At 43.6% G+C, this 60,948-nt stretch overlaps 1 protein-coding gene and 2 long non-coding RNA genes across 5 annotated transcripts; all 3 read left to right on the top strand.

Moving 5' to 3' along the window:
- Nucleotides 1–2,317: 2,317 nt before the first annotated feature.
- LOC101601299 (serine/threonine-protein phosphatase 2A 65 kDa regulatory subunit A alpha isoform-like) lies at nucleotides 2,318–25,586 on the top strand. Of its 2 annotated transcripts, none has more exons than XM_045133272.1 (15): nucleotides 2,318–2,468; nucleotides 9,533–9,623; nucleotides 14,826–14,926; nucleotides 15,964–16,196; nucleotides 16,976–17,123; nucleotides 17,230–17,385; nucleotides 18,898–19,012; nucleotides 19,114–19,184; nucleotides 19,625–19,759; nucleotides 21,615–21,788; nucleotides 22,088–22,148; nucleotides 22,842–22,996; nucleotides 23,938–24,080; nucleotides 25,246–25,337; nucleotides 25,470–25,586. In XM_045133272.1, the coding sequence occupies exons 1-15, from the start codon at nucleotides 2,391–2,393 to the stop codon at nucleotides 25,484–25,486; spliced, it is 1,770 nt and encodes a 589-aa protein (XP_044989207.1). In that variant the 5' UTR covers nucleotides 2,318–2,390; the 3' UTR covers nucleotides 25,487–25,586. The 2 variants fall into 2 exon arrangements, with proteins under 2 accessions (XP_044989207.1, XP_044989206.1); XM_045133271.1 differs by having other exon boundaries at nucleotides 25,246–25,373.
- Nucleotides 25,587–27,484: 1,898 nt separating this feature from the next.
- LOC123454580 lies at nucleotides 27,485–29,326 on the top strand. 2 transcript variants are annotated; one of them, XR_006633422.1, is made up of 4 exons: nucleotides 27,485–27,910; nucleotides 28,144–28,210; nucleotides 28,736–28,915; nucleotides 29,107–29,326. It is a non-coding gene; the product is annotated as an uncharacterized LOC123454580 (long non-coding RNA). The 2 variants fall into 2 exon arrangements; XR_006633421.1 differs by lacking the exon at nucleotides 28,144–28,210.
- A 4,818-nt stretch (nucleotides 29,327–34,144) lies between these two features.
- LOC123454581 lies at nucleotides 34,145–37,911 on the top strand. Its single transcript, XR_006633423.1, has 2 exons — nucleotides 34,145–34,305; nucleotides 36,628–37,911. It is a non-coding gene; the product is annotated as an uncharacterized LOC123454581 (long non-coding RNA).
- Nucleotides 37,912–60,948: the final 23,037 nt, after the last annotated feature.

The following is a 60,948-nucleotide window of genomic DNA, read 5'->3' as shown; positions in this document are numbered from 1 at the left end:
CTTTTTTTTTCTTATTGTTCTTTTGAGACAGTGTCTTCCTATGTAGTCTAGGCTGACCTCAAACTTGAAACAATTCTGTGTCATCCTCTTTAGGTTTGCAAGCACGAACCACTACAACCAGATAAGAGTTCATTTTAAGTAATTGTATTTATTTATTTTTGTTTATTTGAAAAAGAGGCAAATGGAGAAAGAGAATGGGTATGCCAGGGACTCCAGCTGCTGCAAACAAACTCCAGATGCATGTGCCTGCCACCTTGTGTATCTGTCTTATGTGGGTCCTGGGGAATCAAACCTGGGTCCTTTGCAGGCAAGTGCCTTAACTTAGCTGTTATTTAAGTTGTCATAACTCAAACTTATGATCAGAAACATCAATATAAACTCATGACATCTACAGATGCACACTTTTTTGTGCTATCCAATAAAAAACTCAGAACCAACAGTAACAGAGTGGCCACAAAAACAACCAACTTTCATTTTGTGTTCACTAAGGATCCAGGGTTTCTTGGAGAAATGTCTAATGTTGAAAAGCCCAAGATGAAACTGAAATATCTTGTTATACCTGAAATAAGACAAGGCAGAAAAGAGAGAGATTTCTGTAAAGGTGTGACAAATAAGTAGGAACAACATTCCAAAGAGAAGGTACTAGGAGATTAGTATACTGTATTAGAGGTGATTACAGAGATGACCGTAGAAAATGGCTAGAAAATAAAGCAGGAACAAAAGGGTACATTTTGGGGACATGAGGAAAGTCTCCGAAGCACCTTTCTTTCTCTTAACCTAGTGCTTATTAAGATATCTCTGGGCTGGAGAGATGGCTTAGCGGTTAAGCGCTTGCCTGTGAAGCCTAAGAACAGCGGTTCGAAGCTCAATTCCCCAGGACCCACGTTATACAGATGCACAAGGGGGCGCACACGTCTGGAGTTCGTTTGCAGTGGCTGGAGACCCTGGCGTGCCCATTCATATCCCCCCCCCTCGCTATCCAATAAAAGTAAATATTTTTTGAAAAAAATATATCTTTAATAAAAGATCCAGGTCTCCTTCATACAAGCTTCTCCTGAAGTTATTTTCGGCATCTATACCATGAGTCCTGGTTTTATACCTTGAGAAAGAGGGAGAGTGGGAGGAGAGGAGAGGGACAGAATATACTTAAGGTCTAGGGAAACTGGGGAACTCCTCAGGCTGTTCAGGGTGACTATGTGTATAGCTGCACCACAGCAGGAGAAAGTGCTTTCCCAGAGAGTGGATAATTTCACACAGACCACTGTGCCAAGCTACACATTACTTTATACTCTTAAAAGTTGCTAGAACCAAGGTGTTTCCTAAACAGCAGTCCAGGGCAGGGCATGGTATGTCCTTCTCCTAATCAGAAAGCTATGTCTCCACCAAGAACAAAGACAAAACTGAGTTCCCATTCTTTTGACAATAATGATAATAATAATAATGTCATGTAATAGAGTAATTAAAGAAATAAAAAAAACCTGTATAAATAGCCCTCTTTTACCAAGAGGAAAGCGTCTTCCTTTAACAGGCCTCAACAAAGTCCTGCTGTCTGTGCCTTTCTCCCATTCATATGGCACTCTACATCTTAAAGTGGGGCACTCGTGATACTTGGCCCTTCCTTAAAATCAGTGTTAACAGAGACACTTGTCAGGTGAGGCCCAAAGCCCATTATGAGAAAAATGTCCCTCCTTTATGACCTTCAAGCCCACTAACGTGTAACTAGCTGAAAAAGCCGGCTGATTTTAACTAGCTACCTAAGGCCTGGGCAAAGAGGTTTCTAGGTCAGATCACATCAAGAGCTCTGGGGTCTGGCTGTTGAGAGGGGCGATCCCCAGCGGCCAGGCTCCTTCTAGATGGCTCCTTCCCCAGGCCGCGGTGCCCTGGCGTCCTCTCACCAGGGCACTACAACCGGACAATCCGAAGCACGCAGCCCGGCCTGTCCCCACCCGACAACCCGCATCAACCAGCACCCGCACCTACAGGCCTTCTTCACGCTGCCAGAAGGCAGGCGTCCCTCCCGCAACTCCCGACCTCATTGGACAACCACAGCTGCCCATCTCCACCGTTGCTAGCGGCGACGTAGGCGGGGACAACCGCGGTCGCTAAGATACCGCCTCATTTCCGCTTCCGGCTTTCTAGTGCGAGCTTCGGAAAGCCAATCACGTTCGCTCGACCAATAGCAAATGGTTGGTGGGCGGAACTTGGCTTGTTGGGACCAAAGAAGTCCCACCTCGGCGCGGCTAAGCCCGGCCAATGACGGTTGGGCGGCCCCGGTAGAGCGTCTTGGCGCCCGCCCGCCCGCCCGCCTCTCCTCCTCCTCCTCCTCCTCCCCGGAGCCCGGATCTGTCCCCGCGCCGGCCGCAGAGTGACAGGAACGGGACGGAGCCGAGATGGCGGCGGCCGACGGCGACGACTCGCTCTACCCTATTGCGGTGCTCATCGACGAGCTGCGCAACGAGGACGTGCAGGTCCGCAGGCTCCGTGGGGCGGGGGAGGAGGGGAGAGGACCGGCGGCCGGCCCGGGCGCCGCTCGCCTCGGGGTCCCGGGCCCGCCGCGTGCGCGCCGCCGCCTGGCATCCGGGTCTGCGGCCCGGGGCGGGGCCGAGCGGCGGGCGCGGAGGTTGGCGGCCGGCCGTGAACGGCCCTGGGTCGGGGAAGTGGCCTCCTGGGATGGGGAACGTGGAGGGTTTTCGCCCGGCGGGGCCCAGCGGAGGCCGTCGCCGAGGTCACCCTTCAGTTCCTGCGGTTCCCTGCGGCCGAGCTTTGGTTGAGACCTGAGGAAGTGGCCGTCCGCGCGGACCCGCGCCGGAGGGAGTTAGGCCGGAGAAACCCGCCGCCCCTCGCCGCCCCCGCCGCCCTGCCCAGGGCAGGTTGCCCAGCGGCCTGGCCTGTGTGCTGAGGGGGGAAGGTGACCCCAGGGGCTCTGAGCCCAGTTGAGACCGCAGGACCGCGACCGATCTGCTGATGGACGACACCCCTCTTGCTCATCATTTCATTGCCCCTGGCTTCAGTGTTCTATGACATAGGGGCCAATAGTAGTCCTGGCTTCCCTCGGTGGTTGAAGAACTCAGCTGGTAAAATAGGCTTCTTGTTAGGGCCCAGTAAACGTTAGCTGTCTTTGGGGGAGTTGACATTGAAGTGGGACCTCGCCTTATGCCTCAGTTTCTTCTTTTGTAAAATTGTTCAAGGTGCACTGGGTAACCTGAGCGGGCCCAGCTTCCTAGATTCGTTTCTATGACTCTTTCATGTCAGTGTCTTGACAGGCTGGAGTTCTTCCACTGCTTGCTCTCTGACGTGTGCAAATTTCTCTTCCACCAAACAGGAGTACTACTGTAGTTACAAGGTCATTGTGTAAATTCATTTGCTCAGTACCTACGTGCAGAGGTTGTGGATATACAGGAGACATCGGAGCTGCGCGTGGTGGCGCACACCTGTAATCCCAACATTGAGGAGGTAGAGGCAGGAGGATCAGAAGGTCATCTTTAGGTGCAAAACAAGTTGAAGGGAAGCCTGGACTACATGACACCCTTTATTGAGAAAATGAAAGAATTGTATACAGAGTTGTCAGGGGATGTCATATTGAGAAGCAAAATCCTGACTGAGGCAAGGAAACTAAGCTGTGAGTCTTGGTAAAAATTAGAAAATGGACGAAGTGGGGTGAAGAAGCTAAAGGAGGCTCCTTCAAGGATGAGGACTTGGAAATGGAACTGTCATAAGGTGAGGGACCAGCCATGCAGAAACAAAGTAGATCCACTGGCTGTAGTTCTCAACTTGAGGGTGACTTTGCCCACTGCGGGACATTTGGCAGTGTCTGGAGACATTTTGGGTTGCCATAACTGGGAGATTGTTGCCTCTAGTGGGTAGCTGTCAGGGATGCTGTTAGACATGGTTGCAATGCATAGGTCAATCCTCTCACATACATATACACATACATGTGTACACATGTGTATGTATATTCTCCAGTCTAAAAAATCTTTATTTCTGAGGTTGAAGGAAGATGTGTAAGAAATTCAGCCAGAGGCAATAGGAGTTTGGTTATCCTTGGTCAATGAGTTCATTTCCTATGGTTGTTGTGACAAATTACCATAAATTTAGTGACATATCAAATTTTTTTTCTGGTTCTGCAGATCTGAATTTCCCTGACGAAAATTATCTAAGCTCTTGTAGCTGGTACATAAACAGCTTAGCCTTGAATTGAAGCAGTGTGGCTGTGTGCCACCTCTCTTCAGCATTCATGGTGCTATCTGCCTACAGAAAACAGTGGGCATTGTTCCCAAATTCACAACTAGTATTTCCAAGGACAAGTCCCCATCATGGGAGAAGTGACAGCTCACATGCACAGCTCTTGAGCATCATTCTTCATTGACTGTGATGTTGACATTGAATCAGATTTCTTGGGTTCTCCTTGGAATTCCATTGTCTTCCAGCAATTGCCTGCTTTTCTGTATCAGCGCCCTTGCCTATAAAATACTGATTCTAGGAACAAGATGTTAGTGCACAGTACACACAGTACCGGTGTGTTAATTATCTATGTGGAACCCTTGGAGGCACACAGGAAACAGTCAGTAGATGTTGTGTACTATTGTTCCATGATTATGAATGTGATTGTGATTGTCCCCTGCCACCATTCCAGTGGCTTCGGGGCTGCTGCTCACCATCTATGGCCTTGGCCCATGCTCTTCCCTGTAGCCTAGCTGGGTGAGGAACACAATCATTTCTTTAACCTAAAGACAAAGAGGAAAGAAAACAGGTGGCAAATATCGGTCTTCCCAACAATTTTTAAAATATTTTTTGTTTTATTTATATATATTTGTTTGAGAGTGATAGAGAGAGAAAGAAGTAGAGGGAGAGAGAGAGAGTGGGCATGCCAGGGACTCCAGCCACTGCAAACGCACTCCAGATACATGTACCATCTTGTGCTTCTGGCTTATGAGGGTCCTGGGGAATCGAGCCCTAGACCAGGGTCCTTAGGTTTCACTGGCAAGTGCTTAACTGCTAAGCCATCTCTCCAGCCCGTAATAATTTTTTATTTGAAGAAGCAGAAATAAAAACATTGAAAAATGAATACTAATACTGTGTGGACCAAATTTAGCCACTAACTGCTTTTGTAAATAACATTTTGTTGCAACAGCCATAGAAGTTTACATAATGTCTGGTTGTGTGGCTGGGCTGCTGTTGAGCTGCAAGGACAGAGTTGTCTGCAAAGCTGCGAACATGTACTAGCACTTCACGGAGCAAGCTTTTTTTAAAATTTAAAAAAAAATTTTTTTGTTGTTTATTTATTTGAGAGCGACAGAGAGAGTCGAGCCTTGAACCGGGGTCCTTAGGCTTCACAGGCAAGCGCTTAACCGCTAAGCCATCTCTCCAGCCCATGGAGCAAATTTTATGGGCTAGTACAGTGAACACCTATATACTTACCATCTGGATTTGGTGATTGTTAGTGTTTGCCATGTATTATTTTTAGTGACCATTACTTTGTTTTACTATAAGTTATTTATTTTTACAAAGGTTGTGGTATTATACCCCTCCCCTCCCATTCCCACTTTTCCTGAGGGCTCTCCTTAGTGGGATTATTGGTGTTAACTATTGGGTACTTAAGGCCTCAGTCAGTCTGTCAGTCTCTTGCTGTGGGAGCTGTGGCCCAGGATACTTCTACCCACCCTGTGGTTCTTATAGTCTTTCCATCCCCTCTTCCACAGTGGTCCCTGAGATCTAGGCTGGTGAAATGTTGAGTTCTCTGTAACCTCTAGGTTTCTGATTCAACATGTTTTGATTGACTACAGTGTCTGTTACCATTTCCCTGGAGCTGGTTGCCAGGCTAGCAGTGGGACCTACTACTGCTACTCATATATCTACTTCCTCTGCAATTTCTTGTGGGTCCCAGCAGGTGTGGTAGAGGTGGCACATCTTATGCTAGGCAGTCGACTATCTTTTCTTGATGTATTAATGTCTATTGGATCTCCTGATTTTTCTCTGCCATCTGCAAAATAAAATATTTCTCCCAGCAAGGTTGAGAGCACCTTGTATGAAAAGGAATCTACATAGTTATTTGAGGGAGTTTTTATTCAGAGAGCAGTGGGGGCTTCTCTGTGGAGAAGTCTGAGTTTTCTGTTCATGGGATTATGGTGACTTCATTTCAGGTACCAGATTTGAGTGCTCCCCTGCTGGGCATTCCCATGTCCTGTTGAAGAACAGTTGGTTACACACAGAGGTTGTGTGCCACTGTTGCACAAGTGTGTACTTCTTGTCTGGCTGGTTGATTTCATAGCTTGTATGGTCCCCTGATTATTCATGCTGATAGTGACCATTGTCCCCCAGCAACTTTCATAGCACTTTCCAGCACTATGAGGGCTAGCCAGGTGGAACTGTTTTCCCTCAGTTTGAGTGTGGTACTCGATGACCTGTGACCACAGCCTGTGGTGTCTTCAGCAATAGGTTCTTGCCTTTTAGCTCTAGTAGGTAATCAAGTGTTATAGTGTTATAGCCATATATTATTATTTTCTTTCTATCTTTCCATAGGTTGATCTCTGCCCATTTTCCTTTGGGCTGAAAATAAGTTTCAGGTCTCACACCATATCCTGAGACTTTTTTACTGCCAGCATGAGTTTTAGGCCTCCTTTCATTGGTCCAAAAGGAATAGTGATATTGAAAGACAAAATTGGTATTGCTTTTTGTTTTTCTTTTTGGCTTGTGTGTGTGTGGTATGTACATTACATACGCCCTTGTGGCACCCATGTGCTCACCTAGTTCTTATTTGAGCCAGAGTCTTTTACTGATCCTGAAGCCTGCAGCTTACAGGTTTCTTAGCCCCTACGGGACTGGAATTATAGACACATGTGGCCACACCCAGCTGTAATGTGGGTTTTGGGGATCAAACTCCAGCAGTCTCTTATGTCTCCTTAGCTGATGTGCTTGCATAGGAAGTGCTCTTAACCTTTGAGGCATCCCTCCAGCCCCATTTTACTTCATTTATTTATTCATTTAAGGTAGGATTTTGCTGTTTAGCCCAGCCTGGCCTGCGGAACTTGTGGTCCTCAGCCTTGCAGGTGCTGTTATTACAGGCTTTTGCCACTGCCCAGCTGTAGTCTTCCCCCCCCCCCCACAACAAAACCCTACTTGTGCAGGCCCTCATTCATTTGCAGATTTCTTCCTAGCTGCATGTGCCCAGGAACAGAAAAGGCAGTGGGAACCCCCTCCTCATCTTGCCCCTACCTTTTGTTCTTCTCCTTCCCAGAAGAGGGTTCTCCTGTGTGCTCATCTGTGCCCACTTACTCCAGGCCTTGCCTTCTACTGTCAGCATGGTGTCTTGACATTCTTGGGACTGCCCTGGTATTTAGTCGAAGAGGTACCTTATGAGGATGAACCAATGCACAGGGAGGGTTTGACTGTCACTATGCATTCAGAGCCCCCGGCTTTGAACCTCAGCCCTCAGTGCTGGCCAAGGCAGTTACCTGCTTTTCTGAACATTCGTTTCTGTGGAGAGTGTGGAATGGGCATCCTTAGGCTCACTTTTCATCCCTAGTGTGGAGAGGATCAACTGAGAACCCACCATGTAAATGCTGTTTGTGTGAGCCAAACACATATGTTCTCTAACACTCTTGTGGTAACTCACCACAAACAATGTCCTCTCAGTTCTGGAGACCAGAACTCTGAAATCAGGGTGTCAGCAGGGCTGGTTTCTCTGGAGGACCTGAGGGACATGTGTATCATAGATCTCCTATTTTGGGAGTGCTACCAGCAGTTGTTGGTGTTTAGCTTTGGATGTGTCGTCCCAGCTTCTGCCTCCATCTTCACATGGTCATGCCTTCTGTGCATGTGTCTTCTCCTTTTCTGTTGCTTAGAAGGACACTTGGGTCTGGAACCAACCCACACTTGATCTCACCTTGTAGTACTGAACTGAAACTGAAACCCATCTACAAAGATACTATTTACACTCACAGATGCCAGGCGTTAGGCTGGGATGTATTTCTTCACGTGCAGTGTGATGCACTACCTGTTTGTCCTCTGCTCTCACACGGTCACCCGTTCTGTGAGCGGTGCTGTGGGGTGTCTTAGCACTAGCAATGAAGCATGTCTGCAGTAGCAGTCAGCAGCAAGGTTCAGGTCTGATGCTAACAACCTGGGGACAGTTCCCACAGGTTAAGGTCATTGCTCCCCACAGTCTTCCCCCCAGTCTCTATTTAAAAGCTACTTGAAATCTGGGCTTTTTGTTTGTTTAAACCTGTGCTTCTGACCAGTTGGATAGTCAGGGTTTGCACACACTCCCTACTTGGGTTGATTAACTTGTTCGAAGGTCTCACACAGAACTCAGAGAAATGCGTTTACTGGCTTATTACAAAGGACCAGGTATAGGAAAATGAGTGTTGACCTTTCATGCTCTCTATGGAATCTCTCCATAACCATAGTCTTTTCTTTATGCAGACCCTAAGGCATGAGTATTTTGAAGCAGGGATCCTTGTGTCCCATTGTGATCAAACAAAAAGGATATGATCTGGTTAGTGTAAATAGACTAGGTGAGGAACCCTGGCAAGGCCTGTGTACTTCAGTGTTCCCTCTGGTCTCTGTGTAGCATCTCACCCTGTCAAGCATGGAACAGGATCCGTTCTGAAATGGTTCTTAGGATTTTATGTCATATGTGACAGAATTCCGCTGTAGCCAGCTCCAAGACAGAAAAAAATAAGGAAGATTAGACTGTCCATGCCTCATTTCTAGGGTCTACAATGTGGAGGGAATTTCAAGGTGCAAATGGTGATGCCTCCTTTCAAATATAAATACGTATATATCATAATATCATGGGATTACTATTCAGTCCCATTATACTAGTTGCATTATTAGTACTGCTAAGGCTAATACTATTGTTTTCCCTTCTTCCCTCCTTTGAGACTTTTAGTATGTATTTAAGGATGGCTTCAAACTCAGGATCCTCTTGCCTCAACCTGCTGAGTCCTGGAGTTAAATTTGCCACTGTGCCCAGCTCTGTCACTACCGGTTTCCAGTCCTTATGCCTCATTGACTCAGAGGAACTTTGGCTTCTTGCGTGTTGACCTCTGTAAAAAGGGACTGAGTGAGACTAGCTCTGACCACGTCAGGTTATTTTGATGGTTAAAATGACATAGTTGTGTGCGTGCTTGGTTTAGGACCTGACCTAGAGCTAGCTTGCTAGAGGTGTGGCTGTTGTTACTAAAAAGTTGTGGTGCTTAGCATGTTAGCCCATAGCTCAGTACAGGAGAGGAGGAGAGAGTTGGGAGTCTGTGGGAAGGGGAGAGTCATAGCATGAACTGAGAAAGTGTAGTTTTGTAGTGTTGGATTTGACAGACCAGAGGATGCTTTGGCTTTTGTTGCTGTCATTGCTGTGATTTAATGCTTTACTCAGGACTATAAAATAGCATGCTGTGTAATTACTAAATTACTCCTGAGCAACTCCATGCATGGGAGCAAGGCTTACAGTGGCTGACTTGACTTGTTCCAGAGCTGCGGGACTCGCTGAATCCTGGATTCCTGACATTCTCCCTTCTTCTTGTTCTCTTGTTAGCTTCGCCTCAATAGCATCAAGAAGCTATCCACCATTGCCTTGGCCCTTGGAGTGGAAAGGACTCGAAGTGAGCTCTTGCCCTTCCTTACAGGTAAGGACTTCTGGAGTCACAGGGCTATGGGGTTGTTTGGAGGATGGTTTCTGCTAGGTGAGCCAGAAACCATATCATAACCGGATCAATTGTAAGAGTTTTCTCTGTGCTACATGGAGTGAGGGCAGTGGGGTAGGGAAGGTCAGGTGCAGTCCTGCTTTGAGAAACTGGTCTGGAATAATAGCAGTAGGTGCTGGTGAAGAGTCTAGAAGCAGATGGAACCCAGTTTGAACCACAGCTTTGACTGTTAGCTGGTACCTCAGGCAAGTTTCTTTGCATCACTGCTCCTTGAATTTTTTGCCTATAAAATGCAGGCAATCCCCACACAGTATTGTTGACATTTATTACATACTTAATATGTGCTGGATCATGTTTTGTGAGAACAAGTTAGCTCCCATAAAGTGTTTATGATAGTGCCCGGACTCTTAAATGTGCATTATCAGTGCCATTCTCCCAGTCTGTCTCACAGCAATGCCCTAAGGCAGATAGTACTACTGTCCCATTGTAAATGAGGAAATTAAGGCATAGAAAGGTGAAGTGATTCACTTGTCTGAGGTCTGACTCTTTGAAGTTGACTGGGGGAGCTTTTATATCCTGGCTCAGAAGTTAACAGTGTTGGTTAATTGACCTGGGGTTTTGACTAGTATGAAGGCCAGGTTTGTAGTGAGTGCTGCTGGAGGGATAGCTGTGGTTATCAAGTCTACCATCTGTGAAGATATGGAGAGGGTAATCATAACAATGGCTGGCACAGTGTGGGCCACTGGCTTATAACTGTGTGTTATCACTATTCTCATTTCCATGTATAGCATACACTCATTATTGGTCAAAAATCACAACTGAAGGTTTTGAGTGTCCTGTTACTCATGAGACTTGTTTTCCGTTAGCTCTTATGGACTTAGGGATGATTTTAGGGAGGGAGGATGCCATGACTTTTGCCCTTCATGTGGCACTTGGGGAACTGAGGCCTCGTGAGGTCATTCTTGCCCAGCGTGGCACAGCTAATGACCAAGGAATGCAGGTATGCCTGAACACCACCTGATGAGTAAGGTGTCTGTGTGCATGACTCTGGGCAGATTGCCCTAAACCCAGTGGCTTCCATTGGTAGATTGTTGGACCCAAAAGCTTCAGGATGTTACAACAAGGACAACTTTTGTGGGCAATGAGATTATATGACAGGATAGTCATATGGTTCTGGCTGCATATAGGGAAGCAGTCAGAGGGAGATGGGTTTGAAACAGGCAGGTGTGCCACCAGCCTGCTGCTAAAACCTTGCTCTATCTCTTGGCCTCAGCATTCTTCTCTGGGAGCTGTTGGGTATGTGGAAGGGTTGGGGAATAAAACATTCTGCACAGCCTGTTCTGTAGGAAAGCATGTAGTAGGTGCTGTTGGTGATTCTGGAGGGAGGTAGCTGAAAGGAGCTGGTAGAGTGACCAGCATGAGTAGCCAGTGAGTGGAAAAGTCATGACCACAGGGGTGGGGGAGCTGATGATAGGATGGACTTTGTTGGCCTTACATGCCATATGGCGCAGTTGAGGTTTAATCCTATGGGTGAAGGCAAGGTGGCATTGTAGGTAGCTGCTGGAGGATAGAGGGTGTGAGGTGTAGTGACATTGTACAGATACTTGTATTGAAGGGGTTGACTGAGGAAGGGTAGAGACAGGAAGTTTACTGTGGAGATCATAGCTAAGAGTAAAGATCCTGGGCTGGACTTAAGCCCTGGCTTGGTGGAATGATCTTAAAGTACATGCTGAGAGTTAATGTGAGAATTTACTGCGTCTAGTAGGTAAATACTGTCTTTATTACTTTAGAATCACATTCATGTTCTAACAGTAGTAATCCAGATAGGAAGAGCTATGAGGGCCACACGAGCATGAGAGCCTTAAAAGTAAACAGTAACTGGTGATTCAGGGAGATATATATATTTTTAATTTACTTTTTTTTATTAGATATGAACATATTTAGTATGTAAACAACACATGTTGGTACCATCCTTTCCTTCCTTCCCTTTTCTGAAGAGGCCTTTGTTGGGGATATAGGTCAACCCTATGGGGATTGTGGATCATGCATTATGGAGAGGGGCAACAGTGTCTCTGTGCAAAATGTCCCAACTGGTGGCTCTAAGAATCTTCCCACCCTCTCTTCTGCAAACTTCCCTGAGCCATGCTAGGATAATTTTAAGTCTGTTTTGGTGATAGGCACTTAGGAGCCTCTGGATCTCTGGCTTGGTAGGTGTTGAGTGTCCTCAGCATCTATCTCCATCACCCTTGTGCTGGTATCAGATTAACTAAGAAAGCTGCACTCTTGCTCATTTCCCCAGTTCTTATTTCCTCAGGTCCAGTTTCCATCTGAAAAGAGAAGCAGATTCTCCAATGGAGAATGAAGTCAGCACAGGTTAAATGAGATAACCATTATTAATTTAGAGAGAATTAAAAGGATGTAGACCCTCTTATAGTCTAAGGTTAGTGGGAGCTTGATAATGGAAATCAGAATCATTATCTGGATATGATTCTGACTTGTTTGCCAGTTTCAGATATGGTTTCCTTCCCACTGAGCAGATTTGTTAACCAACCCAAGGGTAGTTTTTTACCCACTATGGCTGTGTGCTACTATTTCATTTGTATGAGTATCACATCAGGTTGTTTGCTTCTGAGTCGCTTAGACTTTGAGTTGCTTAGATTGATGTTGTCCACTTTCCCCTGGTAGCTCATGTAGCACATTCCAGCACTAGATGGGCCAATTATCTGGGGACTGGCTCTTTGGATTCCAACCATGTCTCTCCATGGTCCATGCCAACAGCGTTTGGTGTCTTCAGCAATAGGGTCTTACATTAACCTCTGGTGGGTAATCAGGTTCTCTTGACAGAAGTTTTTCTTGTTTGTTTTGGGAGATCTCGGTCTCACTGATCAACAGCTCATTTTGGATGTAGACCACATCCTCGTACAGGGAATTACAGGCCAGTGCCAAGGGAAAAGAAAAAAGAAAAACCCAAATTAGAGAGAGAAACAGGAGAAATTTGAGGTTAGGTTTCCTCTCACCATATCCAGGGCCTTTTGATTCAAGTGCTTCCTCTAAGGTCCTCTTGAGGAATCCACCCTTTAGTCTGATTTCCAGGTTATAGGATTCTATGGTACCTGTTCAATTTGGGTTCAGATTTGTTTCCTCCCCACCTTTTTCCTTTCCCCAAGACTTACCTTCCCTATTGTCCTAGCCTTAAGTTGCTATTCAGTTATGTCAGCAACTTGGTTAGGATCCAGGTTAGGAACTGCAGATGAGTGAGATCAAGAGACAGTGGTTTTTCTGTGATTGTATGAGTTCACTTAAAGTGATCTGTTCCAAGTTCGACCATTTTTCTACAAAATTCATTGTGTCATTTTTTCTTACTGCTGAGTAGAATTCCATCGTGTAGATATGCCATGTCTTGGTTATCCATTTGTCCTATGATGGGCACCTGGGTTGATTCCAGATTTAACTATTATGAACTGAGCAGCTATAAACATGGTTGAGCAAATATTTCTAAACTGAGATGTGGAGCTTTTAGGGTAAATGCCCAGGAAGGAAATAACAGGGTCTGTTGGTAACTCTATATTCATCCTTTTCAGGAGTCTCCATATTGATTTCCACAGGGGCTGTACCTGCTTCCATTCCCACCAGCAGTCAACGAGTGTCCTAATTCTTCATGTCCTTGTCAACATTTGTTTTCATTTGATTTTTTAATGTTTGCTATCCTTACTGGGGTGCCAGAGCCTGCTGGCTGAACAGGTTTGAGCGCCAGCCAAATGGCTCCCGACACTGGGGTAAGGTGGAATCTTACAGTTGTTTTATGTTGCATTTCACTAGTGTTTAGGGAAGTTGAACATTTTCTTCAGTGTGTGTTAGTCATTTGTAATTCTTACTCAGAATTCCCTATTTAGTTCTCTGCTCCACTTTTGGAGTGGGTTGTTTGATATTTTATTGCTTAGTTTTTTGAGTTCTTTGTAGATCCTAGTTATTAGGTTTCTGTCAGTGGTATAGCTGGCAAAGATTTTCTCCCATTCAGTTGATATTCTTTTGGCTTTGCTTATGGTATATTTGACTGTACAAAACCTTTTTAGCTTCATGAGATGACAGGAAGATGTTTTTAAATTGTTGGGATTCCAGGTAATGCCATTTTTTTTTTATCCTCAGAGCTTCCAGCCATTGAAAACTATTCAGAATAGCCAAGTTGATAGACTGTGTCTTTCAGGAGGTGATAATGTTTCAGATATAGCTTAGAGCTGCCTGAGTTCACACCTATAGAACATTCAGAATTGGTGTTTTCAGAGTTAATTTACTATGTGTATTAGTTTGCCTGGGACAAAATGCCACAAACTGGGTGCCTTAAGCAATAGGATTTGGAAGTTGAAAGTTTGATAGTGAGGTGTCTGCAGACTTGGACTTAGTTTCTCCCAAGGCCACTCTCCTTGGCTTGCCTGTGGCAAATCAATGCTCCAGAAAGGTTAATGCTCATAAGTCCCAGTGACTGCACATTCTGCCAGAGGCCAGCAGGTTCCCTGGTCTCTGAGAAGAGAGGTGGGAACTTGAGAGAGGACTTTGAGCTTTCTTGTCAATGTGGAGTCGTTTTCTTGCCACACAGTCATTCATTCTTTTAGCAAGCTGATTTGAGCTCTTGCTATGCTAGGCTCTGGTAGGAATGAGGAAACTCAACAGCCAGTTCTGAATGCATGTGTTTGTGGCCTGTGGTCAGGGTTCAGGTAAAAGTAATAGAGAGAAATGAGATTGAGCCCAGGAAAAGGACCTGTCTTGGTCTCAGGGTTTCCTAGTAATTCTCCAAGCAGCAGCAGCTGAACCAAGTCTGAAAAGGTAGAAAAGATTTCCTTAGCAAATGAGAAGTTCTGGCAGAAAGCAGTGCTATGGGTAAGAGCTTGAGCCGGCCAGAGAAGCACCATGTACCATGTTCTGCACTGCATAGTCCAGTCTCGTTGCTCCTTCTGAGGGAGCTCAGAGTGCTGGTATCAACACTCCAGCTTCCCACACCTAGCACAGGGCAGAAAAGAGCAGAAGTCAGCTTCTGTTGTATTGGCCAGCACAGCTGTGTGTGTCACTCTTCGCTATCCAGGTGATAGGGCGTGGCAGTTTGAGAGATCCTGGGTGCTAACCTTCATGGAACACAGTGACACCTGCCTGTGCCAAGTGTGAGTCACTGAACTGTGTCTTGGTCCACAGATACCATCTATGATGAAGATGAGGTCCTCTTGGCCTTGGCAGAACAGCTGGGAACCTTCACCACTTTGGTGGGAGGTCCTGAGTATGTGCACTGCCTGCTGGTGAGTGTGAAGCACGGGAATCCCTGTACTTTGTTGCTGATCTATGGGCAGACCTGTGGCTCTGTCTGCAGGGGTGGGAGTGGGGAGCACTGAGGGGAGGCTGGGCACCACCTCCCAGTAGACATGCCCTGGGTGTCACATTACCCACAAGTTCGTAGTGTGTAATCTAGTATTGCTGCAGTTGCTCTGGTCATCCAGGCTGCTTACTAACCAGCATCATAGTTAGCTGGTGCCCCACATGTAGGTGGGTGACTTTTGAGAGAGTTAACTTCTCTGTGAGCCCCTGTGTAAATTTGGGGGGAGGGCATTGAAGCCCACTTTCATAACTTGACTAAGAATCTTGTCAACATACCACTTGGGCACATAGTAAGGTACTAACAGAGAGCTGATTGTCATTGTTACAGTGGGGTGTTCCATCCATCCTAGTTGGTCACTTAGAGGACCAAGAGTTTGAGCGGCTTGTTGAGGACTCACCACTAGGAAGTGACAGCTGGGTTCCAGGGCTATCCGTTGAGCTCTTCTGTGCCCCAGCACATTGCACGCTTGTGCATCCATGTGTTGCATCACAGCTGGGAACCTGAAGAGGGTCAGATAGTAAAGGGACCTGCCATTTGGGAGAAAATAAAGGACAGCCAAGTAGTGTGCCTTTAGATCTTGGCATGTAGCTATTACTAGCCTGGAGCAGGTTCTGTAGACTCAGATTTCTTTGTTCAAATGAAGCCAGTGTCACGATGGCTTCCTAGAATTCATGTAGTCAGAATGAGTGCCCTGCATATGCACAACGCTGTGACTCTGACTGTGACACAGTGCACAAGTGCGTAAGTGATGCTTATTGAAACCTAGGACGTGGAGTCCCCCAAAGTGGAAGCCTTGAAGGTTCATAGATGCCGGGGAAGCTCTGTCAAGCACCTTCAGTAGGTAGGAACTTCAAGGGAGGCTTGCTGGAGGAAAGAAAGTATGAGTGATCAGACTCTCCTGTGAGCCTCCCAGGCCCATGGGCAAAGGAGCTGCCTGCTGAGCACATGTTCTTGCCACAGCCACCCCTGGAGTCACTGGCCACAGTGGAAGAGACGGTTGTACGGGACAAAGCGGTGGAGTCCTTGCGGGCCATCTCACACGAGCACTCGCCTTCAGATCTGGAGGCCCACTTCGTGCCACTGGTCAAGCGGCTGGCGGGTGGCGACTGGTTCACCTCCCGCACCTCAGCCTGCGGCCTCTTCTCTGTCTGCTACCCCCGAGTGTCCAGTGCTGTGAAGGCAGAACTTCGACAGTGAGTCCCTTCCCTTCTCTTTGGCAGCTAGCCTTCCTCACTACCTCAGCCCCTGTGAGTCTACTCAGTCTCTAATGTCCTTTAGTCCTTCCAGCAGCCCCCACCTCATCAGCCCCCAGAGGGGCTTGCCATTGTTGTTAATTGCTGGATGTCCCTGAGCAAATTGGCCTGGTCTGCCATAGTGGGAGTTAAGCTCTTGTTGATTCCTGCCAAGATTTAAAAGAATGTTTATAGTTTACTTGGATCAGAAACCATTCAGCAAATGATGTCTGGTGCCATCTCCTGCCTGTCTCAGGTCTGGAACCCTCAGAGATATACCTTGGAGTTGCTTGCGACCTACTGCATCCCTCAAACTTGAATAGGAAGTCGAAGCCCCGAGCTGCTACTCCACAGCGTATAGCAGTCTGCACACACTTAGATGTCCACATTAGTTCCCATGCTTCTGTAGCTGATGTACTTGGCTACTGAAAGGGAAGGCCTTTAGTGGCGTTTTAGTTGAACATTATTTATGGTCATGTTTATAGTGCTCAGCACCTACCATGGACTAGATTTGTTGTGTGCAGACCTGCTGCTTGAGGCATCTCCCATATGTGATCTCATTGAGACCATGTAGACCTGTGTGGTATGTATTGTTGCTGACAGTCCCATTTTATAGGGCTGAGATGACGGGTCACACAGCTGATCCCAGCACCTCAGCAGTGACTCGTATGCTCTACCCTGCTGCCTCCCACTGCCTTGGGGTTCCAGATGTCCTCCTGAGCCCCATTCTCTGTCCCCAGGTACTTCCGGAACTTATGCTCAGATGACACCCCTATGGTGCGGCGGGCCGCAGCCTCCAAGCTGGGGGAGTTTGCTAAGGTCCTGGAGTTGGACAACGTCAAGAGTGAGATCATCCCCATGTTCTCCAACCTGGCCTCTGACGAGCAGGTGTGTCTGTCCTGGCTGCCACCGTATCCTTACCTGCCCCTCTGGAAGCAGCAGAACCCAGAGCTAAGTGTACTTCTGCTGCCCTCCTGTCCCCTGCTTTCCCCAGGACTCGGTGCGGCTGCTGGCTGTGGAGGCATGTGTGAACATTGCCCAGCTTCTGCCCCAGGAGGACCTGGAGGCCCTGGTGATGCCCACCCTGCGCCAGGCTGCTGAAGACAAGTCCTGGCGTGTCCGCTACATGGTGGCTGACAAGTTCACAGAGGTAGGTGAGGGACTGTGGGTATCACCCCACAGGTGGGGACTCTGGGTAAGTCATGTCACATATAGGAGCTAGTGTGCTTCGTCAGGCCCCCACGATACAGTGAGAGTTCTGTGCATCCTGTTGGGTTCTGCCTGCCTGTCCCAGCCATGGGTGTGGATGCAGCAGCGTGGACTGCTGTAGTATGGATTCTGTCACCAAGTTCATGCTCCGTTGAAGAAAGGTGGAACTTTGTTTATTGAAACAAAGAACACAGCCCAAGACAGAGCTTGTCTGAGCGGAGCTGGGACAGGGGCCTGGGCCTCGGACGGCTAGGATGGTACTCTTTCTGCAGAGCTCTAAATTTCCTTTGCCCACAAACCTTTTTCTTTAAAAAAAAAAAAAAATCATCATCATTATTATTATTTAGTGTAACTGGAGATTGAACCTCGCGAGGGCTGTATGCACACTAGGCGAGCACTTGCCAATTGTTGTACTGTATTCCCAATCCTGTGGTTTTTGAGCACTACCTCGTTGGCATAGATCCTGGGGCACAGTGACTTACATACATTCCCAGCCTTCAAGGAGCAGGCTTTCTCAAGGATAGGACCAGTCTAATGAGAAGGTGGGAGCTAGGACAGGAACTAAGCCCCAGCACAAAGTCATGCATAGAGGATGGCAAGGCAAGAGGAAGGACAAGCAGTAACATTTGCAGCTGAATCTTGGGACTTAGAAAGAGAGAGAGAGAGTGCAAGCGAGCAGTGGATGTGGGTAGTCAGATCAGAAAGAATGTCGACTCCCTCTCCTGTGTTGATGATGACCACCCCTGGACTTTACTGGAAGGCTCATTGTTCCAGCTACTGGGTTGTGCAGATGTGTGTGTATCTGTGGGCTCCCCACAGGAAAGGCCAGAGAGATAGGCTCTCTGGATCCTTCTGTCTGAGTAGCAGGAAAAGGCTCTACTGGGCCTTGCAGTAAAAGCTCCAGGAGGACAGGGACTGCCCAGCTGTTAAAACAGTGCTGCTCCCAGCAAGCAACAAATATATTAGGTAAATAAAAGATATTCTTTGCCCAAGATACTGTGAGGCTTTCAAGGTTTTCACTTGCTTATTCCTTTAGTATGAGCCATCCTGCTTCCAAGTGGACTTCCAAGAGGCAGCTTTGAGCAGACCTGGGTGCCAGGAGACATGCAGAGCTCATCTGCCTCTTGCCCCTCAGTCATATTTCATTTCAATTACAAAAAAGTGGGAAGGACTGTATCACTATGTTTTGTGTGAGATGACAGAAAACCCATCCACAAATAACCTGAACACTAAGGAAATGTGCGATTTTACATGTAAACAACATTTTATGAGGTAAGTGTCCTTGCATCTGTGGAAGCCAGAGCAGAGAGATGAAGAGCTATACCCAGAGTTAGATCCTCTAAGCTTCCGGTCTAACCTCATTCTTCTCCCCTTACTTGAGTTACATACTCACTTGCCCATTTGCTGGCAGAGTCTCACTTTCTCTACCAATACCACACCTCCCTGTTTGTAGCTCCAGAAAGCCGTGGGACCTGAGATCACCAAGACAGACCTAGTGCCTGCCTTCCAGAACCTGATGAAGGACTGTGAGGCTGAGGTGAGGGCCGCAGCCTCCCACAAGGTCAAAGGTTGGTGCTCATGACCAGAACACAGGTGGATGGACATCCAAAGGCCACAGGAGGACCAGGAAGTCAGGTCTAATGTCTGCCTCCTCCTTCTGCCCACCCAGAGTTCTGTGAAAATCTCTCAGCCGACTGTCGGGAGAATGTGATCATGACCCAGATCTTGCCCTGCATCAAGGTAATAGGTGGGGCACCTGCTTGTAGGATTTTAGCCTGTCCAAGGGAGAGGGTGGAGACCGGGTTTTAGGGACAGCCAGTTACGAACTAGATTCCCAGCCCTGTAGGGACAGAGTAACTGGGTTCTGGCAGTAGGCACAATATGAGGGTTGAGACTGATCTCAGATCTCAGGGGTGTACTTGCCCTTCAGAGACCCGAGTGTGCCCTCAGCCATAGAGTTTTGGAAGTGGGATATGGCCTGCTGGGCACAGGGGTCCTAGAGCTCTGAGAAGGGGCACTTGTCAAGAACTGTCATGTCCCTGGCTCTAAACCTCTCTGGCTGTGTCAGAAAGAAGTGCCCAAGCAGGCTGTCATCTCGGTATTGTTCCTTACCACTGTAGGAGCTGCCCTGACCCCAGGGCTCCCCTGACTCCGTGACTGCCCCTGCTTTCCCCTCTCAGGAGCTCGTGTCAGATGCCAACCAACACGTCAAGTCAGCACTGGCCTCGGTCATCATGGGCCTCTCTCCCATCCTTGGCAAAGACAACACTATTGAGCACCTCCTGCCCCTTTTCCTGGCTCAGCTGAAGGATGAGGTAAGAGTGCCCTAATGCTTCTCAGCCGTTTGCAAAGACATGGTGAACTGTTACCTATCTTTTTTTTTTTTTTTAAATTGTTGTTTTTCAAGGTAGGTTGTTACTCTAGCCCTACTGACCTGGAATTTAGTCTATTCTCAGGGTGGCCTTTTCATGACGATCAAATATGGGCATAAATACTTATGTACTTACTCATTCTGTCAGGCATTGCTTTGTGAGTCTTCACTCTACTTGTCTTTTTCCTGAAAGTTGTTGTTATGAAGAAAGCAGAAACAAGTCAACCTTGATCCTTAGGGACCTTCAGAGCCTGGCAGTGGAGAGAAGTAAACAGATAATCTTAGGGCATCACTAAAGTGTTCTGGATGCTGGGATCATGGTGTTTTGTTAGAGTTTACCTAAAGGTAGGGTAATAAGGACCCTAAAATATAGTGGGTTGAACAAGACAGGATTATTTCTCACATCAGCCAGTTGTTCCTCCATTGGAGGGATAACCTTGCGACCTCAGCTCTCATGGTCTGAGTAAGGCTCAAGTTTTTCTGGTCCTGAAGAAGCGTTTGATAGTGGTAGGCCTAGTCCTTCCAGGGCAAGACTATTGTCAGCTCCACGTGCCCCTTTGGTCAGAGACAGTCAAGTAACTCTACTTGCTCTTCAGATAACGTGGACCACAAGATAACGTGGAGGGCAACAGACATCTTCGGGGAGACTGTTGGGAGAAGAGTTTGTACTTGATTTTGTGAGCAGGTGGTAGAGTTGCCAGAGATGTATGTGTCAGAACCCTGTGTGGGGCCAGTGCAAAGCAAGGGTGAGTGAGGCAGCCGGAGGTGGTTGTGGAGTCCACAGGAAGGGCTGTCAAGGCCAGGAGAGCAGGTAATGAACTTGTTCTAAATCCTCTCATGGACTTGATGACAGTATCATAGACACATGCACATAGCTGTTCTTTCCAGGCTGGCACAGAGGTGGCCACACAGGCAGCTCCTACTCTAGAGGAGAGGAAAGTGAGTCAGCAGCGTCAGCAGCTCTTACTCATGTGTGAGGTCCTGGGTAGCAGCTCTTCCTGTGATTGCTTAGTCCTAAGGGTGCCTGCTGGGTCCAGGTCGCAAAGGCATTAAAATTCATTGTGTTTATGTGTCTTTTCTTACAAATGTTGATTTGCCTTATGGAAGATTAGGTATACTGTATGTTTATTTTTTAATTTTTATTATCTTTATTTAGGTATATTAGTTATATTGTAATTCAGAGTTTACAATACTTAGAGTTGGGCAATTTCAAACATGTGTAGCTTTCAGCAGACATGTATTGAGCGCCTGCTGTGGGCCACAGAGTGCTGGGTATTGAGACCGATGAATGAAGTGTGCTTGTGGTCTTCAGGACTTATGGAGGAGAAGCTCCTACACATTAATCCCTTTGTGTGCCAGACACCCTCATCACCCACTAGATGGCTCCCATCTCAGTTTCATGGCCTTCAACTACCTCTGAGACTAGATGTGTATTTCTTGTTACAGGCTGTACTTAGAAAGGAGCCCTTGCTTTACACCCCTTCTCCCCCTGGTAGTAGGCCATTGAAACTGGAGCAGAATCATGTCTGTCCACATGTATTTTCCCCACAGTCTTAATTTTCCTTTGTGTTTCTGTGAAAGGGTAAGCACGTCGTGTGGTAATAGAAGATGGACAGGCTGCTTCACTTCATAATTTGTTACTTGCTTTGTGTGTGTCTGTGTCTTCAGGGACAGGAGCAGGGCTTGGGCAGTGGGTGCTCCAGGCATGGTTGTGTGGAACAAGGCACAAGTGAGTTTCTTTGCCCTGTGTTGGGCTGCTGTTTGCAGGCATTCTCTGAACTCTCCTGTTTTCTCCCCAGTGCCCTGAGGTACGGCTGAACATCATCTCCAACCTAGACTGTGTGAATGAGGTGATTGGTATTCGGCAGCTCTCTCAGTCCTTGCTCCCTGCCATCGTGGAACTGGCTGAGGATGCCAAGTGGCGTGTGCGGCTGGCCATCATTGAGTACATGCCTCTGCTGGCTGGACAGCTGGTAAGCGAGTAGCCCTTGGCATGATACATTGCCAAGTCCAGTCATGGTACAGTATTCAGGGCTGTGGTGGTGTTAACTGGGAGCATGGTGACTTAGTCTAGGCAGTGACAACTGCCTGAGGAGTTGGAGGACTGGACCCAGGAAATGTGTTTGTAGAAGGTAGATGAAATTCAGTAAGAGAGAGGAGGAAGGTGGTGCTGGCGGAGTGGTGAGTAGATGGTTTATCTGGAGTTTTAGTTTGAGCTTGCTGGCATCTCTCCCTGTCCACTTTTCCTTGAGCTCTTTCTTATGTCTTGCAGGGTGTGGAATTCTTTGATGAGAAACTCAGCCCCTTATGCATGGCCTGGCTTGTGGACCATGGTACGTTTGTCCAGCAGCATAAAAGGAGGAGTTGGCAGCTCTAACAAGGACAGACAAGTGGACTGGGAACATTCCCCCTTACGTCGGATGCTCACATGGACCCACTCTGTTGCTGTGTAGAACCCGAGAGAAGTGTAGACTATGAGGGGTACATAGCAGGTCTCCCAGGGGTTGTCTGGTTTAGTGGAGTTGTAGGGCCACCTATCAGGTAGATCTGGGTTTGAGTCCCCTATTCCTGGTTACTTAACCTTATGCAAGTCATTTTCCATCCTTCAGCATTATACTTACTCTGTGAAACATGGGATTTCTCATCCCAGTCTCAGGCCATTGTGGGAAGTGCCCATTGTTCTGATTTTCTAGTGATCAAAAATAAACATCCATGATTGTCTTTGCCAGACAGCTTGAAGTACTAAGTGCTAAATAAATTGAGCAAATCTTTTCTCAGGGCCTCAGCCCTTTATTTATAAAGGAGGGAAATAATGACTCTGGCTCCAAGGAGCTTGGAGGTACTATATGAGAAGAAGACACTAGATGGAGCATAGTGAGTCCCGGTTTTCTTTTTGGCTGAGTGTGCTGACTCCTGTGTGACCTGGCCTGGGGATGCTAAGTATGCAGGAGTGAGTGGAACTGTTTATCCCTTCCCAATCAGTCCTTCATTCTGAGTCATCTCCCCTTGCCCTCACCCTGCTGCAGTTTATGCCATCCGGGAGGCGGCCACTAGCAACTTGAAGAAGCTGGTGGAGAAGTTTGGGAAGGAGTGGGCCCATGCCACTATCATTCCCAAGGTCTTGGCCATGTCTGGAGACCCTAACTACCTGCACCGGATGACTACCCTCTTCTGCATCAATGTGAGCATGCCACCTGCTGCCCATCTGCCTCTGGGGATCCGTAGTGCCCAGCGTCATGAAGGTGGAGGGTCCACGTATGGCTTGGACATGGAGAAATGGTGGGGCATGGGGTGTCAGGGTGAATGCCAGGGGAGTACAGGCCACAGCTTGAAGTGTCATCGCCAGGATCCCAGAAGTTAGATGGTGAGAGGTCTAGGACTAGAATGTTTGATGTGTGTGAGCTGCAGTCTGCAGAGTGTTGTGAGAAATACCTGCTTTCTTGCTGAGCAGGAGAACATCTGCTTACACTGCACTGGCTAAATGCACAGCCTCTAGCGTTAGACTTAGTCTTAAATTCCAACTCTGACATGCATTAAATCACGTAGCCAATTAGTGCTTCAGTTTCCCATCTGTGAGGAGTTCATGCTGATACATTGACTAGCTCATCAGCTTTTAAAGAGTAACTTAAGTTTGTACATGTAGTGCTTAGAAGTTAAGATATATATATGTAGTGTACTTATGTATCACCTTTGGTAATTTCATAATGACTTCATGCTACTGTACAGAGCTAGAAATGAAAGGTGAGATTTGGAAATATATATGTGTACACACACACACACACACACACACACACACACACACACATATCTTCCTATGCCACAATTTGGAGACCACTTCATGAAGGTGGGATCTCAGGGGCTCGGAATCAATACCTTTCAAGCACTGAGTAGAAGAGAAGACAAGGGACAGTGAGTGTGATATCCTCAAGTGGAGACATAGTGTTATAGGAGTTGGGAGCTGCAGAGATTCTTTAGGGTTGTGCTTCTGGACTCAGAGCCTCCTATTTTTCCAGTCCTTCTCCCTGGGCCAGATAATGATTAAGTGTCCTGGTCAAAAGAAAAGGGACATGGGGGTTTAGCAGGCTTTGCATAATTGTCTCTCTGCCACTTACTGGCTCTCAGGTGCTGTCTGAGGTCTGTGGTCAAGACATTACCACCAACCACATGTTGCCCACTGTTCTGCGTATGGCTGGGGACCCAGTTGCCAATGTTCGCTTCAATGTGGCCAAGTCCCTACAGAAGATAGGACCCATCCTCGACAACAGGTGAGGCTGGAACTTGTGCTGTCCATCTTAATCTCGGCCTCTGAAAACAGAGCTTGTGTTTCTGAAGACAGCTTGTTTTGTGTTCCTGGCCTGTGCCCTCCATTCACAAAATGTTTTCTCCACTGTAGAATGAGAAGTCACTTGGGCATTCCACACAGAATGGACTGAGATGAGAGAGTGATCTCAGCTGGTATACAAGCAAAATATCAGTAGAAAATGAAATTAACCAGTATTTCATTATGTATCTGTGTGTCCATATACAAATTTTTACTTGTGTTTATGTGTGTGTAGTTTATTATTATGCCACTGACATCAGGTGACCTGAAATACATTTAATGGAATATGTATAACATTTCTTGGGAATATTATAGAACATTTCTCTGAGAGATCTTGGGAGACCTCCCTAATATTCATGTATGGGCTTTAGATTGGTGTAAGCCCATTAGATCACCACAGGTTCTTAATGGGAAACTGACACATTGGTTCTAGAAATACAGAAGTATGGATTAGATAGTGTAATCCTAAGAATAAAGCCAGACAACTTATTCTACCATGAAAACAAGTGAGTTGTGGCCTCAAGGATGTTCATATTGCCAACTGGAAGAGTATCAAGTGCACATAAAAGCTGAGTTAGATAGAATAGTGGACATAATTGTAGTCTGATGGGGAAATGCCTGTGTTTTTTTGAAAATGCTGTGTCACTTGAATGTCCATGTCAACATAATAGAATTCTTGCCTCGGTGCTCTAACTAATTTGAAATTGACTTTCTGACCTGTACCAGAGAGGTAAAACTTCTAAAAGGGAATGTAGAGGACTGTCTTCATGACTTGGGACGGGTATAGATTTGCTAAATAGTAAAAGGAGGAGATTGATAGAGTTGTCTTCACTAAAATGAAGAACTATTTATATCAAAAAAAATTAAGTAAAATGGCTAGCATTGTCATGGTAGAGACATTTTGTAATACATGAGAGAGTTATCTAGAATAATGATACACAAATGGCAAGCAAGAGAAACTCTAATAGCTAGATGGGGAAAAGATATACTTTGACAAGGAGATGTCTCGCTGGTCAGCATTCTCACCACCAAGAAGATAGTAACAACTGTGCCCCACTGTGGACCCCAGCCTAGCCTGGCTTACCTTCTCCCTCTACTGCCCCTCCTAGCACTCTGCAGAGTGAAGTCAAACCCATCCTGAAGAAGCTGACCCAGGATCAGGATGTGGATGTCAAGTACTTCGCCCAGGAGGCTCTGACTGGTGAGGCCTTGAGAGCCTAGAGCCTCTGGCAAAAGGGTGATCTACAAGGGCATGGGGTTTCTGGGATGGGGGTGGCACTGTAACTGGAGAGGGCAGTGGTTCTAAAGGCCTGTCTTTTTTCTCTTTCCTCAGTTCTGTCTCTTGCCTGATGCTGGAAGAAGAACCATGTTTATTTTGTGTCAACTGTGCCATTTTTATTTTATTCCTTTTCTCCTCTTTTCATAGAGAAATAAAGGTCTAGAAATAGTCCTCTGGTTTTGGTCATCAGAGCAGACAGACCCCCACCTACCCTCTGCCCTTCTCTCTGGGTTGACTGAGTCCTGAAGCTGTCACATCAGATGTGCTGAGAGTCAGAAGGGCTGGGGTCCAGCCAGAAGTACAGTTGTTACAGGGCAGAGGGTCACTAAGATGTTTCAGGCCCACGGAGTCTTGTGGTGCAGTTTAGCTTCACAGTCAAGGGTAGTTCTCAGATTTGTACTGTTATGGGAGTGAGTTGTGCCTGGATCTGTGATTTCAAGCCCTGGAGTCAGGCAGGCTGATGGTTCCATGTGCACCTCTGAAGGAAATTCTTTGCACTGGGGAGGCTCAATCCTGGAGGGGGTGTCTCATGATTGTTGGGAGAAACCTATGTGCTGGGGAGACTTGGGTCTTATGAGAGGGTTCTCATGATTGTAAGCACAAAGGGACTGTTAAACCAAATCCATTTGTCCTTAATGTTTGCTCTCCTAATATAGAAGTACTGATTTTTAGTTGGATGTGTGACTTCTTGGATTCAAGGCATTGTCTATTGATCCCTTGTGTGGTATGATAGTATGACTAAGTTATGGATAAGAAGATACGGACAGAAGTGGTATGCACATCTAGTAAGCGTTGCTAATGGGGAGACATTGTTTCTTCCTTCACTTTCCTGTGCTCTGGAATGTAGACCAGGTGGCTCAGGCTAGAAAAGTATATGAGGAGTATCGACCAGGCAGGGCAGCAGTGAGATAGTAGCCTGGGTCCCTCACACTGAACAGCCAGATGCAGTTACCTGGGAGGGTTGAACTGGTATGTGACAGTCTCATCATTTGAAGTTTCATCAGCCACATTTGGACTGAAGCAGGAGTAGGTGTGGGGTGGTGATGGGAGGCAGAGTCCTCCAAAAAGGAGCGAGTCAAAGCAGTCCATTAACAAGGAAGGGCTTCACACTTGCATGAGGTGGCTGAGTTGGATGGGAGTGAACTATTTGTGGAACTGATGGCTGATTTGACCACTGTTTAGTTGAGTTGTGAGAGGTAAAAGACCAGAAAGCATCTTCAGACATTGCCTTTAGGCGTACCTTGCTGTGAACCATGCTAGAAATGTTATGTGAACAAACCACATGGAAGTCTGGCATTAACTCACACTTTAGTCCTCATGGATAATGCAAGGACCTTGGAATCTTGATACCCAGCAAGGTCTGCAGTCACCACCTTGTTTCTCTGAGAGCTTGTTAGGAATGCAGAATCTGCTGCCCTGGCCCAGACTTGCTGAATCTGGACTCATTTTAACAGACCCTCCATGGACCTACTCACATGCTAGTTTGGGAGATTCAGCCTTATATACTTTGCCCAGTTTTCCTGTCAAGAGGAACATTGAAGGTCAGAGATGAATGACATGGGGTGTGGTCTAGAGTTCTTGAGTGGACACGCCGCAGAGTGATAGGATAGGACCAAGGCTGGAGGCAGTGTGGTGACTCATCCCTCAGTGCGCTGGTTGTGGAGTTGAGCATTCTGATCACGTGTTGAGTAGGTAAAGGATGGGTTAAGACACTTGAAGTTTCTGGCCGAGTGTCAGTCAATAGCAAGTTAGGTAGGAGTTGCCTGCTGTCTGGTTGTAGTGTAGGGGACGAGTGTTGTCAGAAAGGAACACATACAACAGTTAAGAACCCAGGATACAAGTAGACGGTTTGGGGCCGACTGCAAGTTTTGCTTGCTCAGTGAGTCAGGCCTTGTGTGGGAGTTACGGCTTGCTTCTTGAGACTGTGAGTGTGGATCGCAGGCAAGCTCCGCTGCCCGCTTCCTCATTGTCCAGGCGCAAGTCTCAGCAGCTGCACTGCTCGTCTCTCCTGGCTCCTGTCAGCCATTCCTGGAAGCCATTTTTCTGTAGCCTGTTTTCTGTGTTTTGTTTTGTTTTGTTTTTTCTTTGGCCAGGATATTTTCCTCTCTGCTGTTCCACTGCTTTGACCCATGTAACTGATGTATAGGCGAGATTATGGGTAGATTTGATGCTTTGGCTAGTGAGTGGGGTTCAGGCAGAGCCCTAGGATCTTAGCATTCTCAACTCCAGCACAGAAACTGCCTGTGGTGAGTATATGGCAGGTGTCACTGTGGGACAATTATGCTTTACTGAGCAGACGAGAGCAACAGATTTGTGCAGGACAAGGTCCTGCCTCCCTCTTCAGGATCAGATCCATCTGTCCCAAATGGCGGTGACAGGTCTGAAAATTGCCTTGTTCAGGCTTTGTGCGGGCACCTGTGAAGGTTGCACCGATGTGATGGAGAGCACCCTGAAGCCTCGCAAGATGCAGCCTGCATCAGCTTGTGTCTGAGTAGGTAAGACAAGAGTGAGGGCTATTTCTATTCATTCTCACTTTGTTGGCTATTTCCTCCCCTTCACTTACTGTCTACTTATTCTACCCCAGCCTCTTACTCTCTTTCACCTTTTTTCTGAGGCTGCAGTCATTGCACCATGATCATTCTGATAGTGCATGTTTCTTTGCCCTGCATTCAGCCAATAAGGCAGATACCAAATGGAGTCTCTACCCAGAGGTTCTCTCTTCCTCTAGTGCCTACCCCAAGCACACCAGTGCCAAGTTCACCTTCCAGATGTGAACATGTGGAAGGGCAGATATGGTAAGCAGCATCTGTCATATTCCTAGACCTTTGTCAGTTTTTCACAGGATCTACATCCAGAAGTGTCTGACAACATAGATTTTCATTCTGGCCTAATTCCAAAGAACACAGATTAGTTACAAACTGTAGAAAATGGCCTCTGTTTCCAGAAAGATATTCCTATCCCTAAGCCTTGCCTTGGAGCTGAACTACCTTTGTTAAGCCCATGGAAGCAAACCATGCTCCTTCCTTGGAGAATATGGCCCCTGTGGGACAGGAAATGGGTCATCTCATTCACCAGAATTTCTGAAAATCCTCTGCCCTTGGAGGAGCAGCAGCTCTGGGATTTATATGCCCCAACTACAACTGATGCTCTCCTCATGTCACTCTGCATGGCCTTTTCTCCATTTGGAGTTCAATTCCTAAGCCTTTCACGGAAGTGGTGGTTTTAGGCCTTTCCATAGTCTGTCTGGGCTCCAGTAACAAAATTGCTGAAACTGATATTGAAGAGTTGAAACTACAAAAACTTATTTCTCATAATTTCAGAAACCGAGAAGTCGAAAGTTAAGATTCAGATTCAGTGCCTTGTGTGGAGCCACTTGTTTCATTGATACTGCTTTCTGGGTCCTTACATAATAGAAGATACATATGGATTCCCTTCAGCCTATTTTATAAGAGCATTTACTCTTCATGAGGTCATACCCTTATGACCCAGTCAGATCCCATGTAAGTCACATGACATCTCGTGAGTTAGGAGGTGCCATCTCAAAAAACGATTCTGATTTCCAGAGTCAAGATGTGGAAGTTGTGCCTCCAAAATCAAGTAGTCTTCCCACTAAATCTCACCACCCTCCCCTCCCCCAAGTGAAGAAGACAAATGATGGCTCACATAATTTTTAATTCCATTTGATGAACAGATAGTGGACTGGAAGTGACAAGTGTTCTGAGTTCTGCTGTGAGCCTTCCTTGATGGCTTTGTATTGAGTGAGAAGAAAGAACTCTAGCATTTCTTAGCTTCAGAAACTGGATATAGGACCTCATGAAGCGATTAAGTGTGACTGGAGACCTCAGGCTGCAAGGAGATGAACCTTTTCCATGATCCACTGTTCGTGCCAGAACTCCAGTCTTCCTCTTCCAGGCAAGTAGCAGACATCAGTGAATGTTCTTTTTCACTTGAGTTTAAGTCTGTATTTCTTTGTTCTTGATTTTTATACAAATGTTCCTCTTCTTTGATACTGTGACATTTGTGCTCCCCAGCTGTTTCTTCTGTGAGTGGCCTACTCAGAAAGTTTTGCCACCCAGAGCACTAACCTCAGACAAGATGTTTTCTCAGGCCAGAACTTTCTCTCTGATATGAACAGAGGTTTTATAGCCTCCATATTTTTCCAAATCAGCTCAAGGAAGCTTGGTCCAGAAGCCCTGAAGGAAAATATCTAAGTGTTGGGGCAGCCTCTGGTTTACGGAAGGGATCTTACCTTTGTCATCTAGAGCCCTAGAAACACTAGGACTTTCCAGGAGCCACTTAGCACACAGCTTTTGGTGTCACTCTCATATCTGTTGTACTCAATCCTGACTTCAGGGACACTGATCTGTGTCTCTGGAGTCCCCATCACAATGTGTCTTTGTGTCAACATAATAGATCTAGTATCATGGGAAGGATAATAAGCAATAGGATTTGAGGTGTGTTTACCTGCTTGGTATCTGATTATTTGAAATACTGGTAAAAATGAATGTGGCTCTGGTAGAGAAACAGAATGATTATAGCCTCAGGCACCAAGTCTCTTCCAGGGAAAAAAAAAGAACAGTTTTCCTTTCTCAGAAATGGCCAGGTATGAGAATGCTGTTAGCGAGGTTCACTTTGCTGTCACAGCACTCTCAGCTTCTTTGTTGTGGGACAGGACCCAGTGCAGTCTTTTGTCTGTGTGTGACCACTTCCTTCCAGTACTTCTTCCTCTGGGTCAGCTGTGGGAGCCAAAACAACTGCCCCTGTCCCTCCCTTTCCATCCCTGAGTCTGGGAGTGAACAGGTGAGCCCAGGTCATGCCCCTTGGTGCTTGTAGCTGCCCTTCTCTGTCATTGCATCTGCATCGTGTCCCCAGAGTCAGAGGGTGCCCCATAGATGGCCAGCTTGCTTTCCCCTGAGGGTCAAGGAAGAGATCAGTGAGGCTTGGGACCGTGAAAGCCCCAGGACCAGCCTGTTTGGGGGTGCAGAAGGTCCCCTCCTCTGAGGCACCCCCTTGCGCTGTGCTGGCCCATGTTGCTCTTGGCTCAGGGTTAGCCTTTGAAAAAAAAAAAAAGAGAATGCGCTTAGCTTTAGGATTCCATGATATGTCATAGAACAATGGAACAGCCCCACAAGATTTTTCAAGGTGATGACAAACAAAAGAGAAGGGGAGCTTGGTTTGGTGGTGCACACCTTTAATCCCAGCACCTGGGAGACAGAGGTAGGAGGGTCACCGTGAGTTCGAGGCCACCCTGAGACTACATAGTGAATTCCAGGTCAGCCTGAGCTAGAGTGAAACCCTACCTCAAAAAACTAAAATAAAAGAAAAAATGAGAGAGAGGAGGGGAGCCCACATACCCTGCTGTGCTATCTGGACGGTACCTGGGCTTAGTCCATCTTCACAGTACTTTGAAAATCAGGTTTTGTTATCACTTGGATTAAGTCACATCAGTCACTGTCAGTGAGGATTCCATTAACTTAGGAGATTCAGTTAATGTGTGGTCCTAGAACCCCATTTCTCCTTTTCTTCAGTTTTTCAGCTTCCTGTGTGTCGTTATCATTTAACCATGCCCACTCAAAATCCTTTGTTCTTAAGCCCTGCGTGGTGGCATGGCTTTAATTCCAGTACTCTGGAGGCAGAGGTAGGAGGATCTCTGTGAGTTTGAGGTCATCCTGAAACTATATAGTGAATTCCAGGTCAGCCTGAGCTAGAGTGAGACCCTACCTCGAAAAATCAAAAGACAAATAAAATAAATAAAAAATCCTTGCTTCTTCATGGGTTTTTCCTTAAGGACTGCATTTCATATTGCAGTTGTAACTATTACATACTTACCAAGGTGGTGATATGATCTCAGTACCATGGTCTGTACTGACCGGGATGTGTGCTGGAAGAGAAACTACTAGTGCCTGAGATAGATCTGATTCTGTTACAGCTTCCAGTCAGATTTGTTATCACTATTTCTCCTGCTGTATCAGTGAGCATGCAGCTTGGGAAAACCAAAAACTCTTCGCAGGTGAACGTTACCAAAAATTAATCAATAAAATATTGGAGACACTGGACAGGCTATTACTTATCCATGATCCCTGAGGCAGACAGGAAATACTAAAGTCTGACATTAGGACCAGCAGTTAGCTATGCATGTGACATTGTAATGTCATGCATTCCTGAAATGTGTGTGTGTGTGTGTATACACACACTCCTATCTTGTTATTTCATATCTTATTTTTGGTGAACATTATAATTATTTAACTTCTAAAAAATCAAATATTTAAAAGGACTTGGTAAATATTTTCAAAAAGAACAAGATACTGCTAACTCCCACAGGAAGTCACTAGATTCACTTGCAATCAGACAAGTCTATTTGGATTTGTTTTCCACAGCTCATTTCCAATTGCCACTGAAATTTTGTAGGTACTTCATCAAAGTTCTTAGCTGTTAGGAGCAGGAGGAGTTCGCAAACTCCATGTAAAAGACACAGAAGGTCCTAAAAGACTAAGCACAAGACAGATAGTTTGACGAGAAATCTACCATTTCTGTACAACCAGGTGTGTCAGTGCTGCCTGCAGGGAGAAGACTCGTGTGGTGACAACAGACTGAAGAGTTCTTTCTATTATTTCTTAATACCCCAATTCTACAACAACCTTGAGCAATGCTTACCGTAACCGTCTTCAATAAAGTGTGAGATTTACCATGTACCTCAAGATCTGTTGTAGGAAAGTGGGAGTGAAAACTGTGTGCAGACAAGATGCTGCTAAGATATGGGAATGTTGAGGAGAGAAAGAGAGGGTAAGAGAGAATATGGGAAAAGACCAATTGCCCAAGAGGAGATAGACTTCATGGCTACTTTGTAGTATATACGGAGGGAAAGTGTTAAGGCGTATTAATGATATAGGGCATGGTTGGTATTGGAGAAGTGGAGGTGCATGTTGTCTTGAGAATGAAGAGGCTCATTTGGATGAGGAGTCAGTTGTAAGTTATAAGAGGCAGTAAAATTCATAGAAAAGTTTGGACCAGATGTGAAGGTGCACACCTGTAATTCAAGTCCTTGGGAGGCCGATGCGGGATTGTGAGGGAGAAACCAAACTGGGCTCTGTAACTAAAAATTTGGTAAGCAGCCACATTTTTATTTTTTTAAAAAAAGAAATGAATTTCTACAACTCTTAATGTTTGTGGTATGCATGTAAACGTATGTGGAGAGATTTGGCTACTTGTGCTGCAGCACGCCCTAAGATGACATGGAGTATGGGTAGGTTTAGGAACAAATAACGACATGAGATGAAGACGGCTAGGCTGGAGGAGATAGGATAGTGGACTACGAAGCCTGTGCAAACCACAGTATCAGGAGAAATCAGGAAAGGCAAGTTGAAGGAAATATACTTCTAGGTTTCAAGAGTGATGATACTATAGATTTTTCAAACATTGTGGTTAGTTGGGACTTACACTAAGACTCTATGATGAAGACAGAATAGAAGCCAGGCCTGGTGGTACAGGCATATAACCTCAGCTGCTGGAGGCTGAAGCAGGACAAAATTGGAAGTTTAAGACTTTCCTTGGCTATAGAGCAAATTCAAAATCACCTTGGGCAACTGACTGAGATCTGTCTCAAAAGAACCAAAAATAAAAATAAAAATAATAAAACAGGCTAGGGAAATGGCTTAGCAGTTAAGGCATTTTCCTACAAAGCCTAATGACTCAGGTTTGGTTCCCCAGTGCCCACATAAACCAGATGCACAAAATGGTACATGTATGTGGAGCTCCTTTGCAGTGGTGAGAGGGCCTGTTGAACCCATACTCTTGTCTCTCTGCAAGTCTCTGCTTGCCAATAAATATAGTATTTAAAATACACAAAAACTGTGACTATAGCTCAGTGACAGTGCTTGACTAGTGTGTGTGAGGACCTGGTTCAGCTTCCAATACCACGTCTACAAGAAAAATAGATTGTTCCTGAGAGAAAGCTAAAAAATGTCAGAAACACAATGGCAATGAGGAGAAGCTATGTAAATATAGAAATGAGCTGAGAAGAGATGTACAAAATCTTCCATGGAGAAGCACCTGGGAAATGCTATGTACAGTTTCTACCTGTTTGTGCCAGGCTCAGTTGTCAGTGAGCTGGAGTGAGACCAGGTTGCAGAGACAGGACCAGGGACATGACAGAACAGGTTGCAGAGACAGGGCCAGGACTGGATCTGCTGTGGCTAAAGAAACATTTGGCGAAACACTAGGTGTGAAGACTGCAGCAGAAGTGAAAGCTGATATTCTCCAGCAGTGCCCCAGAGTGTCTAGCTTGAAGAGCTCAAAAATGGGAACAATCCTGGTACTGTGTGTAACCAAAGAACTCAGGATTATGAAATGTGCTAAATCTAGTACAGTCATATTTTCAGGCAAGAACTCTGGGATATTGTTGGGGGTGGGGTTACCCCAAGATTTGGCTGGTGGAGGGAACAGTCTGTGGCAATGAAATGCATGTCTTTCTCATCCACCCAGACTCTTGGTCACATAAACCCCATGCAAAAAGTACAATCCCTAAAATACTAGAGATCAAGTTTCAGAGTGGAGGGTTCCTACACAAAGTGTAGAGCTTGCATTTGGAGTTCATTTACTGTGGCAAGAAGCTCTGGTGTGCCCATTATCTCCCTCTCAAATTTTGAAATTTAATGGGCATTAAAAATCACTATTTTAAGATATTAAACAAATAAGGTACGTGTACTGAACAGCCATATTTTACTCAGGTATTTTAAATGCAAAGCAATAACATCATGAACAGAAAAACTGAAAATAAGAAGTCATTAAGTGTTAGTTGAAAGAAAATTACTTGGATCATCTTATGGTAACAGGAAAAGGAGCTAGGTTGACTCAGCAGAATCAAGCAGATACATTGTAGAGGGGATAACAGGTGAGTTAATCTTTTTCCATGTCTCTGAAAGCAGAGCTTTCAGAGCTCCATTTGATACTGACAAATAATATATGGATTAGAAATTATTTTTGTTGATTAAGTTATATGCCCATGTAATTTGACTTACTGATTGATCGATTAGTAGTATTGGGGACTGAATCCAGGGCCTCATTTATACTAGGTAAGTGTTCTACTACTAATGTACATCCTCAGAGCTTTTATGTTGTCTTACCCCCCTTTTAAATTAACTTACAAAAATAAGAATGTTTTTTTTTTTTCCTTATGAATGACTTTTTTCCTTAGGTTGAAGCAACATTTTCCAATGTGAGTCCCTGACAGGTGTAGCAGAAAAGAATACCTCTACAAGATCTCAAACTAATACAAAGTCACTTGTTTATTCTAAAGAACGTTCAAGAAAAATAAAAAGTTCTCATTTAATACACACAAGCCCATAAGATTTGAATGAATAGTCATTTTAAAAAGTATGAAATAGTATTAGAAGAAGACAACATTCCATATTTGACATGTACCTGCCATTCAGTACCTGCATGCTAACTACTCTACCTGAATTCCTGAGACATGCTGTAGGGTTAGTAAGAAACTGTGTCTCAAAAGCCTGCATGGAGAGTGCTTCCAGAAGACTCTTGACATAACTCTGAACTCCACATGTTTATGCCTATATTTGTCTGTGCAACCTTTAAAAATAAATATCTTCACAAATATGAACATAGGTTGAATGGTGTTCACATACTGAGCAAGAAATCTTTCATGTGCAACCCACATCACCCTTTGAAAATAATTCTTGAAAAAGCAAAAAAGTAAAAACGGCTATTTGGGTTGGAGAGATGGTTTAGTGGTTATGGCACTTGCCTGCAAAGCCAAAGTATCCAGGTGTGATGCCCCAGAATCACCCAAGCCAGATGCATGAGTTGACATATGCATCTGGAGTTCATTTGCAGGGACTGGAGTCCCTGGTGCATCCATTTACTCTCCCTCTGCTTCTCTCTCTCAAATAAAATGTTTTGTTTTGTTTTGTTTAATAAAAATAGGTCGTTTGCTATACTTGTGCAAAAATTCATACCCATATGTAAAAAAAGAGGTTGAAAGTATTTTTTTATATTGAGGTTATATAAATTGTGTAAATCTTCCTAACTTTGGTGAAGCACAGTTACGACAATATGACCAAAGTTTGCAGTAGAACTCATACCAAGAGTGGATGATGACCCAAAATTTCTTTTAAAAAATGTATATTCCACAAGATAGTGATGATTATCATTTAGTGTTCCTGAAGTGGAAATTTATCACCAGCAATATGTAAATTCAGATTGATTCCTGAAAGAAGATACTATGTCACAAAATTATGCTAGTGAATTTGGTATAAATGCAATAAGAAAATAGAACAAATATCATGAAAAGCATGATTTTGGGGTAAATTTTTCATAAACATGTCCTTTATGTTAATAATAGACTACTCTTATTCCAGGGAGACAAACACATATTCATTCATCCTGCAAAGTACACAGTGGACACACCATAGCACTATTTTGCTAAAACCAGTTTTGGTGAACTAATGAGTATTAGAGGTACTTAAAATGAGGTGTTACATGCAGGAGCATGGATGACTCAAAGGCAAATGCATCAATGAAACATCCACCTTGATGTTGGTAATTACTTACAAAAAATGCAGCTCCAGAGTAGACTACACAAGGCTAGTTGGAGAATCTGTCAAGCAGTTGCTTACCCTTTATATAAACCTATAGGGGTGTCCTGTGACCTTTTTCAGCTGTCTCAGATTTGTTGGCCATCTTAGTCTCCTAAGCCTCACTCCAGGCAGAATATTTCCAAGAAATTTGCTATACAACAATATTTTTCAATAAAAAAATAAATTATTGGCTCCAAAGTAGGTATATGAAAATGTCCTTCATATTTCACTAGTTACTGAAATACTAATTTGTTAATTACAGGTCATTCTTTTAATCAATATTGTTTCAAAATGTAAAAATAGGTAGTCAAAATTCAAAAGGACACCCTCCTTGGATCTATGTAAACACTGACATAAACATAGCAAACTATAAAATGTGTGTATCTATATGTGCATTCCATTATCATGCAGGATGTGCACTTTAGTGTCCCAACAGTGTGTGGGGCTGAGTAGACTATAGAACATTTACACCACCATAAAATTTAAAGCTCCTCTGATGCCTAAGGAGTCTTTCTGTTTCTTACCAACTTAAAGGGTGTATGAGCTTGCGTCATACTCAAGAGCAGAAAGGTGCTGACATATGGGAAACACCCAGCAACTAATACAGCCATGTTTTGCAGGAACAAGCTTGGGTTGCAAAGGAAAACCAAAGGAACTTGAAAGACACAAGAAACTATGTAAAAGAAGGCAAACATGCTTGCCAGGAGAAGGATGGTTTTAGTAGCTCTGGGCTCAGGAGGATCTGGGACAGACAGTTGTCCTGAGCATATGCTGTGCTGCATTCTTTGTATGTCTGTACAAGAGGAGAACAGTGGAGCTGCTGGCCTACTGCATGAAATCCAGGCACACCATGTCAGGGAATGACAGGAATCATTATTTCAGTAATTTTGTGAGACCAACCTGAATAACAGTATCCATAGTCTTTTGGCCCTGTCATGTTTATATTGCTTCTAATTGCAGTCATGTTCTTTAGAATGCCTATATTTCCAACGAGGTACAGGACCCAGCTGAGGCCTGTGGAGGAATCAATGTATCTGTGTTTTGGGGCCTTAAGTTCTGCCCACACAGAGTCCCTGGGGCTAACGGTCATGGCCTGGAAGGCACTCGAGACAGATGCTGCTGCCCATTCTGGCTATAGAAAAGAACTGTGCAACCTAAATCACCCAGAAAATCTTGGAACCCAAATGCTGCCATTTTTTGTGGCACTCCTCTACAGAGAGGAGTTAAGATTTGGGCTATATTCAAGTGCTACATAATCAAGCCTATGCACATTAAACTGCATCCTGTGAGGTTAAAGACTCATAATTGTAGAGGAGGAAGGAACTACCCAGAACTCCAGCCACAGTCTGTTATAACAAGGTAATTATCAACTTCCATCCTATTAGTTCCTGCTGTTTAAGCCTAGGGATCCTGTGTGAGAATGGGCTGTATGCACAATGTCAGCTGACACCCAACATTCTTAACACCGCATATGAAGTACAAAACTTATGTCTTGAATATAGTGCAAAAGATTTCCTCATCCTTTACCAACTAATATGACTTTATGCAGATGGAAACTATTGTAAACAAAGATGTTGAATATTTGTAAATTTATTTTTTAACTATAGTAAAATGGAAACCTAAATCCTGGCTGAATGGTAATGGAGAGAGTATATTGAGTCATAATTCTGCTGAAAAAGACAGCGAGATGTTTGGACTCTTTAAATAGCCTACTCTGGGCTGGAGAGATGACCCAGTGGTTGAAAGTGCTTTCTTGCAAAGCGTGATGGCCTGGGTCAGTTCCCAGCACCGTCAAAAGCCAGACACACAAAGTGACATATGTATCTGGTTCTCATCCAGTGGCAGGAGACCTTGGTGCTCCTGTGCTTTCATAAATAAGTAATAAATATTTTTAAAAGAGTAAACATACCTGTTTTGAATTAGCTTGATTTTGTTCTCATTGTTTTAAACTGACCATGTTTTATTATTCATTTATTATTAAAAATTTGCTATTTTGGGCTGGAGAGATGGCTTAGTGGTTAAGCGCTTGCCTGTGAAGCCTAAGGACCCCGGTTCGAGGCTCTATTCTCCAGGACCCACGTTAGCCAGATGCACAAAGGGGCGCACGCATCTGGAGTTCGTTTGCAGTGGCTGGAAGCCCTGGTGTGCCCCCCCCTCTCTCTCTCTCTCTTTCTCTCTCTCTCTCTCTATCTGCCTCTTTCTCTGTCACTCTCAAATAAATAAAAATGAAGAAAAAAAATTAAAAATAATTTGCTATTTTGTGAAAGGTTACTGCAAATTACTTGGATATAATACTAAAGGAACCTGCCTGAGGCTGCTGTGAATACATTTCAGCATCAGCATTGTCACCTGTTGTCATATTTGGATCTATGTCAGCAAAAGGAGGACACTGTACCCTATAATCATTTACAAATCTCAGGGTAACAAGTAGTTAATCTCAAAATAGAAAAAAAAACATGTTGATTATGGATCAGTGATGATTCAGGTAAGCTCAAACTAATACTCAAGTTTATTAGTAATGAAGCAAATTGGTGACCAATACAATTAAAGGGGCTCCACACATTCAAAACTGAAATTCATGTGACATGGTGTATTGTGCATATAAAGAATTCGACTTTAGGAATTTCGGTTATTGCCTTATCACCACAGTACCTGCAAGGCTACGGCAGGAGGACTGCTCTGAGTTTTTATCCAGTTTGAGCTATATAGTGACTTGCAGGCCATTATGGGCTACAGAGGGAGACTGTCTCTCAAAATACTCAAGATAAATTATATGAATTTTAGTCTATATTGCAAGAACTTAAGAAACTTTCTTGTTTAAAGCAGTATTTAGAAGAAGCCATCCCGTTCTCTCATAACTATCCCTACAATTAAAATGCCAAATAACGACGCATTTTGGTGTGATGAGGAAAGGCTTAAAATGGGCTGAAACAAAGTGATGTATGTCTGACTTGGTGTTAGAAACTTGTGATGCTATTAATGTTTCCTTAAAGGTTCCTGACCAGTCTTAAAGAGAAGCCAGCCTGAGGGTACACAGTCTGTTCCAAGTCAGCGAGGGCTAGAGTGAGAACATACCTTGAAAAATTAAAAAGAAAAGAATGAAGGAAGGAAAGAAATACAAGAGGTAGATTAAAAACAAGGAGCAAGGGGTTGAGAAAGCCACAAAGATTATGGTCTCCTGAGAAAGAGAGTGCTAGGTAAGTGTAATGGCAGAATTAAATACTAAAATATATTTAAATATCTGAAAGGAAATAAGCTGTATGGGTACCTACAAGTATATAAGGGGAAATCAGTTAAGGGATACATACTAAGGATACGGAACCTTTGAGAATTGGAAAAACAGGTATGTTGTTTCATAGGAAAGAAAAGTTTCCCTGGATCACATGTGCTTATAGTTTTAATATTCAGAAAAAGGGATGGAAAGGTGGCTTAGTGGTTTAGGCACTTGCTTGCAAAGACAAAGGACACAGGTTCAACCCCCCAGGACCCACATAAGCCAGATGCACAAGGGGGCACAAACATCTGGAGTTCATTTGCAATGGCTGGATGCCCTGGCACTCCCATTCTCTACCTGCATATTTCTGTATCTCGCTCTCTCTCGAACAAATAAAAAATTTAAAAAACCTTAAGAAAGAAAAAAAAAAAGCATTCTGAAAAAAATTATAGAAGCTTCCGTGTCATGGGTGAAGCATTTCCCCTGGGAGATGTGAACACATCTATTCACCCCAGTGAGTACCCAAATGACAGACTAAAGCCTGATTGCTCCCAAACTAGTTTTGGTGAAGCAATAAGTTTTGGGGTTACTAGCTGATCAAGGGTTGCTTACAGGAGCATGGGTGAGTCAAAGGCAGCTGCATCTCCACAAAGACCACCCCAGCATAGGTGAGGGTGACAACTCAGAAACTGCATCTCTGGAACACTGCACGCTTGCAGGCAGCTATACCAGGCAGTTTGGAGAGTCTTGCACACTGAGAGTTTCTGCTAGCTTGATGAGTCATGCCCCAAGCAATTGGTTACCCGTGATATAAAAAAGCCTTGTTGGGGGGAGTGGGTTCTAACAACCTTTTCCCCAGACTTGACCTACTGAACCTCCCTCTTTTCTTCCCCCAGGGAATGTTTCAATTCAGAGAAACTTGCTACACAACTACACAGCACTGGTCAGTCTGGCTCTGAACAGTTTTCTGCTCCTATAACCTTGAGAGTGAACCTGTGACCTTTTAAATTTCAGTTCTTGAGCCCCTCCTTTTAGGGGAGGAATATTTTTTCATATTTTATTTATTTGAGGGAGAGAGACAGAAAGAGGCAGATAGAAATAGAAAGAGTATGGGCAAGGCAAGACCTACCACTAGAAAGGATTCCAGATGCATGAACCACTTCCTGCCTCTGGCTTTTTGTGGATACTGGTTAATCAAACTCTAGCATCAGGCTTTGTAATCAAGTACCTTTAAGTTCTGAGCCATCTCTACAGCCCAGGAAGGAATTTAATTCAGAGGAATTTGCCATACAACATTCAGGTCTGATGAAGTGGCAATACCTCTAATACAAGCATTTAAAATTTTTTTTGTTTGTTTTTATTTATTTATTTGAGAGGGACAGACAGAAAGAGGCAGATAGAGAGAATGGGTGCACCAGGGCCTCCAGACACTGTAAACGAACTCCAGACGTGGGCCCTCTTGTGCAGCTGGCTAACGTGGGTCCTGGGAAACTGAGCCTCAAACCGGGGTCCTTAGGCTTCACAGGCAAGTGCTTAACCGCTAAGCCATCTCTGCAGCCCAAATGCAAGCACTTTAGAGGCTTACTCAGTAGAGTTAGGACACTGTTATGTTACTGCGACTTGGGATAAATAACATTCAGCTACATTCCCTCAAAGAAAAGAAATCAAATAAGTTCCGATGTGTCTTAGGTATGAATAAATGAGGTGGAGAGGGGGCAATTAAAATTCTCTATTTTCCCATTGTTCCACGCCTTTGAATACAATCCAGTTCACTATACAGATTATCAGAAGCCCAATTTCATGAAGTGTACTATCCATGCTGTGGTTCTTTCAACTTACTGGCTACTCTTTACTTTCAGTGGCTTTTCAAAAGTGAATAGTATTGAGTTTCGAAGAGTTGTTATCTTTTATACCTGGATTTATGAAGATGCGAATATCAAAGTCTGAACAGGAAAACTGATAGTGAATGATCTGTATACTATTTTTTTCTTTCTTCCATAATGGATTATGTATACCAAGTCTTGTTGTTTCCTATCTTCTCCGAGTGGTATCATTATCTACCCACGCGGGTGGAATTTAGTGAGTATATACTCTCTCACTCTTCCCCCCCCCTCATCTCTCTATGTGTGTGTGTGGGTGGGTGGGTGGGTGGATGGGTGGGTGGGTGGGTGGATGGATGGATGGATGGATGGATAGATGGATTGATTGATTTTTTTTGCCCAGGCCGACCTGGAATTCACTATGTAGTCTCAAGATGGCCTCAAACTCACAGCAATCCTCCTACCTCTGCCTCCTAAATGCTGGGATTAAGGGTGTGAGCCACCATGCCCTGCCCAAATATATTCTTACACACATGTAGTGCTGGGGAGAATTTGTGGTAGTTAATCCCACTTGTTCTGTAGACTTCCACCCAGAGTTCACATACCAGGACACATGTATAGCCATAGGAAAAGTGGGTCATACATACGTAATCCCAGTATGCCTATGGGATTGTGAAGTAGAGACACAAGAATCCTGAAACTCACATAGCAAACAAGACTCAGTCATTCCCAGTTGCAAAACAATACAGATCCAGCCTTACACATGTTGGAAGGAGGGAGGAGATGACTAGCTCAAGCTTGTCCTCTGAACTCAACAAGTGTGACATGTTACATGTCTGTCCAAAACATATATTGTGCACGTACACACAGACACGTAACAAAAATCAAGACAAAGACATACACATATAAAATGATCAGAATGATACTAATTCACCACGTGGTCAGTGAAACCCTTCAGACAGCACAGCATGAACAGGGACCTTTTTGCAGTAGCTTAAATAATACAGTGCTCATTGCAGTTTGTGAGAAAATACAATTTACTGATGTTGCTTTCAATTCGTATGAGAAGAGAGAAACCAAGTAGTATACAAAAAGAAACATGGCAGATTGTGAAAAATATGACAGTCCTTCACATTCGATAGTATAAAGATCCAATGGATAGAAGAAAATTATCAGCTCTGTGGCTATTAGATGAGCTGTGCTGCTTACCTCTATTCATGACTGCCAGGCGGAATCCACGTGTAACACAGCTCTCCCTGTTACTTCTAATCCCTTCAATAAATTTCAAGAAAAATATTTAAAGGTAAGAGCAGTAAAGTTTCTATGTATTTTATGAATTAGAGGAAGCCCTATAGTAGGAATAAGGGAGTGATTGGACCCATTTAACATCATGGGTTCACAATAGAAGAGCTGGAACAAAACAAAAGAAAAAGTATGGCAGGGTGGTCAAGATAGCAGTGTCTACTCTGATGTGTTGGGGGAGAGAGAATAAATACAAAGACAGGGCTGGAGAGATGGCTTAGCGGCTAAGTGCTTGCCTGTGAAGCCTAAGGACCCCGGTTTGAGGCCCGGTTCCCCAGGTCCCACGTTAGCCAGATGCACAAGGGGGCGCACGCATCTGGAGTTCGTTTGCAGAGGCTGGAAGCCCTGGCGCGCCCAATCTCTCTTTCTCCCTCTGTCTTTCTGTGTCTGTCGCTCTCAAATAAATAAGTAAATAAATTGAAATAAAAAGAAATAAAAAGAACAAAAATTTAAAACATTCTTAAATATCCAAAAGAAGATAGAATCTGCAAATTATTAACAGGACATGAGGGGGAAAGTAACAGAGACTGTTAAGAGCATAGGATGTATTTGGACTGGAGAAACAGGGGACTTATTTTTCACGGTAAAGCAGAAGTTCACTGGATAAAGTTAAAGCCTTTGTTTTTAGTTCTGAGAGAGAGAATGGGTATGCCAGGGTCTCTAGCCACTGCAACCAAACTCCAGACACATGTGCCACCCTGTGCATCTGGTTTATGTGGGTCCTGGGGAATCAAACCTGGGTCCTTTGGCTTTACAGGCAAGTGCCTTAGTCACTAAGCCATTTCTCCAGCCCTTAAATTCTTAATAACCCAAAAGATTCAGGCCTGATGAAGTGACAGTACCTGGAATGCAAGCATATGGAGGCTGACACACAAGAGTTATGAGCACAGCCTGTGCCCCAGCACAGGTGGAGCCACGCTGGCCTGTTTCCCCTTGCTTGCAGTTAGTGCAGGAGGAGCCTGAGGCTGGGGCTAGGGCTAGGATGGCTGCTTGAGGGGCATGGGGAACTAGTGGGCTACTTGAGAGTATGGGAATCAGCCAATTCCAGTTTTTGCCCCTTTGAGCCCTCCCACTGGAGGTCTGTTAGAGACCACTCTCCCCTAAAGGACCCAATGAACCCTTAATATCTTGCCTTTCCTCCTGGGGCGGTACAGCACAGTTAGGCAGATGCCATCTTGACTGTAAGTCTCTGGTGCATATATGTTTATGATGGTCATAGCCTGGTGTTGAATTTTTTCCTGCTGAATACAAAGGTGCCTTCTATATCTCTTTTAATTACTGTTGGGCTGATGTCTGTTTGTTCAGATATTAGTATAGCCAAACTGGTGGACTAAGCATTCCTGGTATGGATATCCTGTCTTATGTTATAGTGCTAATTTTGATGTGATGTTTATTCAACTGAAGTTAATTTCTTTGTTTTGCCAAGAATACAGAAACAGCAGCTCCAGGGGGCCTGCGTTCAGCTGCCTGAACTGCCTTGCTCCAGTTGAGCTTTAGTGGTAGCATTACCTGCAGATCTTGGCAGGGCACACTAGGAAGTGTAACTAGTGACTATTTTGGCTAGTTGTCCATACTGTGCGCATGCAAGGGCAGTGTGGTGGTTTGATTCAGGTGTCCCCCATAAACTTAGGTGTTCTGGATGCTAGTTTCTTCAGCTGATGGCAATTTAAATTAAAGCCTCCTGGAGGCTGTGTATTGGGGGTGGGCTTATGGGTGTTGTAGTCAGTTTTCCCATTCCACTGTTTGGCACACCATCCTGTTGCTATTGTCCACCTTATGTGGGGCAGGGGTCCATGTCCACTCTCTGCTCATGCCATCATTGTCCCTGCCATCATGGAGCATCCCCCTCGAGCCTCTAAGCCAAAATAAACCTTTTATTTCCCCCACAATCTGCACTTGGTTAGATGATTTCCACCAGCAATGCAAACCTGACTATAACAATAAAGTGGTACCAAGGAGTAAGATTTCTGCTAGATACCTGACTATATGGTTTTGACCTTTTGGAGCCGATTTTCAAGAGGAAAGTAGAAAGATTTGAAACCTTGGCCTAAGAGATGCCTTGCAGTGCTGTTAGTACAGCTTGATGGACTATTCCGGTCAGAGTTGAAAGACCTGAATGCATTAAGAATTATGGACTGTGAGGTTTGGTATGAGGGTGAGAAAGAGCTTTGCTTGAACTGTGCTAGACACAGTTTGAGAGGCTTGCTGCTATGGCTGTGACCTGAGAAGTTGTGCAGGGTTGCATTGCATGTAAATGAAATGGTGTGAGAAGAGGGATATGGCACAGAAAAAAATGAAATCTTTAGGCCTAAATTGCTGCCTGTTCACCTGCAAATTGTTTGAGAGATTATACCCATTGAGATTGGGTCAGCTGACCTTCACTGGGGCAATAGGAAGAATGTAGACTCTTCTGAAAGGGCGTGAGTGCTCAAGGAGTATCCTGTTCTCCAAAGTCTGCTTTATTCCCCTCTGAGTAGCCTAGCCGGAGGGGCAGAATCGGAATACCAGAGATATTTTACTGGTTAGAATTATCAAGACTTGGAGATTTGTCACTGACTAGAGGTTTTGGACTTGAAGCTACAGAGTGTGATGTTTGCCCTGGTTGTTTTCAATCTTGTGTTGGCTGAATATTCCTGTGCTATGCCCAGTGCCCTCTTTTGCAGTATGAATGTTTATTCTCTGCCATTATGGGTGTTTTGTTTTGTTTTGTTTTGTTTTTTGGCGGGGGAGGTTAGCATTGTGGCTTAGTTCAAAGATCTTGGACTATGGGGATGTATGAACTTTGTTGGAATTGATAAAAACTATAGGGAATTTTAAAGTTGGACAAATGCATTGCATTTTCATCATGTATGGTTCTCAGTTTATGGGGGCTACTGGCAGATTGTGGTGGTTTGATTCAGGTGTCCCCCACAAACTAGATGTTCTGGATGCTAGGTTCCCTAGCTGATGGCAATTTTGAATTAAAGCCTCCTAGAGGTGGCATATTGTTTGGGGTGGGCTTATAGGTGTTATAACCAGTTTTTCCATGCCAGTGTTTGGACAAGTCTCCTGTTGCTATTCTCCACCTTATGTGGGCCAGGGGATGGTGTCAACCCTCTGCTCATGCTATCGTTTTCCCTGTCATCATAGAGCTTCCCACTCAAGCCCATACCAAAATAAATCTCTTATTTTTTTCCCCCCACAAGCTTCTCTTGGTTGGGTGATTTCTAACAGCAATGCCAAACTAACTGCAACAGACAGGAAGAGTACAACCAGGTCTAAGTGGGTCTGATCCCTATAAAGGGAGTGTACTAGCAGGTGGTCTACATATTTGACTTATTAGGGCATAGGAGTAGCCTTTACCTTGCATCTGAATAGTCTAGTCCGTATTATTCATAAAATGAAGACTGATAGGCTATCCATGTGTCTGGGTTGGGTATACTGGGGAATGGGTCTAGTCTCTAGTCCAAGTGGGCTCAACCATCAATGCGTATGCAGAACTACCTAGGGAATAGAGGTATTTCTCTTCTTGAATCTCCTTAAGTCACCTTTAGAGGTTTTGAGATGAAGAGTTTTGGGTCACTTATGTACAGCATCATGTCATCTGTAAATAGGGATAACTGGACATCTTCCTTTCCAATTTGAATCCCTTTATTTCTTTCTCCTGTATTATTGCTTGTGTTAGTACTTTTAGTACTATGTTGAAGAGCAGGCACCCCTGTCTTGTTCCCACTCTCAGTGGGAAGTCAGTTACTCTTTACCCATTAAGTATTATTTGGCTTTAAGGTACTTTATGTATAGCCTATATTGTGATGAGATATAAACCCTCCATTCCTATTCTTTCCAACATTTTGATCAGGAAGTTGTATTTTGTGAAAGGCCTTCTCTGCATCAATTAAGATGATCATGTGGTTCTTATGGTTAAGTTTATTTAAGTGGTGTACTATGTTGACTGATTTCTGTATGTTGAACCATCCTTGCATCCCTGGGATGAAACCTACTTGATCAAGGTTTATAATGTTTTCGATGTGTTGTTGAGTTTGGCTTGCAAAGATTTTGTTCAGGATCTTTTCATCTAAGTTCATCGTGGATATAGGCATATAGTTTTCTTTTCTTGTTGCATGTCTGTCTGCTTTTGGTATTAGTGTGAGCTTCATAAAAGGACTTGGGGAGGATCCCTGTTCACTAATTATATGAAACAGCTTGAGAAAAATTGGTTTAGGTTCTTCAGTGAAGGTTTGATAGAATTCAGCTGAGAAGCCACCTGGTCCTGGCCTTTTTTTTGTGTGTGTGTGGAGGTATTTTTATTACCTTTTCAATCTCCATGTATGTGGTATGTTTGTTTAGGAAATTAATCTGCTCTGAGTTTAGTTTTGGTAGGTGGTTTGTGTCTAGGAATTCATCCATCTCTTACAGATTATTCAATATTGTGGGGTAGTGCTTGCCTCGGCAACACATGTACTAAAATTGGAACAATATTGTGGAATAGAGGTTTTGGAACTATGCCCTGATTATTCCTCCAATTTCATTTATGCCTATTATGATCTCTCCTTTTTCATTTCTGATTTTGTTAATTTGAAACCTACCTCTCTCTCTCTCTCTCTCTCTCTCTCTCTCTCTGGTTGATCAAATTGGCCAGGGGTTTGTCAATCTTGTTTATTTTTTCAAAGAATCGGCTCTTTGTTTCATCAGTTTTTAAAATTATTTTCATAGTTTCCAATTTATTAATTTCTGCTCTGATCTTGATTATTTCTTTCTGACTGTATCTCTTGGGTTGGATTCTTCTTGTTTTTCCAGTATCTTTAGGTGGATAGCTTGGTTATTAATTTCTGATCCCCTTGTCTTTGTAATGAAGGTATTCAGCACTATGAATTTTCCCATTTAGGACTGCTTGCACCATGTCCCATAACCCTTGGTGTGTTATGTTTTCATTATCATTCAATTCTAGGAATTTTACAATTTTAAAATTTTTTTTCCACAATCCATTCATTTTTTAAAAGTGTGTTTTTTAATCTCCAGGAGCTGGTGGAGTTCTTGATGTGTCTCTTGTTGTTAATTTCTAGCCTGAAAGCATTATGATCTGATGTAATGTAAAAAGTTACTTCAATTTTCCTAAATTTATGGAAGCATGATTTATGGCCTAATATATGGTCTATTTTGGGTAAGGTTTAAGGGCCTGCAGAGAAGAATGTGTATTCTATAGAGTTGGGTTGGAAAGACTGTAGATATCTCTTAGGTCTAGTTGATCTATGATGTTGAACTTTATTATTTTTGTGTTGATGTTCTGCTTGGATAATCTGTCTATTGATGGTAGAAGAGTATTGAAGTCTCTGACTATGGTAGTGTTGGTGTATATTTCTGTTTTGTTGTCAAGGAGATTTTGTTTTATAAACTGGTATAGCTGTGTTTGGTATGTGTAGATTTATGATTGTGATGGTCTCACATTGGCTTGTTCCCTTGATGTGTAAGAAGTGGCTTTCTTTGTTATTTTTCATTAAATTTGGTTTGAAGTCTATTTTGTTAGTAATTAATATAACAACACAGCTTATTTTGGGGGGTTTCTTTTGGCCCTCTGACTCAGGGGAACAGGGATGTAGGTACCCAGTGGCCAGTCAGGATACCAGAGCAAAAGGCCTGCTTCCACAGCCCACGTAGGACCCATGTCTCCCCAAGCAAGGGACAATGGGACCTATTGTGACGAGGGAACTGTGAGGAGCCAGGGAGCAGGGATCTGGCCTACTTACTCAGAGCTATGAGCACCCTGTGGTGCAAGGTATCTGGGAATTTCAAACCCAGGGACACTTCAATCAGGAAGCAAGAACAGGGGGTCTGCTTCCACATCAAACTCACTGGGTTCAGTCTGCCCCAAGCCAGCTTCACAGGGAACTACCAGGACCCAGAAACTTGGAGGAGCCTGAGAACAGGGTTCTGGCCTACTCACTTCACAACCCACCCACACCCTCTGGGGCAGGGTACCCAGACCAGGGAGCTGGTAGGAACAGAGGAATAGTGAATTGGCCTACTCACTCCATGCTACACCCACATGCACACTATTCTGGCATAAGAACAGAAATATAGACCAATGGAACAGAATTGAAAACCCATACCTTAGGTTAAGTAATAACAGCTACTTGATCTTTGACAAAGGTACTAGTAGTGTAGACTGGGGAAAAGACAGCATCTTCAACAAATAGTGTTGGACAAATTGGATGACTATATGTATTGAAATGAAATAGACCCATTCATTTCTCCATACACAAAAATCAAGTGCAAATGGATAAATGACCTCAGTATAAGACCTGAAACTCCTCAACTACTGGAAAAAAAAGAGGCACTCTCCATGATAAAGGAGGGGGAAAAGAGTTCCTGAACAAAACCCCAGGAGCCCATGAAATTAAACAAGTACTCAACCAATGGGATCTCATGAAGCTAAAACCCTTTTGCACAAACATACTATAAGCAGAGCCAATAGATTACCCACTGAATGGGATAAAATCTTTGCCATCTATGCCATCGACAAAAGCTCAGTATCTAGAATCTACAAAGTATTTTTTAAAAAACCTAAACAATAAGAAATCAAACAACCATTCCAAAAGTGAAGCAGAGAACTGAATAGTGACTTCTCAGAGGAAGAATTACAAATGGATAACATGCAGTAAATATTCAACATCCCTAACCATTAGGGAAATGCAAATTAAAACAACTATGAGATTCCACCTTACCCCATTAAGGATGGCAAACATTAAAAAATAAAATGAAAATAAATATTGGCGAGCATGTGGAGAAATAAGAACCCTCATTCACTGTTGGTGGGAATATAAGCTGGTACAAACATTATGGGAATAAATGTGGAGAATCCTGAAAAGGATGAATATAGAGTTAACCAACAGACCCTGTTATTTCCATCACCCTAGACACTGAGGACACTCAATCCTACCAAACCAGAGATCCAGATGCACCTAAGATCCCATCACTGAAGTAGATTTAAAATGCACCCAACATGGGTCAAGGAATTTTACAGAAGAGGGGTGGAAAGATTGCTAGAGCCACAAGGTGGGACATTATGCACAGAAACATTGCCTCTTCCACATAATTGACTGCTACATGATCCACAATCCCCATGAGGTTGACCTGAATCTCCAATGAGGAGAGCCTCCACAGAAAAGGGACAGGGATGAGGGAAAGGATAGTAACAATATGTGTTGTTTATATGCTAAAAGTGTCCATATCTAATAAAAAATATTTTTTTAAATGTCAAAAAAAGAAAGCATTTGGTTAAAAAATTAATAAAAGCATAGTTTTTTATAGTTTGAATAGATGGCCCCAAATATATTCAGTATTTTATTAGTTTTTAGTTTGGATCTGGAGCCACCTGGCTAGATAAGGTGTCACTGGGCAGATGTTAAGGTGTGGTGGTAGGTTTGAAATTCCAATCTAAAGGTATGCAAAGTGTGACTAGGTGGAGTTCCTGAAGTGTGCTGTGTGACTTTTGGCTTGTGACTCTCTGTTTTTCCTGTGTTAGCATGCAGCTTCTTCTGCCATTTATAGAACATCTTCTGGATCTGTAAGCTTTAATAAATCCCTTCCTCCATAATTGTGCCTGGTCTGGAAGTTCATCTCAGTGAACCTGAAGCTGTCTGCTACAGAAATTGGCACTAGAATATGGGCTTAGATGAATATGACCATGCACATTCTGGTCTTTTGAACCTTTTGTTTTGGAGGAATGGGCATGGACTAATGAATGAATTGGAAACTAAGAAAACAATCACGAAAATTGATGAAACAAAAAGCTGGTTCTTTGAAAAAATAAACAAGATTGAAAATCATCTGGTCAATTTGATCAAGAAAAAAAAAACAGGTGCTTCAAATTCACAAAATTAGAAATGAAAAAGGAGAGATCACAACAGGCATAAATGAACATTGGGAGAAATATCAGAACTTATTTCACTTATTTCATAAACCTCTACTCCACAAAACTGGATAATATGTGGGAAATGAACTTCTTGGACATATACCACCTACCAAAGCTAAAGTAAGAGCAGGTTAATCTCCTAAACAAACCTATCACACCCATCAAGGTTGAAAATTTGAAAATATAATAAAAAACATCCCAAAAAAGAAGAGGGCTGGAGAGATGGCTTAGTGGTTAAGCACTTGCCTGTAAAGCTTAAGGACCCCGGTTTGAGGCTTGATTCCCCAGAACCCACGTTAGCCAGATGCACAAGGGGGCACACACATCTGGAGTACATTTGCAGTGGCTAGAGGCCCTGGTGCACCCATTCTCTGCCTCTCTCCGTCCCCCCTCTCTGCCTATTTCTCTGTCTGTTGCTCTCAGGTAATTAAAAATAAACAAAAATAAAAAAAGAAGAGCCCCAGTGTCTAATGCAGAAGAGGTGGTGGAAAGAATGTAAGAGCCAAAGGAAGGATAGGACTGCTTACAATGTGCTCTCCCTAGAGAGAAAATGGCCTGGGTATCCATGACCTCACAATGCCTGACACTACCTACACAAAACCATCATATGAGGATGAAAAGATCATGACATCAAAATAAAAGAGAGACTGATTGAGATGGGGAGGGGACATGATGGGGAATGGAGTTCCAAAGGGGAAAATGGGGGTGGGGTGAAGGAGGGTATTACCATGGATTTTTTTTTATAATCATGGAAGTTGTTAATAAAAATTTGAAAAATAATACTTCAAGAAATCAAATTAGAATCTAAAACAAACAAACAAACAAACAAAAAAAAAAAAAACCAGAAGAGCCCAGGACCAGATGGCTTCTCAGCTGAATTCTATCAATCCTTCATGGAAGAACTGTAACCAATTTTTTCTCAAATTGTGGCACGCTCCCCAACACCTTTTAAGAGGCTAGTATCACCCTAATATCAAAACCAGGCAGAGATACCACAAGTAATGAAAACTACAACATATTTTCATAATGATCTTAGTGAAGGACTCAGGAACCATATGGACACCATGACGGGCTTCAGAGTCCTCAGTAGGCCTAAATTTCTGTTTCCTGGCAAGATCTAAGTTTTTTATCTTCTGGTAAGGGTGGGTTTAACAGTTACTGGAAACTGACTACGCCACACAATCCTGTAGTCACAGATAAGTTCAATTCCCCTAGACCCAGCCCTCCAACTTTGCCTGCAAAAATCCTAAGCCAACCAAAAGAGTACAAGTGCAGTTACTGTTTAAATCAACTAATCATGTACCCATCCCCTTCTTCTATGTTCAAATACCTATAAAAACCCTACCCTCCCACTTCTCGGGGCTCTTGTACAGACCCACTGTGTTGGTGAAGTCAAGAGGCCGAGCTTAAGCCCCAAAATAAAGCTCCTTGCCCTTGCATACGTGTTTGTTCTCCTTGGTGGTCACTGGAGGTGCAAGAACTGGGCATAACACTTGAGGGCTCGTCCGGGATGTCCCCAGAGACTGCTGATGACCACCAACATGTGGAGCTCAGGTCGCCGGCTGATAAGTGTGCTTCTGTGTTGTGCTTCTGTGTTTTGTCTTCCCTGAAAACCTGTCCTTCATTCTTCCATTCATTAGAAAATTGTGGTTGGGGCGGACGCACCCCTGGAGGCCCCTGGAGGCCACTCTGTTCGGAAGGCAGGTCCTGGTGCCTCAGGCCCACCTGGAGGGGATTTCATCTGCCCATCTGTAGAGACAATGCAGGTCGCTACTGCGGAACAGAGAGATGCCGTGGTCTCATTCGGTTTTGTAGGAGCTGGCTACTTTGTTCAGACAGGTCTTGGGTGCCCCAGGCCCTCTTGGAGGGGATTTCATTCCCCTATCTGTAGAGACTACGTGAGAGGTTGTAGTCTCAGTTTTGTAGTAGTTGGCCCCTCTGTCTGGACGGTGGGTCCTGGGTGCCCCAGGCCCACCCGGAGGGGATTTCATTCCCCTATCTGTAGAGACAATGCGAGAGGCTGTTGTCTCAGTTTGTAGTCGCTGGCCAGCTGAACTTTTTGTGCTGTCTCTTTTTTCCTTTTCTTTGTTGAAATTACTATTTGTGTGCTTGAAAAGATGGGACAGATGCAGACTACCCCGCTTTCTTTACTGATGGACCACTTTCAGGATGTTAAAATTAGGGCTCCTCGGAGTCACAGCATTCCCTCCTCGGGTTATGAGACCCCCAGACCAAGATGGTAATCAACTTGGGATGATTGTCAACAATTGCTGCAGATTCTCTTTACTACAGAGGAAAGAGAGAAGCCAGACTGAAGCCCAGAAATTGGTTCTGGGCACTGATGGGAATCCTACCAATAAGGAGTCTATCATTGATGTCTTTGTCCCTTTGACTACACCAGACTGAGATTTCACCATGGCAGCAGGTAAGGAGAGAGCTGCTCAACCTTCTCCCAGGAGTGTCTTTCTCTCTCCACACGCTCACCCCACCTCTCCCCCCGTTGCCTGGATGCCTTTGGGGTGAACCGTGGCAGCCCCTGTGGTGGTTTAGAATAGATATCCCCCAAAATATTCAGTTGTTTGTTTGTAGTTTGCATTTGCTGGCTACCTGGCTGGAGGCAATGTCACTGGGTGGATCTTAAGTTGTGGTGATGGGTTTCCGATTTCAATCTAAAGATGTGCAAAGTGTGCCTAGTAGGAGTTCCTGAAGTGTGCTGTGGCTTTTGACCTTTAGGCTTGTGCCTCTTTCTGTCTGCTTGGGCCTGTGAAGGCAGGCCAGCTTCTTCTGCCATTATGGAGCTTCCCCTGGATCTGTAAGCTTCAATAAATCCCTTCCTCTATAACTGTGCCTGGTCAGAAAGTTCATCTCAGCAAACCTGAATCTGTCTGCTACAGCCCCCCAAGCAAAACTCCAAAAACCTACAGCTGGTGCCTGAACAGGGACCTTATGAGATGGACAGGGTGGGTGAGTGCTCTCCCAGAGGGACTGGGAGACATTGGCTCATGTGGCCTTGCCTCCATGTTTTGAGGGCTGGCAGGTTTCTCTTTCTCCTCCTTTATTTTCGGTTCGCACCATCACAGGGGACCAGACACAATGAACTAGCAACTAATGTCTCTTGGCCGAGGCCAATCTTCAGTACTGACTGAAGGCCAGCCGTCCTCTGCCTGGACCCCAACAGCCCATTGGGTGTTGGCAAAACCTTCTATATATTTCTCTCTGACACACACAAAGAATGGTAACACACCGACCTCTTAAAAGCCTGTAGGGCAGGTTGCCAGCCTCTTAAACGTGTGTGGACAGGCTCATGCCTGGATCTTTGGGGAATCCCCCAAGTGCTAATCAGCCCTTGGGAACATTGCCCTCTGGTCTTGTCATTTCTGATCTTTCTCTGTCATGGGTAACATTGCCTCCCGCCAATATGTGTGTGTGTGTGTGTGTGTGTGTGTGTGTGTGTGTGTGTGTGTGTCTATATATATATATATATATATATATATATATATATATATATATATATATATATATATATATATATATATCCCAGATCCATGGAATAAGAGCTCTCCTGAAAGTTAAGGGAATTAACTCTCCCAGAGGGAGGCAGGCTCATTTTAGGAAAAAGTCATCCAGGTCATTTCTGGTTTTCTGGGCATCCATGTGGACCCACATAGCTTATCTGGCTAGGAAATAAAAAGCTCAGGAAGAAAATTTCCCCTCACTCCCTTTAAGCAGCAAAACTACAAGCCAGCTTTGCAGGCACTCCAAAGTGGCTTGGGTCAGAATCAGGTGGCAGACAGACAATGGCACCTGGCAGTCTTCTTGACCATTACCTCCACGTGTACTAGACCTGAACCCTGGGGTGTGCCAGAAGTAATGCAGGGCTTATCTAAGGTGTATACAAGCCCCACCCAGCCACAACAGCACACCAAAAAGTGGCAAGAGAGGGAAAAAAGAGCACATTTAACTACAGCCTATAAGAATGGAAGTTTTACATAAAAAAGTATCAACTTTGTTACTTTTGTTGTCATAAACATAATTACTGAATTTATGTTCTAGGTCAACTTCAGCTTTCATAGAGGATTATTAAAAACAACAAAATTCTCTCTAAAGTGGTAACTTATAATTTGTCAGGTATTTTTTTTAAAAAAAGAATTTTTAATGTACTTAAAAGAAGGAGGCAACTGACCTGACTTCTAGGCCAGCCTGCCTCAAGATAGCAACAATATTTGCCATAGTTTACTGTCTTATTGGTATTAATGACATAAAATTGTCTTTAGAGTACTCACTTGTTAGTGAGTAATAGGATTAATTAATTTGGTGTAGTTTTTCATAATAGCCTTGTAAGAAAGGTGGTTAATAATGGGAAGAGATGTATTGATTGAAGGAACTGGGAAGGAATATTTCAATGTTGGGACATAGAATGCTCGTTAGAAATGCTTTTTGCATGATACTTGGATGTTAAAGTATGTGGATAAAAATGTGCATATGTAGGGAAGAATTTTCAGGCTAAACCTAAATGCCATGCCTAAAGTTAGACTAGATTTTTCAGCTGTTTACAGACTCTTTTTTTTTTTTAATATTTTTTTGTTCATTTTTTATTTATTTATTTGAGAGCGACAGACATAGAGAGAAAGACAGATAGAGGGAGGGAGAGAGAATGGGCGCGCCAGGGCTTCCAGCCTCTGCAAACGAACTCCAGACTCGTGCGCCCCCTTGTGCATCTGGCTAACGTGGGACCTGGGGAACCAAGCCTCGAACCGGGGTCCTTAGGCTTCACAGGCAAGTGCTTAACCGCTAAGCCATCTCTCCAGCCCTGTTTACAGACTCTTAAGGATACTCTAAAAGTTTCATATAGGGACACAGTCTTAATCTAAATTCATCTTACATTAGACACAGGTGATGCCTATGCTAGGTGGGTCACAAAGTCATAAGTACAGATGTAATTGGAAGTTTAGCCAGGTTAAACATAGACAAGAGTCTATCACCTTGTGTTTTGCAAATGGGTAAATTTGCTATGTAAAAACAAACAACTTCAGAATAATAAAGGAATGTCAGGATGCTTATCTGTCTGCTCTGTAATTTCATTTTGCTCTTGCTTTCCAACATATGCTACTTAAATTCATGGAAAGCTGGACTCTGAAAAAGTGGATGAAACCCCCTTTATCTCAGACCCCATGCAAGTTTAGACCATGTGTCCCCCAGACTCTGACAAGAGACAAAATGGCCAATTGTCTCTGACAAGGAAAAAGGAATACAGCATATAACTGTGGTTCTCTTTAGTTCTTCTCTTTTGAACACCTAAAGTCACATCTGTTAGATAAAATTTCTCACTAGACAAAATGTTAAATAGGTCAACTGAGTCAAGGTATTTGATCAGGTTACAAACTCCTTACATAAGATAAGCATCAGACTTACCTAATGTGTATATCAGGGAAAGAGCCCCTTCATTGAAACATTTAATTGGATTAAATCTAATGTTTATCTGATGCTTTACCTGAGGTTTTAATCAGTGGAGAAACTGAGTCTTATGATAAGGTCTCACTCATTAACAGGTCACTGATGCTAATTTGTTATGATTTAAGGGTTATAAAACTGGCTTTAAGACTCTCTCAGTAAAGTAAATTAAGTTCCTCTTTTCATCAAGGTTTTAACTATTCTTAAGATAAAGGTAAATTACTCGAACCTAAAGACATTGTGACTTTAAAGATAGCTTCTGTCTTATTTATGCTAATTCTGCTGAATGGTCATAACTAGGTTTAATCACTTAGGTTTAAGTGATTTAATTTAAGTAATGATAACTTTCATCTTCCTGGGATTTGTTGGGATAGCTTGCTTTATCAAATTTAAGTCATGGGTAAAACATAAAATTGTTTTATGTTAATAAAAATTTCTGTGGTATATAAAATCAATAGCTATCAAGTTTAAGCCAAAATCATTGGTTGTCAAGTAATGTTTTTTTTTTTTCTTTCAAAGAAATTTATCAAGGGTTATATTAAAACTTAGCTAGCTGTTTTGGTTTTTTAAAAAATCAATCTCTGTTGTTCTGTTTTCAATGTTCTCTGGGTAGTTTGTACCCACACAGGTATCTGGACTAATCAAAGATGTTTTCAATCACAGGTGATAAGACTTTATACTGTCTTATTTGTCCTTTTCTGGAAATGTCTAGGTCAAATTAGTCTGTAAATCAATTGGTACTGCTTTCAAGACATGTAGCAGGCTCTGCCTATATTTATAAATGTTAGATACTTAAAATGTAAGATATTTATCAGATATTTAAAATGTGAGATGTTCCTACTTTCTATGCCTCATATATAGGCTTATGCTGCCACAGTACAATTAAAATTTTAAAGATAGGACAAAATGATTTTAGAAGCCTTGTGCCATTCTTTAACTAAGTCTATTTCAATAATCAAATGTGCTCTATATGTACATATATCCAGGCTGGTGTAACTTCCTTTCTAAGTGTGTTAATTACCTATGTAGAAGCCAAAGCCAATTGGAATCATCAGAGCAAGAGGTGTCAATATTTTGGCCTGTGCTCCCAGGTCATGAGGCCACTGGAGATTATGGGACATTTGTACACTGGCCCCGTGATCATTCACCTGTCTTCCTGAGCAGGGAGGCTTTGGAGACTGAAACAAAATTGGTGTACAGTCTGAAACAGGAGAGTCACAATTGAGGAGCAATCAGTCCTCTTGACTTCCCAAAGAAGGGAAAACTACTTGGCCAGCATGGCCCTGACTCATCCTAACAGATAAAAGACACCAGTAAGCTAGGGGGCTACTTCTGTGTCCCTAAAGTCTCTTTGGAGAGCCATTAGTGACCTCCAAAACTAATCCTTAATTAAATGTGGCTATCTGCATAGTCTTAAACACTCAGAGAGAAATGTACAACCAAAGATTAAAAAAAACCTTACATATATCAATGGCCTATTAAGTAACAAGAGCTTTCCAAGAGGGGAAACAAACATTAAGACATATAGTTTCCCCATAGTTTTAACTCTATAACAAAGAAAAACAAGGATAGATGTTCAAAGGGTTATTTTCAAATCTAAAATATGTAAATAATTTGGGAGACTGTGTGTTACTATCACCATGAGACACTGGAACCTCGCTGGAAGGGACCCTACGTCTTCATCCTGACCACACCTACTGCTGTGAAGATGGATGGCATTGCCACTTGGATTCATCACACTCACATCTGACTAGCAGATCCACTGCTGAACCTGAGGACTATCAGCCACATTGGAAACGCAGCACCCCACTCATGCTTCAACTCAAGTGCTCCTGATACTGACTATGCTCCTAACCATATGTATTGTGGCAGCTACTCCCCACCAAGTTTATAATCTGACCTGGATAATAACCAACACTGCCATGGGGGAAATTCTTGCCCCACAGGGAACCTCGTTTCCTGATTTGATCTTCAACCTCCATCAACTAGTGGGTGATTCATGGGACTCTGTGGCGAATCAGGAAATTTCTTATTTCTATGTATGCCCTGGGCACTTATGGAAAGCAAGAATCAAAGGGGGCTATGGGAGATCTGAAGCCTTCTACTTGCTGGCTGGCAATGTGTGTCTACTGGAACCTACATACTAAGGGGGACCTTATCACCATAACACTGAACAAGACCAGAGACCAAAATGGACCATGTTACCTCCCTCCCTTGAAAGGAAATGAGACCTGTAATTTCGCTCCTATCAAGTTTACAGAAAAGGGGAGATAGGTGTCCTGGGATAATGGAAAGACCTGGGAAATAAGACTGTATGTTACTAGGTATGATCCCAGTGCCTTATTTACTGTCCCACTGGTGAAAACATTTCCCAATGCAGGCCTAGTAGGGGTAAGAACAGGCATTGCAACACTCACCCTTCAAGGAAAACACCAAGTATAGCCTTAGAGATTCAGAGGCTCAAAACGTCCATTAGTCACTTAGAGAAAAATGTAGAATCCTTAACTGAGGTTGTATTACAGAATAGATGGGAGTTATACTTATTATTCCTCCAGCAACGGGGACTATGTGTGGCCTTAAGGGAAAAATGTTGTTTTTATATAAATCATTCAGGTATAATTAGAGACTCAATGATGAAAGTACAAGAGAATTTAGAAAAAAGAAAAAGCTGATAGAGGATGGTTTAAGTCATGGTTCAGTCATTCCCCATGGTTAACTCTGATGTCTGCCTTAGCAGGGCCATTACTTTTATTTTTGTTGCTAATCACACTAGGACCTTGTATTATTAATGGATAGTTGCTTTTGGTAGGGAACACATTACTACAGTGCAGCTTATGCTTTTAAGATCACAGTATAATTCAATTGGGAGCCAAGATTGGCTCCTCGTGGTGCAAACAGGGGGGAATGAAGGACTCAGGAACCAGATGGATGCCATGATGGGTTTCAGAGTCCTCAGTAGGCCTAAATTTCTGTTTCCCACCAAGATCTAAGGCTTTTATCTTCTGGTAAGGGTGGGTTTAACAGTTACTGGAAATTGACTATGTCATACATTCCTGTAGTCATAGATAAGTTCAATTCTCCTAGGCCCAGTCTGCCAACTTTGCCCGCCAAAATTCTAAGCCAACCAAAAGAGTACAAGTGCAGTTACTATTTAAATCAACCAATCATGTACCCACCCCCTTCTTCTATGTTTAAATTCATGTACGCATCCCCTTCTTCTATGTTCAAATCCCTATAAAAACCCTACCCTCCCACTACTTGGGGCTCTTGTACAGACCCACTGCATTGGTGAAGTCAAGAGACCAAGCTTTAGCCCAAAAATAAAGCTCCTTGCCCTTGCATGCGTGTTTGGTTCTCCTTGGTGGTCACTGGAGGTGCCAAGAACTGGGCATAACACTTAGATGCAAAGATGCTGAACAAAATCCTCACAAACTGAAATCAACAACATATCAAAAGCATTATGTACTTTGATCAAGTAAACTTTATCTCAGGAATACAGGGTTGGTTCAACATACAGAAACCTGTCAATGTAATACACCACATAAATAAGCTTTAACACATGTGATCATTTCAATAGATGCAAAAAAGGCCTTCACAAAATACAACATCACTTCATGATCAAAACATTGGAAAGAATAGGCATGTACTGTATGTATCTCAACATAATAAAGACTATATATAAAGCACCTAAAGCCCAAATAATACTTAATGGGGAGAGTCTGAAGGAATTCCCATTGAGATGAGGATGAAGACAGGGGTGTCTGCTCTCACCTCTTCTCTTCTACATAGTATTGGAAGGCCTACCTAAAGCAATAAGACAGGAGATAGAAATAAAAGGGAAACAATTTGGAAAGGAAGAAGTTTAGTTAGTCCTATTCACAGATGACATGACTCTATACATAAGTGAACCAAGAACCTTTATGTAAAAACTCTTAAAGGTGATTAATTCCTGTAGCAAAGTAGTAGGATACAAAATCAACACACAAAAATCAGTAGCCTTTCTATATGCAAAGGACAAAGATAAAGAAAAGGAAATAAGCAACATTGTCCCATTTTCAGTGACAACAAATGATAAAATACCTTTGAATAACATTAACCAAGGCTGTAAAAGATCTATATAATTAAAACATAAAAACACTCAAGAAAGAAATTAAGGAAGACCTGAGAAAATGGAAAGAACTTCCATTCTCTTGGATAAGTAGAATTTAACATTGTGAAAATGTCAATCTTACCAAAAGCAATATACTGATTTAATGAAAAACCTATGAAAATCCAAATGCTTTATTTCACAGAGATAGAAAAATTTTCTTAAAATTCATATGGAATGGCAGAAAGCGTTGGATATTCAAGCACCTCCTCAGCAAAAGAAACACCTCTGGAGGCATCGCATACCTGCTCTAAAGCTATGTTACAAAACCATAGTAACAAAAACAACATAGTACTGTCATAAAAAAAAAAAAAAGAGAAAAAACAGGATTATAGACCAATGGAACAGAATAGAGGACCTGGACTTTGGGTCAAGTAACTACAGCTACTTGATATTTGATAAAGGCCCTAACAATGTAGACTAGGAAAAGACAGCATCTTTAACAGATATCATTGGACAAACTGGATAAATATATGCAGGAAATGAAACTCGATCCCCACATCTCACCATGAACAAAAATAAAGTCCAAACAGATCAAAGACTTCAATATAAGACTGGAAAGTCTGCTGCTCCTGGAAGAAAAGAAAATAGGAGGAACCTTTTATGATATAGGAGTGGGGAAAGTCTTTATGAACAAAACCCCAGTAGCTCAGAAAATTAAACAATCACTCAACCATTGGGATCTCATGAAGCTGAAATTGTTTTTCAAAGACAAACATACAATAAGCAGAGCCAATAGATAACCAACAAAGTGGGAGAAAATTTTTGCCAGCTATACAACTGACAGAGGTCTAATTTCTAGAATCTACAAAGAACTCAAAAACCTAAACAATAAAAAGTCAAATAACCCACTTACAAAATGGGGCAGAGAACTGAACAGGGAGTTCTCAGAGGAAGAAATACAAATAGCAAACACACACTTAAGAAAATGTTCAACATCCCTAATTTACCAGGAAAATGCAAATTAAAATTATTATGAGATTCTACCTTACCCCAGTAATGATTGAAAACATTAAAAATTATTCATCAGGTCCTTCGAGGGAACACCTGAATCAAAGTGCCTTGGAGAGTGTATGATGAAGACTAAATGTAATATTCTCCTGTCTCTCTGTTCTC

The sequence above is a fragment of the Jaculus jaculus genome, chromosome 14 (genome assembly GCF_020740685.1).
Source record: "Jaculus jaculus isolate mJacJac1 chromosome 14, mJacJac1.mat.Y.cur, whole genome shotgun sequence".
Taxonomy (NCBI): domain Eukaryota; kingdom Metazoa; phylum Chordata; class Mammalia; order Rodentia; family Dipodidae; genus Jaculus; species Jaculus jaculus.
Note: the sequence above shows the minus strand (reverse complement) of the source record. Positions and strands in the feature narration are given on the sequence as shown.

Excerpts from the sequence above, each read along its gene's own strand:
- LOC101601299 (XM_045133271.1), top strand. The coding sequence starts at position 2,391 with ATGGCGGCGGCCGACGGCGACGACTCGCTCTACCCTATTGCGGTGCTC. Across the intron at positions 14,927-15,963 it reads AGTATGTGCACTGCCTGCTG|CCACCCCTGGAGTCACTGGC; the intron begins GTGAGTGTGAAG and ends TTCTTGCCACAG. Across the intron at positions 22,149-22,841 it reads GGCCTGGCTTGTGGACCATG|TTTATGCCATCCGGGAGGCG; the intron begins GTACGTTTGTCC and ends ACCCTGCTGCAG.